The sequence below is a fragment of the Quercus robur genome, chromosome 8, assembly GCF_932294415.1.
Source record: "Quercus robur chromosome 8, dhQueRobu3.1, whole genome shotgun sequence".
NCBI classification, from domain to species: domain Eukaryota; kingdom Viridiplantae; phylum Streptophyta; class Magnoliopsida; order Fagales; family Fagaceae; genus Quercus; species Quercus robur.
The window spans coordinates 44,682,560-44,754,648 of NC_065541.1; the positions used below are offsets into that span (position 1 = coordinate 44,682,560).

The following is a 72,089-nucleotide window of genomic DNA, read 5'->3' on the forward strand; positions in this document are numbered from 1 at the left end:
TGAATTGTTTGTTGTTTATTCTCTTCAAAGCTGTCATTGGTAGCTACAATGATGTTAGGAGCCGAATGCGTTGTTGTGCTAAGGTTGTTTCTACTATGAGACATTAGCTTAGCTTACTATCATGCTTAATGTTGGTGTTGTGCTATTGATGCTGCTGATTGGGCTGAGAGGCTAGTATGTAAGTGCCCTGATTTTGCTTTGCTGCTGTATGTTGTGTTAGTGACTGCTGTAGTGTAGTAGTATCAATGGAGCATTGCAGCAGTGTGCAGTTTGTCATTGGTTAAGGTTGTGTAGTAGGTATTAGATATATGTGTGTGCTAGATGATAGCAAATGGGGGATATTGCCATGTATATACCTATAACTAATTTGCTGATAGCACATATAATAATTCATATGAGCTGGTGACTAACTACTGAGTTATTAGTGAGCAGTCAAAAAGCTAGGAGCCAACACATATAATACTATATACATTTTTTTGGTTATATTTTCTTATAGTTTCTATGCTTGTAGGAGAGGATCTCATCTTAGGCCACGTTTTTATTTAAAGAAAATTTTATGTTCTTTATATAATGATCAAACCTTCTTTTTAAGTTATCGATTCAATTTCATATTATGTTTCTTGCATCTATATTGATAATTGCTTTCCAATGTTTTCTTCTAGTTTATCTCCATGGGTCGTTCTTTTTTTCGTGAATTACTTGATGATGACTCAGATGAAGATGAGATAATTATAAAACTTCTAACGGGTTTGACATCACAACGTAAGCGTTGCCAGTATATCGACCGTAATCATTTGGCAGGTCATAAAAGGCTTTATGATGACTAATTTGCCGAAGAACCTGTATATCCTCCCAAACTATTTCGAAGGAGATTTCAAATGAGATGTTCTCTTTTTCTCTGAATCCTATCTAAGGTAGAAGCTCATGAACCTTACTTTATCCAAAAAAGAAATAATGCCAAAAAGTTTGGTCTATCTACCCTTCAAAAGATGACCGCTACACTTAGGATGCTTGCTTACGGAGTAACAACTGATTTTATGAATGAATACGTGAGAATAGTAGAAAGAACTGCAATGATGAGTCTGAAAAAAATTGTTGCAGCAATGGTTGCTATTTTCTCAGAGGAATACTTGAAATCACAAAACAATGAAGACATCGCTAGATTGTTAGCCCATGGCCAAAATCGTGGATTTCCAAGCATGTTGGGAAGTATTGATTACATGCATTAGAAATGGAAAAATTGTCCAGCTACATGGAAAATGATGTATTGTGGTCATATTCGTGAGCTAACTATTATTTTAAAAGCAGTGGCTTCATATGAACTTTGGATATGACACTCATTTTTTGGGTTGTCTGGGTCAAATAATAATATTAATGTGTTGGAGCAGTCTCATATATTTTTTGAACTTGCACAAGGACATGCTCCTACAGTTAATTACTCAATCAATGGTCATGATTACATAATGTGATACTATCTTGCCGATGGCATATATTCAAAGTGGTCAAAATTTGTGAAGACAATCCCATCTCCACTAGGAAATAAAAGAAAATTATTTGCAAAAACTCAAGAGGCATATAGGAATGATGTAGAGTGTGCATTTGGAGTGCTTCAAGCACGATTTGCAATTGTACATGGACCTGCACGATTTTTCTATCATGGAACACTACATGACATTATGAAAGCATGCACAATTCTTCATAGGGATAAAACCCTTTTTCGTCCCTACATTTTCACCCGATTCCCATTTTGGTCCCTAACTTTTTTTTTCACCGCTTTTAGTCCATATCCTGAAAAACGCGTCTCATTTTTGTCCCTGTCGTTACATCAAAGACAGAAATTGCACAGGTGGCAAACGGCAAAGTTAAGATCATTAAAATAATAATAAATTTTTTTTATTTTGACATTAAAAAATGCCACCTTAGCATTTAAATAAAAAAAATTAATTTATTAATTTTAACTAAATAAAAAAAAATTAAAAACAAAAATAAAAACAAAAAATTACATTAATTGAGATCTGAGGGTGGCTTGAACAAGAACAATAAGAACATACATCTAGATCTAAGAACACAAGATTAAAATCCAAAAATCACAAACCCAAAAACACAAACACAAAAACAAAAACAACAGATCTTCCTGTTAAACCAAACACAAAATCAACAAACATAAACTCAAGAACACAAAATTAAAATCTAAAAATCACAAACCAGAAAATAACATAAAATTAAACTATAGATCCTCATCAAATTAAACATGTACAAGAAATTAAACATAAAAACAAAATTAAAACAAAAAAGAAAACAAAATTAAAATCCAGTTCATCCTCAACAAGAACTCTAAAGAACACAAATTCAGATTTAAAACACATGCCCAGATTTTCTAGCATTTTCTTGCCCTTTCTTATCAACCAAACACAAAAACACAAACACAAATTGATTTCCAGCGAGAACAAAAAACACAAACACAAACACAAACCCAGCAACAGATCTTTCTTGTCAACCAAACACAAAAGCAACAAACACAAACCCAGCAACTGACGACGATGAGGATGAAGACATGGAGAAGCTTCTAGAGCCGTTCATGAAGGACCATCTCGTGGCTCTGATCAAAAAGGGAGTGTGCAAGCACCTAGACTTGATTGAAATCGTGCGTGAGCTCGCTGATGTGGACCCCGCCCATCGCAAGATCTTCATCCACGGCCTTGGCTAGGAGACCACCGCCGAAACCCTCACCTCCATCTTCGGCAAGTACAGCGAGATCGCTGCATTTCGGGTCGTTCATGATCCGACCCGACCGAAACCGCTCCATCAAAGATCCGATCCCGATTTCGCTCCCCCAAAATGCCGATGACCAAATCTCCTCCTCCTTCTTCTTCTTCTTCATCGCTCTAGAGCTTTCCAATTCCTCTTCCTGACTCTCGCTCTAATGGCCATTAGAGGTGTCGATTTCAAATGGTCAGTTCCAAGCTCCTACTTTTCTGTACATACGTGTGTGAGTGAGTTTGAGAGCGTGAGAGTGATTGGTTTTGGAAATTTGAAGTGAAAAATTTGTGGGTTTTTTTTCGCAGGTACGATGGGTTTTTCTTGTCGATGCTGGTGACGAGTGTGTATCCTTTAATGGAGTATTGATTGTGTTTTTATTAGTATAGTTTAGTAGCTTTATAGTTTACTAAGATAACATGGGAAAAATGTTGCTGGGTTTGGGTTTGTGTTTGTGTTTCTGGTTTGTGATTTTTTGATTTTAATTTTGTGTTTTTGAGTTTGTATTTGTTGCTTTTGTGTTTGGTTTAACAGGAAGATCTATTGTTTTTGTTTTTGTGTTTGTGTTTTTGGGTTTGTGATTTTTGGATTTTAATTTTGTGTTCTTAGATCTGGATGTATGTTCTTATTGTTCTTGTTCAAGCCACCCTCAGATCTCAATTAATGTAATTTTTTGTTTTTATTTTTGTTTTTAATTTTTTTATTTAGTTAAAATTAATAAATTAATTTTTTATTTAAATGCTGAGGTGGCATTTTTTAATGTTAAAATAAAAAAATTTATTATTATTTTAATGATCTTAACTTTGCCATTTGCCAGCTGTGAAATTTCTATCTCTGATGTAACGACAGTGACAAAAATGAGACGCGTTTTTCAGGATAGGGACTAAAAGCGGTGAAAAAAAAAGTTAGGGACCAAAATGGGAATCACGTGAAAATGTAGGGACGAAAAAGGGTTTTATTCCCTTCTTCATAATATGATTATTGAAGATGAGCGAGATGAAGCTAAAGCAGTAGACTTAGATTTTGAACAAATTGATGAGATTTCATGTACAACAATGTCACGTGAGCCAAAAAATGAATTTTCGAAGTTCATTCAAGTTCATCAATGCATTAGGGATCAAGAAGCTCATTCTCATCTCCAAATGAATCTTGTTGAACATTTATGGCAATTACAAGGATAGTTGTGAAAACTTTTGGTTGTGTTTATTTGTCTCCTCTTCTTTATGGAGTTGCCATTAAAACTTTTGATTTGATTTATTTGTTTCATTTTGTTTATGAAGCTGCCATTAAAACTCATTGGCTATGTTGTTTTGTTTTGTTAAGTTTAAGTACCATGTGTCATCAAGGAAATGGCAAGCTCAACTCTGTTTAATTCAATGGGTTTTCTGTGTGAATTAATGTTATTGGATATGAGTTATGTGTGTAAGTTTCCTATGGACTACGTTGGTAGTTTAGTTCAATTGAAACAACTTCAACTTGACAGGTTGGCTTTTAGATTGCATTTATAAATATGTTTTTGGCTTTTGATATGAGTTTTGACAGGTTCAACATTTTTTTTTTTTTTAAGGTTGACAAGTTCTGAGTTTTTTTTTTTTTTGAAGGTGACAGGTTCTAAGTTTTTTATTTTTATTTTTATGGGTTTTTAAAAATATGACAAGTTCAATTGAAAGGTTCTAAGTCTTGACCAATGTTATGAATACCATTTTGGAGCCCGTTTCGGTTTGTCAATTGGAACGGAATATTTCGGTACCGGTTTAATATCGGTCTATTTCGGTATGCCATTTCGGGTTATAGCTATTTTTTATATATTGTAGGTTATTTATCAAAACCCATATAAATTTTTAAGAATTTTACAATTATAAGTTCATATTTCAACTAATATGTCGAACTTATTAAGCCCAAATCCCAAATATCACTTAATAATAATAATAATAATAATAATAATAATAAATTAATAATTATTTTTTAGATTATAACAATAGTAATGATAAAATTAAAATTAAAAGAGGAAAAAAAATTAAAAATGGTGAGACATAAGTTAGCCATGTGGAGTGGGGTGGCTTAGAAGTCAACACAAGTGGTTAAAGGCTGAAACTTTCAACTTTCCCAATAAGTGATTCACATGTGAAGGGCTCACAAAACTAAAAGAAATTAAAGTATTAACTATTAAACAATAGTAAATCAATACAAGGCATTGAAGGGTCTGAAGGCAGACTACACGCAATGATTATTTAAAAAAAAAAAAAAAAAGACTACACACAAAGATGGAAGTCTAGGGCTGTACAGTGGAAAAAGGTTAAGGCTGTACAGCACACAAATAAAAAACAAAAGGGAGATTGGCAGGACCGAAACCCACTAGAAAAAAAAGAAAAAAGAAGATGGGTTCGAAACCCACCAGAAGAAGAAGAAAATTGAAAGTTCAAAAACGTGTACCAATACACTTTTGAACGTTTAGACTCCCAAAAATTAACTTAACCAACACAAGCAATATGTTAAACAACAAGTGTGCGGAAACTTAACATATGCTATAATGTGAAATAGGATAAAAACTATCTAAGCCATAACATAATAAAATCACAGCAGATAATATAAAGGCAGAGATAGAGAGGAAGGAAGATGCAAACACAAAGATAACATCCGATGTGTTATCGAAGAGGAAACCGAAGACCTCGGCGAAAAACCTCTCCGCCGCCCTCCAAGCGGTAATCAATCCACTAGAAAATACAGTTGGGATACAAGGACAGCAATAGACCCTCCAAGCCTAATCTACCCAATGCACCTAAGCCCTCCAAGCTTCTTGCTCCAACGAGGTTGCGCCGAACCTTTTTCTTTTCTAGCTTCCCGGATTCCGCTACTACACCGTAGCATCAACCAATGAAGATTGGCTCCTTCCTAACTGCTTCCCAGAACTCCAAACGACTGTCTCACAAAGATGATAATGGTGAGAACCAGGATTGGTATGATGCCTCTCAAGGATTTGACAATGGAGAGGAAGAGAGTGAGGGAATTTGATGAGACTCTAAGGTAGAGATTGTGGGTGAAACAATCTTGTTTTTCTTTAAGGTTTCTCTCTCAAAATTCTCTCTGGAAGCTCTCTTTCAATCGTGGGTTAAAGGGGTATTTATACTGGAGTGAAGAGGAATGCGAAACGTCAGGTTTTTCCAAAACAGGGGTGGCTCGCGGCTTGACCAAGTCGCGAGATCCAGTCGCGAGTTAACCGTATGGCCAGTTGTCCTGTTTTGTCCTGTAGTGTTCCAGCTAGCATGACTGTTCATCTTCCAGCATGCTTGGCACGTGTGCAGCTTCTGGCAACTTGCAGCCGCGAGTCCACCCGCGAGTCCCAGCCGCGACACTCTGTTTTCTTGCACACTCTTGAGCAATCTTCACTCTATCTCACTCACTACTCTTACAACAATCCCACCTAAATACAGGGTTACTAAATGCTGAATTACAAGCAAATTTGGCACGGAATAAAGCCAATTAGATGGTTGAATAAATTCAACCTTACAATCTCCCCCTTTGGCTATTCCGTGACAAAACCCTAAAACAGACTCTAGACATAACATGTGAGTTGGGAACAGTTGAACAAAACTCACTCACACCTAACTCTAGAAGCTGTGAAGCACTTGGATCATATGAACATAAACTCCTGAAACACAACAATACACCATGATCATTGTAAGCAGAAAATTATAAATGCATATGAAACAGGCAATATGAGATCAAGCAAAGATGGAGTTAATAAACAAACCATGGCTTGATCAACCAAGTGAACACCACAAGGTAGTGATCACAGTGCTCATTCACACTTGGAATGAACACAAGGACATACAAGTTAACAAGCCCAAGGCAAGACACTTGTATGCTCAACACTCAACCAATGCATAGCACACATGGCATATGCATCTAGGAACAATCCTACAAGGGCACAAGAGTAACAGTACATAAACCAAAATGCAGAACATTTAGATTAAAGTACTGATTTCAACATAGCATAAAGGCTGCACTTAAGCAAGGTACATACCATAAAGCCTACAAACTATGCATAAAACAATAACCCTGAAAGCTTACAAAAGCATATGGGTACAAACCCATTATATTGAATAAAAACTTAAACAATATAAACTAAAAGTGCATAAAGTTTCTCCCCTTCAAAGTGATGAGAAGCTGTGATGCACTTGGAACATATATACTTGTAACCGGAAACACTTGCACAAAACACATTAGACCTTCAAGGTAAAGCAAGTAATAAAAGGATAAGTATAATGTAACAAGTAAATTGCGATCAAGTAAACATGATGTGAAATATGTGAGCAACTTGATCAAACACCAAAACAGTCATATAGAAATGACAACAATGATCACATAGCAAAGCAATTGATCATCCGAACATGCATTCAAAGAAGCACAATAGCATAAGGAAGTATGCATGTCTAAAACAAAAACATGATGCGAAGAGAATCACAAAACATAACTCAAAGCACCATAAAGCCTGTGCTTGTTCAAAACAAAGTTTTCTTATTATCTCAATGTCTTCTCCCCCTTGGTATATGCATCTCCCCTATGGAATATCTCTCCCCCTACAAATGTGCATGAGAAATAGAATTTCTCCCCCTAAGGATGTGCACAAGAGTCATATAGAAATGACAAAACACTCCGACATACTCATTAGAGTATACTCTCCCCCTTTTTGTCAGGAATAGACAAAGGGTCAAGGAGAAACAAGGGCAAGAGATGAAGGTACGAACAATGCCAAAGATGCATGAGGGGAAAAATGAAAAAATTTTTTTTTTTTTTTTTTGAAAACAACTTTGAAAATAACCCTCAATATGCAAAACACGCGATTTTCGCGACTGAGTTAAGTCGCCAGGGCAAGCCGCCAAAACGCTCAAAGACAAAATTTTGAAAAATTTTCTAAGTGTTTTTCGCGACTGGAGGGTCTACCCGCGAGGGAGTCGCGAGCTGAGCCGCCAAAATCTCTGAGTAACCCTCGCGACTGGACCTTCCACTTGCGAACAAGTTGCCAAAAATGACCCGCGAAGACGCGACTGAGTCTCGCGACTTGACTTACTCGCGACTGAGTCGCCAAAACAGGGCAAAACAGGGTTTCTTGAAAAATATCAGATTTTTTTTTTTTTTTAACAAAATACTTTCCAAAAACACCTAAAACACTCAAAAATCTTTTTGCGCTTGAATTAACAAAGATTGAGCATGTGAAAACACATTTCATCAAGTACAATCACATAAATGAATATGGCATTTATTGAACATAAACTTGTGTGTTGTGTGTAGATATCAACAATGAAATAGTCCTTAGTCTAATGTGAAGCTTCAATGATCAATTCAACCAAGGCATACACAATTAGCACTAGATCAAGTGATCCATCTCAATTATAGAAATATGTATATATGACCTCCCACAAAACTTGATAACATATCTTGGAGCTTTACATTTGACTCCATAACATTTGATCATTTTGATCTCTTGAGACAATCGCCTCTCATTGTGAGAGTGATATTTGATATTTCACTTTAATGAACAAGCCTTTGGCTTTTTGAATAAACATTCTCTTTAATATAAGGTCGCTTACCCTTTTTCCTAGTCGAATACTAGAATGTGCGACAGGTTTTTGCAGTTCAATATCTCTTTTCATTTGGAGATTTACATTTGGTGAGCTCTTCTTAGCAAAAACAAAAATAAAGAGTGGGAAGATATATAGACACAAGTCTATGCAAGTTTCAAGATCAATATAACCATTCACTAATCATTCATGACAAGTTTGAAGATCTATTTACAACAATCACATAGATTTCAAGATTTCTTCCACAGTGATATGAGTGCAAAGAAACAAGCAATGCTCGAAAATGCACAAAGCCATTAGCACAAAGGTACAAGGCAAAACAAGTTTTGAGACAAAACTCAACAATGTCGATCAAGCTTTTTGATTTTCTACTTTTTATGTGGTTTTGGATTTTTACACACACAAACCAAAGACATAAAAGTAAGATCAAAACAAAAACAAAACAATGCATATAAAGATATGCATGATGCACAAATGCATGACAATGAAGCATTTAATGCATGAAGGGTCCTACAAAGATCGAAAGAATTAGATCAAGGACCAAAGGAGCAAAAGCTCAACCATAGGCACCCTTCCTCATCCAAATAGAACAATTGTTTGGAATGAGTGTCTCATGAGAAGTGAGACGAGGGTTGGAAGAATGAGAACCGGAGATGCACATAGACAAGGAGTTAAGAGCATTAAACACTTTCTTTAACAACATGCTATTATCACTCAAATCCGGTTTATCCTTTTTAGCACAACTTCCAAGAAGCTCAAGTTTTTCTTTTCTTTTGATTCTTTTAAAAGCATGAAACTTAGAGCATTGAGGTCTTAGATGACCAAAGGCACCACAATGGTGACACACAATGTGTTTAGGTCCACTAGGCCTTTTGGGAAGGGATCTAGCAATATGGTTTTGTTCCCTCTTCAACTTATGACATTGAGGTCTTATATGACCAATCACACCACAATGGTGGCAAGTTGGAACAAACTTAGATCCATCCAGAGCCTTAGGTTGAGACCTAAACAGAGGCTTTGACTTAACAACCTTTCTCTCCACCTTTTGATTTCTTTTATGTGGAGGAATGTACACCGATTTGTCCTTTAAGGTAGAACACACACTAGGCACAAAATCGGGTATCACAACATGATTGCAACAAATATTTTCATCCTTTTTAACAATAGGTTCAGCAATCAAACACTTGGCATGCATCTTAAGAGATTCATTTTCACATTTAAGATCATCAACAAGTTTGTTAGACAAAACAAGTTTAGCATCCAAGTCCATATTCAAACATTCAAACTCTTTCAGCTTTTCAAGAGAAATTTCAGCAAGTTTTTTATATTTCTCAACCAATTTGTTGGATTCATTGAGTTTAGCAATCAAATCATCCTTTTCACAAAATAACTTGCTCAAATTCTTTTGAAACTTCTTAGCATTTTTCTTCAAGAGTTTGTCAACAACACTCATGGATTCAATTAACATGTCATCACAATTATGAAGATTAGCACTCATAGAGACATTTTCACAAACACGTGGCATGTTACATTCATCACCAACCAAATCATGCAAAGAGGCATACAAAGCACAATCCATGGCAAATAAATACAAGGGGTTAAGGATCACACTTAGGTATTTAAACCACAACAAGTGTACCCGCTCTGATACCAATTGAAAGTTCAAAAACGTGTACCAATACACTTTTGAACGTTTAGACCCCCAAAAATTAACTTAACCAACACAAACAATATGTTAAACAACAAGTGTGCGGAAACTTAACATATGCTATAATGTGAAATAGGATAAAAACTATCTAAGCCATAACATAATAAAATCACAGCAGATAATATAAAGGTAGAGATAGAGAGGAAGGAAGATGCAAACACAAAGATAACACCCGATGTGTTATCGAAGAGGAAACCGAAGACCTCGGCGAAAAACCTCTCCGCCGCCCTCCAAGCGGTAATCAATCCACTAGAAAATACAGTTGGGATACAAGGACAGCAATAGACCCTCCAAGCCTAATCTAACCAATGCACCTAAGCCCTCCAAGCTTCTTGCTCCAACGAGGTTGAGCCGAACCTTTTTCTTTTCTAGCTTCCCGGATTCCGCTACTACACCGTAGCATCAACCAATGAAGATTGGCTCCTTCCTAACTGCTTCCCAGAACTCCAAACGATTGTCTCACAAAGATGATAATGGTGAGAACCAGGTTTGGTATGATGCCTCTCAAGGATTTGACAAAGGAGAGGAAGAGAGTGAGGGAATTTGATGAGACTCTAAGGTAGAGATTGTGGGTGAAACAATCTTGTTTTTCTTTAGGGTTTCTCTCTCAAAATTCTCTCTGGAAGCTCTCTTTCAATCGTGGGTTAAAGGGGTATTTATACTGGAGTGAAGAGGAATGCGAAACGTCAGGTTTTTCCAAAACAGGGGTGGCTCGCGGCTTGACCAAGTCGCGAGATCCAGTCGCGAGTTAACCGTATGGCCAGTTGTCCTGTTTTGTCCTGTAGTGCTCCAGCTAGCATGACTGTTCATCTTCCAGCATGCTTGGCACGTGTGCAGCTTCTGGCAACTTGCAGCCGCGAGTCCACCCGCGAGTCCCAGCCGCGACACTCTGTTTTCTTGCACACTCTTGAGCAATCTTCACTCTATCTCACTCACTACCCTTACAACAATCCCACCTAAATACAGGGTTACTAAATGCTGAATTACAAGCAAATTTGGCACGGAATAAAGCCAATTAGATGGTTGAATAAATTCAACCTTACAAAAATAACAAGAAGAAAAAAAAGAAAACAAGAAGAAGAAGGAGGAGGTAAGATTTTTTTTTTTTTTTTTTTTTTAAAGCCAAAATCTGGTGCTGGCCGAAATATGTATTTCGGCTAAAAATTGGTCGGAATGGCCGGAACACTCCGAAATAGGCCGAAATTTGATCCGAGGTGGAATGAGGGGTATTATGGTACCAGTTTTCATGCCGGTACAAAATATTCCAGCCGTTAGGCCGGAACGAAACAGAATCAATAATAATGGTCTTGACAGGTTCAATTGAGAGGTTCTAAGTCTTGACATGTTCAATTGAAAAAATGCTTGTTAAGAAAATATGGATTTTTAAAAATATGACAGGTTCAATTGAAAGGTTCTAAGTCTTGACAGGTTCTTCAATTGACAGGTTCAATTGAAAAAAAAATGCTTGTTAAGAAAATAAGGATTTTTAAAAATATGATAGTTTGAATAAGAAGATTATTTGAGAATGTTACCATTAGAATAAGAATATTTGAAAATATGACTATTAGGAACTTATTATAAAGAAAGAATAAAATAAGAATTAAGAAATAATATTTAAATGAAGTGGTAAAAAAATAGAACATCTGATAAATAGTGTATTGTAAAGTGGTGTGTTAAAATAGAAAAAGTAACTTTTTAATGTGTCAAAATAACATTATTTTACAACGCCTGATGGTAATGCTCTTAGAAAGGTAAGAGCTTAAATTTGTTCGTTAAAAATTGCCTTAAATGGTCCTTAACAAAAAACAATAAAAAAAGACAACTTCATATAACCTGTTTAACACACCTTTTTATTCTTTTTGCTTATTGAATTTATTTGCCCTATGTATACTTTTTCAAATTTGTTTATAATGAAATAGAATTTAAAACATATAAGTCTATGTTGTGTTTATTTTATAATAATTGTTCTTTATTAGTTTCAATTATGTAACTTTTTTCTCACATGACTGAGAGAAAAATCTAAAAAAATAATGTAACTAAAAGCTCTATATAATAAAATAAAGAACAAAGTTTAGTTACAAAATTGATTGTAACCTTAAGTTACAAACTCACTAAATATCTTTTTATTGGAGGTGAATTTTGACAAATCCACCATTGGATTACATCTTCTTCTTATATCCTCCATGTTTGCAAAATTTGAAGAAAATTAAAATCAATAACTATGTCATCAATAAATTTTTAAATTGCAAGTTTTTGTAATTTAAAATTATGCATAAAATATAAGATTATCGATTATGTAGTAAATAATATCCAATTAACACAAAAATTGACATGTGTATTAAAAGCGTAAAGAACATATAATTTAACAGTTAAAATTTTAAAATATATAGTAATATTTATTTTATTGGGTGAGTTTGTAGTCTAAAACTATAACCAATTTTATAGCTAAACTTTGTTTAAAAATAAATATACGTTTGCTTTGCCTAACCTAAACAGCACCGCCAAGCGTGTGGGGATCTCATGTCACGTGCATAGTGTAGTATGATATGATGCGGGTGTTAGTATATTACAGACCGCCGCATAACAGTCACAAACACACACACGAACACGATATCCTTTTCACCAAAAAAAAAAAAAAGAACACGTATCCTCGTATCAAAACTTATCTTTTTTTTTTTTTTTTTTTTGAGAAGGGTATCAAAACTTATCTAAAGGTGTGTTTGTATTGCGCGTCCGCGTTTCAGTCCTATATTATTATTAACAACTAAAACCCTACATGATGCCCCTTCATTTGTTTTTAGATAACCTCAGCTGTCATTGCTCTCTTTCTCTCTGCGCCTCTCTTTGTTGAGTTTTCTTCGATGTCGGCGGCTACCTCATCGTTCGCCCCAGCAGCAGCTATATCAGCCCCTTCATCGTCGATCTCCAAGGCCCTAATCCCCGTTTCCAAGCCCTTCTGTCTAGGCTTCGCCACCTCCTTTTCTAAGGGCCTCAAAGCTCTCAGAGCCACCTCTGGTGTTACCGGCTCCACTGGGTCCTCTCTCGGCGCTAAAATGGTGTCTGTTCCAGCCATCAAGGCCCCCACTTTGCTTGATTTCGACACTAAGGTGTTCAACAAGGAGAAAGTCAACCTTGCTGGCCATGACGAGGTACCTCTCTCTCTCTCTGTGTTTGTTTATCGGGAAAATGTGTGAGGGAAAGTGCAGGGAAATGTTATGGACTTCATCATTTTTTGATGATCCTGAAAAACCCAGATACGAAATGTTAAATTAGTATGATATTTGCATTAAATTGATTAGATCTTTGGTTTTGATTGTGTTTATGCACGTATGTTTTGTGTGTGAATACATGTATTAGGTTTCTCTATTGATTATTTGGTGAATGATAGTTTGTGGTGTTGTGTGTAATTGTGGATGCAGTATATTGTGAGAGGAGGAAGAGATTTGTTCCCTTTGTTGCCTGAAGCGTTCAAGGGAATTAAGCAGATTGGTGTTATTGGCTGGGGTTCACAGGTGAGTGAGTGATTTGCTACTCTCATTCAATATTTCTTAAAGTATTACACTTGATTGGATTTGGTTGGGTGCAATATTTGTACAGTATTGTGATTGTGGTTGTGAATTTGTAACAGGTATTTGTCTCTGATGTTTGGAAATAAAAGAAAGTTCGTATCTTAGTTGACATTTTTATTTTTGCTATTGGCAATTTTAGTAGAGAGGAGGTAAGCAAAGGTGGGAGATTAGAAGATTGGCTGTCTACACAATATATACTCTGATGCTGCAGAGTTAAGAGATTGGGGGGGGGGTGTTTATTCTTCTTTAAAATCCCTGATGGGCCTTATTTATTTGTAACCTGAGAAAGTGAAAAGCTTTTATCACTATTTAAGATGAATTTAATTTTAATTCCTTCTCCTCTGTACATTTAGGGACCTGCTCAAGCTCAGAATTTAAGGGATTCTCTTGTTGAAGCAAAATCTGATATTGTTGTCAAGGTGATTCTTATTTTTCAACTTTTCTTTTAGAGTTTATTTGCTCTATGATTTTGACATCAAATAGATCTCTCAGTATGAATATTTTCTTTACATTAATGCAGATTGGACTCAGAAAGGGCTCCCGTTCTTTTGCTGAAGCTCGCGCAGCTGGTTTTACTGAAGAAAGTGGCACTCTAGGCGATATTTATGAAACTGTCTCCGGCAGTGATCTTGTGTTGCTACTAATTTCTGATTCTGCACAGGTCAGTTGATTGTACACTTGAAACTTAATACGAGCGCTATTGATTTATCATACAAACACTATTCTTAAGTTGTTGAATTACACAAACAATTTTTCCTCTGCCTTTAAAAATTTACTTGATTTAACGCTCTGTTTGTTTAGGCAAAAATATTTTCTAGAAAATGAGTCATTTTTTAAAAAGTATTTTCCATAAAACTATCTCATTTTCCTATGTTTGGTAATTACCTTAAATGAGTTGAAAAATAATCTTCTAACTTCCCTTATTTAGCTTGCTGTGAAATAGAGTTGTTTTCCAAAAAAATTTAATGGAAAACAATCTCTAAAAATAAGTAATATTTTTTCTGTTGACCAAAGATAGTTTTCCTTTGACTTAATTTTTTTTATACTACCAAACACTGGAAAACACGGAAAACTATCTTTACAAAAAGTTTTCCATCAAAACAAACAGAGCGTAACCATATACTTCATTTTGATCATGGATATCACAGATGTATTTTTATGAAGTGCAAGACAGTTTAGAGAAAATGTTAATGTTCAAATTTTATATGACAAAATATTATCATTTTGTTTATTGATGATTGTTTTCAAATTTACTATATAAAAGTTTTATGAAATTGAAATAACATGTAAAATTTGAGCTACTAGGAAAAATACCGTGTTATGTATCTTTTTATTAGAGGTTATATATATATATTTTTTGATAAGTAACATAAAAATAATTTTCCGTTGCCGGGACTTGAACCTAGAGGTTATATTTAAAAAATGTGTGCGCCTAGGCTTCGGTAAGCCTTTGCACTAAACTGCGAGCAACACTTTTACCAACATTGTAACAATGGGTGGGTCAAGTTGGTAAAGTAATATTATTTTATTTGCTGCATTTGATGTGATTTTATTTTTGATAAGTCTTGTTACAGTTTATGTTATGTCACAAATTTTGATCATTCCTTTATCTGTATAATTTAAATGCTCCAAATGTTAGCTTTATCAAATATCTGCATATTTGCACTTGATCTCTTTGTCAATTCAGCTGCTATTCTTTTTGTGGCACAGTTTCTGTTTGTTTGTACGTACTGTGTTGATGTATAAACCTCTTTGGTTTTTTTTTTCCTGGTTCAAAAGCCCATAAAATCTAAAAATTAGGAAAGTTGTTAAATAAATCGATGTGTAAAGATTTTGTTTGCAATTATGCACTTGGTGTTCCATTGTGTTTCCAGTCATTTTATTTTCCTAATAGGGTATAATTTTATAATATTTTACAGGCTGACAATTATCTGAAAATATTCTCCCACATGAAACCAAACAGCATACTTGGGCTTTCCCATGGGTTTCTTCTTGGCCATTTGCAATCGGAAGGACTTGACTTCCCCAAAAACATGAGTGTGATTGCTGTCTGTCCAAAGGGAATGGGTCCTTCCGTAAGGAGACTTTATGTCCAAGGCAAAGAAATAAATGGTGCAGGGATTAATTCCAGTTTTGCAGTCCACCGGGTGATCTCTCTATCTCTGTCAGTCCTCCGTCTGTCTGTCTGTCTGTCTCATCTTAACTAATTATTCTGTGTCTGCAGGATGTTGATGGTAGAGCCACAGATGTTGCCCTTGGATGGTCAGTTGCTCTTGGTTCTCCTTTCACATTTGCCACTACTCTAGAGCAGGAATATAAAAGTGACATCTTTGGGGAGCGTGGTAAGTGTGGATTACTTCTATGGTGATTTCAATTTCCTTCAATACTTGTTCCTTAACTTTGCTTTTGTGATAAATAGGCATTTTACTTGGTGCTGTCCATGGAATTGTGGAGTCCTTGTTTAGAAGGTACACGGAAAATGGAATGAGTGAAGATCTGGCTTACAAGAACACTGTTGAGTGCATCACAGGGATAATATCAAAGACCATCTCAACCAAGGTTGGATTGTAGTGCTTAAATTGCGGATTCATTATTTTCCTTTTGCATGTTTGTGTGTTGTCAGTAATGTGTATCTATATTGATAATTGTTTCATCTTTTTTTATCCAAAGGGTATGTTGGCTGTATACAATTCCTTGTCTGAAGAGGACAAAAGGGTATTTGAGACTGCATATAGTGCTTCATATTACCCTTGCATGGACATCTTGTATGAATGCTATGAAGATGTGGCCAGCGGTAGTGAGATCCGGAGTGTTGTCTTGGCTGGGCGTCGCTTTTATGTATGTTTACTCATCTATTTTCAAAATTTGAAAAGCGATCAAAATGTGGTACTATCATTTTTGAATTTGGAATTTGATCACTGTTCTAACTATGATGAAGTTTATGTTCATCATTAAACACAAATCGATGTTTTATAAAGTGATCCTGGTTATGCCTTTTTTCTACAGGAAAAGGATGGTCTACCAGCTTTCCCAATGGGTAAAATTGATCAGACCCGGATGTGGAAAGTTGGTGAACGTGTCCGATCAGCACGGCCTGCAGGAGACCTAGGTCCATTATATCCTTTCACTGCTGGTGTTTATGTGGCATTAATGATGGCCCAGGTATGAGATATGCTTTCTTTCACTTAAGCTAGTTGTAACCTTTGGTGCCTTGGGATTTCTCTGGGTCAAGTGTCTCAGGAGTTAATCCTTCCATTTAATTTCCTTTTTTTGACTTTGCTAGGTTCACAAGTTTTGCAAATGGTGTTACAAATAAAATCTTGACTGCATGCTGTCTAACAAATTTCTTTTGAATATATATTTTTAAATAATCCAGATTGAGATATTGAGGAAGAAAGGTCACTCATACTCTGAGATCATTAATGAAAGTGTGATTGAGTCAGTTGATTCCTTGAATCCCTTTATGCATGCTCGTGGAGTTTCCTTCATGGTTGATAATTGTTCAACAACAGCGAGGTTGGGATCTAGGAAATGGGCTCCACGTTTTGATTACATCCTTACTCAGCAGGCCTTGGTTGCAGTGGACAGTGGTGTACCCATAAACCAGGATCTAATTAGCAACTTCCTGTCGGATCCAGTGCATGGAGCCATTGGAGTATGCGCCCAACTGAGACCTACCGTTGACATTTCAGTGCCTGCAGATGCAGACTTTGTGCGACCCGAGTTACGTGCATCTGGCAATTAAAGGCTTTAAAAATCTGTACCCTGAGATGTCCAGCAATGCCTTTTGAGATGGTTTGAGCGTGAAGACTTAAAATTTAGGGGTGCTGTAGTTTTTTCATTCTAGTCTTCTTGGTTGAACTATTCGATGTATTTGCAGAGCCACTATATGTTCCTATTTGACTGGTGAGGAAATAAAGGCGTGGCAATGTGAGTACTTCTTGTAGCTTTGGTGTGACTAAATTATTCTGAGTTATCTTTGTTAGACTTCGTTATGTGCAACTTTAATGAGAGTTATATGAAAAATGGGGTAGTTGTGGTTTAATAATCAAAGCACCTAGAAGGAAGACTTGGATTTTGTGACATGTTAAGTAATTTGAAGGGATGTAATTCGTGATGTATCTCATGAAAGGAATTCTAGTTCTCACAGATCCATAAAGTTTTTATGGCGCCCGTGATTAGGATAAATTTGCATGTCTTATCTCTGGTACCAAGGCGTGTTGGTGTTTTTTCTTGGCTACAGTTGTCTTCGTTGTGTAAAAATTACGTACCTTTCCTTCCGTTTTTACAAAATCCATACAATGATTTGTGTAGTTTCCTTTTTGTATGTCTAGGCAAAGTCCATAGGTACGTTAATCATGCACCAACATCCTTCTAAACTTGATTGCAAGCCTCACACTTGGGCGTAACCGGAGAAAGAGGTTAAAAGATAGAAATGAAAATAGGCTCTATATGCTATATTTACTGTTGTAGGACTCGGATTTTTAGTAATGGGTTAGTGCTACTCAGTGCAGTGTAGTGTCGGTTCTCCAATTCCTTCGGTTATAAATTGTTCATAGAAAAATTGAAGTCGTATCTTTGACCATTCTAGGGGGTTAGGAATATAATGGAAAGAATCAATTCCCAAGTCCCTCACCACTCTTCTAGCTATTGCTTTAGTTGAAGAAAATTCTTCTCTTGGATACTCAATGTGTTGAGGAATATCTGAATATGCATGAAGTTTTAGATACTGTCTTTTTTCTCGTTGTTAGGGAAATGATATTCTTGAAAGTCATGTCGCTGGCCAGATTGTCTGGGAGTAAAAACATTACTGATTTTTTTTTACATTCTCATTTCTGGTATGAACCTTACACTAGTTCTTGCCAAGATTATGAACAATCAAGACTGAGAACAAATGAGTATGAGAAACAAGCATACACATAATATTTTACATATCAAATATGATACTTTGTTCTGATATGGAACTTCATGCAGTGGGGTAAGAGGCTTGCATTGCAATGCCACAGAGGCCTTCCTTTGCAGCAACATCTCTTTGCATCCGTATGTACCCCCTCTTCACCCATTGTGTACCCCATGAATTCTTCACCATCCAATACTTAGACCCATCATTAGTTACCCCATACCCAACAGCAGTAACACCATGGTCTAGGCTAGTGCCACAGGCTCCGGTAAAGACTCCACGTGAATAGAATTGGAAATCCGACCCTCCAGCATCAATGGCAACAGAAACAAGCTGGCTAGCAACAGCATTCAGAAGGGCGTTTTCATTGTTAGCAGGCACATCTTCATGCCCATTAATTGTGGCAGCATGTTTTGCTTCTTGGTTAGTGTTGCAGGTTCCATCAACACCCGTGTAGGGTGTTGGTTAGTGTTGCAAAGCCAAACATATGTAGTGGAGTTGTTTTGTGGAAGCCATGATGGTGCTGGCTACCTAAGAACATTAAGGATGAATATGAGTGAGTAGACACACTGGTTGCTTGAGATATTTATAGAAATGGTACCTGTCTAATTGCTCCCCTGCGCGGTCGAGAGACTGTTCTGATTAGGACTTACAAAATTAGCTAGTTTGATAAAATCGATTTTCTTAATATACGTTTTGAAGATGAATTTGTCTCCTTATGTTTATATTAACATATATTTTAAGTGTTGTTCTAGAAGCGAAGAAGATTCTTTTGTATTTTATTGCTCTCACATGGAACCAGACAAAAAGCTCCACCGTACCGTTTCATTCATTTATGTGGATGGTTTCACACAAGGTACTGAACTTGACGAAAGATTATTAATTAACATAAGCATTATGATATTACAGGAAAGAGAAGTTCCAATTATGAGCTAACCTTCCAAGCCTGTATGGCAGAAACAAATCAAACAATTAGGCCAGGAATATCGAGTAGCAGATGACCCTCTCTATATTATAGTGCTTCTATGGGGAGCAATAATGTTACATGACTTGAGACTCATGTCAAAAAGCGTTTAACGTCTGCAGAATCATTATTAAAAAGACCATCCTTGATATAGTTTTTAGATGCAAAAGCTTTATATCCATGGAAAGAGCTTCTAGCAGTTATAATATTTGTGTAGAATTGTGTGTGAATTTGAACCACAAGGATGTTGTGTCGACGTGCTATAACAAAGGTTTAGTCCAGTTATAATTAGCTATCCGTAATCACTTATATGGTCGTATTTGACCTAGCATGAGCCCAATGTGGGACTTAACATACGCTAGTGCAACACGCACATTCATACAATCTGATTTAATCCAAAAAATCTGGGGTATCACACTAGGGTGCAAGAGTTATGATGAGAGAGTGGATCTGAGAGATTTGACTCATAGTGTAGTCTTTGTTGTCATCGTTGATGGCGGGAAACTATGGAGTACAAATTTAAGGTTTTGTTCTAGTAAAATTAGTAAACAAATAAATAAGAAAAGTATTTACATTCTAGCTTCTTATATTCTTGGTAATATTGATTATTATTCTCTGCATGCTTACAATTCCAGTATGCCAAAACTATTGTACACGTTCTTCTAGAAGAGTTGCAGTTTGTAGTTGATTTCCAGCTATTATATTTTCTCTTTTGTTTGATCATCTTCTAGTTTTAGATGACTTCTGATACATTAATGGTCTTGAACAATAACAGGTAATTGCTAGTAAAAACAAATGCAGAAACCTTTTTGCTTTTTCAGTTATATTGTTCTTGTCACATTAATATATACATTCTGTTGGACACCCAAGCTTAATTCATGATAAAATCTCACATGCCTAGGAAGAAAAGTAAATGCAAGACCCCAAGCTAATTTCAGAAAATGGGAAAAGCATTTACATTTTTTCCAAACAAAAAAGGAAAAACACAACCCCTGCATCTTCTAACATATACAGATCAATTTTCCCTGCATCACTGCATATTGCATGTTCCATGAATGGGTCTATTTTAAGCACACATCTCACATTAAGTGTAAAATATGTTCTGCAAAACTAAATGGCACTTTCTTTGAGTTTCGATTCCTACAATATGTTGACTTCTGAAGAGATATATTTCATTTTCCTGCAAGATATTTGGGAAAGTTATTACACTTAATATATACATACCAGCAGACTTTGTCTGTCTCAAGCCTCATTAGTCATTACAGCCTTAATACATTTATTTCATGTCTCTTAAGCTATTGGTGAATGATGCTTTAGATGTCATGAAAGTTTCCTGTCCTTGATCACCCTCCCAAATCAAATGCCGAAAATACTTCCTGTCCTAGATGATTATACTCCTGAAAGGGTATAAGATCAGTTGTAAAATATGATGGTACAATTGATCATAATAAGCTAGTTGTTGGAATGCAGTGTAAAGGGCACTGCTATAATAATGGGGAAACTATTTATTGGTTAGCTTTTCAAAAGACATAAAGATCCTCTTCTGAATGATTGTATCTGAACTATCTAGAGGTGAATTTCTTTCCTGCTTTGACCGGCTAGGAAAAAGTGTTGGTGAATCAAGTGCCCTTAGGTTACGCATGCATAAAACATGTTCTTTTATGCATAGAAAATTTTCTGAGCTGCTCTACCACAAAACTTGCTTTCAGAGATTCAGCTCAAGCAACATGTTCTCTTTCTGCATCAGTTTTCAGAAACTCTTAATAATTGTCGAAAGCTGAAGTCCGTTTAACTTATGGCATTGGTCAGGTTGGATAATTCGCTGAGGTACGGTCTCATATTTGAAGCTGATAAATTACTAATTATCCCTAAAGTTTAATCTGTTATAAAATGATAAATTTAATGCAATTTCTAACTTGTTAAATAGGAGGTAGAGTGGAGACAAGGTTAGAATTTTGGACCATCTGCTCTAATACCATGATAAATTTATGATTGTCTCAAAAGATTAAGCTATTAAAGGAATGAATTTAATCATTTAACCAATATTCTAATAGAAGCAAAGTTTTGAGTTAACAAAAGAAACTGAAGATTTAATCAAAATATTATATCATAGCAATGAGTAGTCTTATAGACATATCTGTGTACTAAAGGATACACAAATCACAAGTAGAGATTATGAACAATGGCAGTATAGTTTAGAAAATGAAAAACAAGCATACACATCATTTTACGTTGAGATAATGTGTATGTTTTTACACCCCTTAAAACACTACTGAATTAACCTAGTAAATTAGCCAAGTGATTACTTAGTCTAAATTTCAAATCTAGGTTAACACAATCATATAATCATATCATGCAAAGCAACGGAAATATAAATAACACAATGATATGATGACCTAGGAAACCACACCGGTAAAAACCTGGGGAGGATTTAACCTAGTAATCCTCAAGGTAAACCTGAATCCACTATGAAAGAATTGAAGTTTTACAATAGGACTTAGACCACTAACATCCTATTGCTACCCACCAGTAGAAACTTACTGACACGACCACGTGCAAGCTCCGAGACCACGAACTCCTTCTTTCTTGGATTCTCTAACAAGTACAAGCACACCCGCTTGTGTTTCTTTAAGCTTCTATTGCAGCAACTGAATGATCATCAAGTTCTTGAACAAATCTCCTCTTGATGACCCTAAGCTTGTGTAAAGGAAAACTCCTCACAGATCTCACAAGAGATTTACACAAACCGCAATCTGAGCAACATCTAAAATGTGGCTAGGGTTTGCCTTATATACCTAGGGCAAAAACATAAAACCCTAAACGTTTTAATGAACTAGGGCTGAGTTGGAATTCTGCAGAATAACGCATTTTGCCCGAATTTCGATTGATCGAGCCTAAGCTTTGATCGATCGAACCAGGCCGAAATGCACTATCAATTTTGCATCAGCTTGAATCCAACTTTACATAAAAGACACAACTTTGAGCAAGTCTAAACAAGAATAAACAACCTGTTTTGATCAGGGTTTGCCAACAATACACATTAGAGTTCTAAATACATTAGTTCCTAAGTCTTTAGAACCTAACAAACTCCCCCTTTGACAATCCGTGACAAAACACAACTAAAAACTCAAAGTTTACAAAGAAAAACCCTTTACAAAAAAAAAATGCTCATTATAACAAATTCAATCCTAACTACTATCCATCAGTTGCAAGTATAGATAGCAGCTCAATTGAATCAACCTGTATATTTTCTGAAACACTTAAACAAAACTCATAAACGTATATGTGGAAAATACAAGTAAACAAAGTAAGTTCTTGATTTCACTCAACACAAAATAAAGACATATATCAATGAATAACTTATAGATATAAATCAATAAGCAGTGAAACAAGAAAACATATGAAACAAACAAATGTATCTCCCCCTAACATGAATAGCCCAACAAAAATACATCAAGAGCTAAAAAGGTAAATACAAAGTGAAGCACTTAGATACAATCTAATCTCCACAAGCTCCAACAAACAAAAAACAACTCTCCCCCTGAAAACAAAAAACTCTACAAGTGTCTCAAATCCCTAAATGTACTCCCCTTTTTTGTGATGGAATGTCAAAGGGCAATCAAAATCCATCATCAAAAGGAGGTGGCGGTGAGGATTGTCGAAACTGTGCCAACTTTGCTTGCAAGGCACGGATCTCATCAAGCACGTCCACCAAAATCTGTCCATGAGCCACCTGAACAGTCAAGACATGATCCAACGTACGTCGAATGTCTGAATCATCCGAAGTAGTCGATGGAGGAACATCAGCATCAGCAACAACAGCACCAGATGCCTTAGCCGTATCAGTACCTGTAGAAGAGGGAGGAGGGGGTACAACACTAGAAGACTCACCTCTAGGACGCGAAGAGCCAACTCTCAAGTGAGCAGCCCTCTGCCTAAGAAAGGTGGCACCTATGGGGGCTATAACATGAACGGGCTCACCAGTAGGGAAATCAACTAAACCGAGAAATAACAAAATCCTATGAATGAAAATAGGATGGATAAGAGCATGAGCGACGGCAGAACTCCTATGAACTTCGTTCAAAGAACGAAGAAACAGATGAGGAAAACTAATAGATGCACCAGAAACAAAGGCGTACAAAAACACACATCGCTCAAGAAGGATGGTGTGGAGATGAGAAATAGGCCACAAAGAATGACATGTTATCCTAAAGAAAAGATAGGTAGTCTCAGTAATGTTATCCTAAAGAAAAGATAGGTAGTCTTAGTAAGCTCAGCAGATGTGATCCGAGGATTAAAACCCCACTGGATAGAAGACCCAGTGATGTATGACATAACGTCATCAAGGGGTGGAGACTCCTCATAAGGATAGATAGGCTCCCTAACTACCGGAACCCCAAAAGCTTCAGCCACTATCCTAGGGGTAATGGTGAACTCAACACCTCGTATCCAACTCCTAACAAGGGTGTTGGAATCATAGACGTGGCAAGAGAGATTCGAGAAGAACTCTCTAATCAGGGCGGTCGGGGGTGGATGATCTACCTCCAACAAAGACAACCAACCTCTACTCTCAAAGTTTGCCCTAATGGCAGGATCAACCTCATCTAACACAACAGAATGCTCAGCCCAAATCTTTCTCTTACAGTTCAGTTTCTCATAAACCTCTCTGCTTTTGTCATTCCGAAACAACTCACTCCTAGAGGGAGACTTAGAGGAAGTGGAGGGTGTCCTATGGGCTCTAGTCTTCCTAGGCATGGTGCTAGGATAAGGACAAAGATACGAAGCAGAATAAAAGAAAAATCAAGGGCAGACTGCAAGTTAGCACAAAAAAAATATAGAACAAAAAATCTATATGATGCATGAACAATTAAATGTTATGATGCATGCTCGAATGCAGTGAAATTAAGTTCAAAATAAGTTCAAATTCACAAAATTGGCTTGAGCATAGAGTTTTAACAAAACCCCAAAAATTATAGAGAACCACTTGTTCAATTTGAAAAAATTGATCAATTGATCATCACACACAATAGAATACAATTTATAATGATCAAATACATCAATCCAACAAGCCAATTTTATCAATTTGGACCTAATTGAACAAAATCCCCAATTCAGATAAATACAAGCCCTAGAATTTTCAATTTCTCACAAAACACCAAATTGATCAAAATAAACATCATAGATCATGTTTATAACATTATAAGAACAAAACCCAATGATCAATTTCAGAAAAAGTGGCTTGAATCATCAAAAACCCCAAATTTGAATAGTTCCGAAAATCCCAATGAAATGCATGAAAACATGAAAATAAATGCAAAAGGAAAGGTATAATGGACTTACCGGCTTAGAGAGAGGAAAACCTTGCAAAAAGAACGGACGAAAACAACAAAAAATTGAGATTGAGCCTTGACCAAGTCGTATGGAGAGAGAAAAGTTAAAAAAACTTTTTGAAAAAGTGTTTGACTGAACTGAAAATTAGTTTTTAAAAACTTCTCATACGATTTTCGATTGATCAAAATCTTAGATTCGATCGATCGAAACAAACAGAGGCTCACCTAAATTTTTTGAACCAATTTCGATTGATCGAAAAACAAACTTGATCAATTGAAATAGATAGAAACTCACAAAATTTTTGAGAAAAAACACAGTTTTGAAAAAAAACAAAACACATTTTAGGAACACCTCAAAGCATTGAAATTGATGAACAAAATGCATGAGCATGTGATGAAATGTTTTTCAAAAGCAAAAGTTTTAAACCCAATTTTCCCAAAATTAAGATTTTCAAACATTCTCCATAAGTTCTCAAACATCAAATCTGTTTTACATAAAAACTCAAAGTATTTGCAAACTTGGTTGGTCAGACCAAAGACACACACAATAACATGTACAATGTTTAGCAAAGAGTAACTTGTGTGGTGTGTGCAACTAGCAAAAGCATGAGATACATGTGAGGTGATATGTGAATAACAATTAAACACAAAGTCTACAAAATTCATCACATAGAATTTGAAAGAGACTATCACCTAAAGAGTTACATCATATAACTCCCACTTCTCCTAAATCATAAGCTTGCAATCATGTAAGTTTCTTGATTTTGCCTCATATTGTACACACAAATTTTAATTGTTCAGAAACTTATTAAAATAGCCGGGATAATGTACACACCAATTTTAGCATTTATTTGATTTAGCTTTAAGTCCAATAATGTACACACCAATTTTAGCATTTAAACAGGCTACACCTTATGATCTTTTTGTGCATGTGCTACACTTTCTCGAGCACAAAATCTCACGATATGCACTAAGGTGTTCATGATTGGCTAGTGAACAGTGGTGAGAAGGTTATTTATGCTTTTCTCAAAAGGTTCAAGTCTGACAGTCAAAAACATGTGGCTTCAAGATCAAGACAAAGTGATTAAAACCATAAACATCTTTCCTACACAACATGCACTACAAAGCTTCAACTAGTAAAGTGCAATAAGTAAGCTCATCAAAGCTAAACAATGTACAAAAGACATGTTATGTGAAAATAAATTGACCAACATTGTTTTCAAAACCAAGAAAATAGTGCAAAACACAATTTGCTTCCTTTTTCTTCCTTTTTTATTTTTATTTTTTTTATTTGAAAAAAAAATAGACAAAAACAACCTAGAATGAAATGCATGAATGTTATGCAATGCAAATCCTAGAAACAAAGAAAACAAAAAACCAAAGAACAATGGTCACAAGGAATATAGCAAAGAAGCACAAGGACTATGTCAGAAGGACTCAATTAGATTGAGCCTTTTGCATCAAAAAACTTTTAGATGCACCACGAGCATTAGAGTTCTTATTCACATGGGAATGATTTCCAACTCCAGGATTTGAATAAAGGTTTAGAGCCTTTACCAATTCACCAATGAGTACCATAGGATCTTGTGCTTGAAACACAAGTACTTTTGGTTTGTTTGTTCTCTTATTAGCTTGCAGCTTGTAATAGTTTGGACGAATGTGTCCAGACTTTCCACAAAAATGACAAACCCATGCAGGCTTATTATGTGACTTGTCCTTAGAAAGGGTAGATTGTTTAGGTTTGGACTCTTTAAGATCAACCCTAATCTTCCTAGGAGGTGTAACTTCTAAGGGTTTGATAACCTCACTCACAAGGGGTTCAGAAGAAGATGAAGGAACAAAGATAGTGGAATTGGGTGTAGACACATTGATTCTTTCTACAAAACCTAACCCAATTTTGTCAGAATGAGACTTTTGAACACTAAACATATGATCAAGTTTGGAACTAATAGACCTATTAATTTGTTCTTTAGCAACAGAAAGCTCATGTTCTAAAAACTTAACTTTATCAAGCAAAAGCATGTTTTCAGTCTTCACATTATTCAAAAGTTCAGTAGCTTCAAACAATTTAACGAGCAAATTTTTTTTATCAAGCTCAAGAGATGCAATTTTCTTCAAGCCTAATTCAACATTCATAGCATCCTTTGTAGCAACTTTGCAAAGTTTATTGTAAGCTTCTTGAAGATCTGCATCCTTAGAGAGTTCCCCATCAGAAGGGTTCTCTTCAGCAGATACACTTTCATTGACTACAGCTGTAGCAGTGAAAGCAATGAAGTTTCCATCCTCGTCATAACCAAATTCATCATCAGAAACTTCACCATCACTAAGGGTTACAGCCATAGTCTTACCCTTAGACTTCAAGTAAGGAGGGCATTTAGATTTCATGTGACCATACCCTTGACATCCAAAACACTGAGGACCCATAGAATTATTAGAAGATTGACCTACTTTTTCTCTAGGTTTATCAGTGTTGTTAACCTTAGTGAGATCATTCTTCCTAAAGTTTCTAGGTTCAGCAGTGTTCTTATCTCTTGCCCTTCTATTGTTGTTTCTAAGGAAATTCCTAAAATTCTTTGCAAGGTAAGCAATCTCTGTAGTAGAGAGCTCATCATCAAATCCACCAACATCAACATCATCAACTGACTTAAGAGCCATTGATTTGGATTTGCTAATCTTAGGTAGGTCCAACTCAAAGGATTGAAGAGATCCTACAAGTTCATCAACAGGGATGGAGTCCACATCCTTGCTTTCAGTGATGGCAGTCACTTTGGGTCTAAAATCTTCAGTCAAAGATCTAAGAATCTTCCTAACAATTTTAGGTTGATCATAGATTTCACCCAAGTTATATGCAGAATTAACAATATCATTAAGTTTAGCATAGAATTCATCAAAAGATTCATCATCAGACATCCTAATGCTTTCAAATTTAGAAGTTAATTGCTGCAATTTATTGATTTTAACTGCCTTTGTGCCTTCATGCACAGTCTGGAGGATATTCCAAACAGTATGAGCAACCTCAACATTAGAGATTCTCTTAAATTCCTCCATAGAAACAGCGTTAAAGATAGCATTCATAACTTTGCTATTGAACGCAGCTGCTTCTTTTTGAGAAGTTTGCCACTCATTAACAGGAGTAGTGGGCTTCTCCCATCCGTATTCGACGAAGTTCCAGACTCTCTCATCAATTGATTTTAGGAATGCTTTCATCCTTACTTTCCAATAAGCATAATTATTCCCATCAAAGTGAGGAGGAATAACAAGAGAATGTTCGTGTTCTATGATAACAGGGGTCAAGGATCAGCTCAGTGATCAAAAGATCAACAACAAGAGAGCTACCTACTCTGATACCACTTGTATGTTTTTAGACCCCTTAAAACACAACTAAATTAACCTAGTAAATTAGCCAAGTGATTAACACAATCATATAATCATATCATGCAAAGCAGCGGAAATATAAATAATACAATGATATGATGACCTAGGAAACCACACCGGTAAAAACCTGGGGAGGATTTAACCTAGTAATCCTCAAGGTAAACCTGAATCCACTATGAAAGAATCGAAGTTTTACAATAGGACTTAGACCACTAACATCCTATTGCTACCCACCAGTAGAAACTTACTGACACGACCACGTGCAAGCTCCGAGACCATGGACTCCTTCTTTCTTGGATTCTCCAACAAGTACAAGCACACCCGCTTGTGTTTCTTTAAGCTTCTATGGCAACAACTGAATGATCATCAAGTTCTTGAACGAATCTCCTCTTGATAACCCTAAGCTTGTGTAAAGAAAAGCTTCTAACAGATCTCACAAGAGATTTACACAAACCGCAATCTGAGCAACATCTAAAATGTGGCTAGGGTTTGCCTTATATACCTAGGGCAAAAACATAAAACCCTAAACGTTTTAATGAACTAAGGCTGAGTTGGAATTCTATAGAATAACGCATTCTGCCCGATTGATCGAGCCTAAGTTTCAATCGATCGAACCAGACCGAAATGCACTATGAATTTTGCATCAGCTTGAATCTAACTTTACATAAAAGACACAACTTTGAGCAAGTCTAAACAAGACTAAACAACCTGTTTTGATCATGGTTTGCCAACAATACACATTAGAGTTCTAAATACATTAATTCCTAAGTCTTTAGAACCTAACATAATGGACATTGATTTTGATTTTAAACTTTATGTAGTGGGGTAAGAGGCTTGCATTGCTATGCCACATAGGCCTTCCTGTGTAGCAACATCTCTTTGCATTCGTATGTACCCCTCTTCACCCCATTGTGTACCCCATGAATTCTTCACTAGCCAATACTTAGTCCTGTCATTACTTACCCCATACCCAACAGCAGTAACATCATGGTCTAGACTAGTCCCACAGGCTCGAGTAAAGACACCACTTGAATAGAATTGAAAATCCGACCTCTCAGTATCAATGGAAACAGAAACCGGCTGGCTAGCAACAGAATTCAGAAAGGCCTTTTCATTGTTAGCGGGCACAGATTCATGCCCATTAATTGTGGTAGTGTGTTTTGCTTCTTAGTTAGCGTTGCAGGTTCCATCAACACCCATGTAGGGGTAGCTGGCTTTGGTTGTGAGGCCGTGATTGTCTTTTTTATGAATTGGAATGCGCTTTCCTTGGAACCCCTTCACAGCCTTGATTTTCACCTCTGGTGTCATAGTCAACCAACTCTTGCTTAGATAAAGAGATCAATTTTCCAATTGTTAGCTGAGTAATACCTTCCATTGCCGCTACTACTGAAAATGCCTAGCAACTACCTATAGTTTGATAATAAATAAAACAAAAGAGTTATAAAACATTTAGTTAGTAGCGTTTCTTAAAAGAGTTTGATACTGACTGCATTGTCCTTGGTCCTTGATGGGTGTCACAGCTCCTTTCTTTCTCCGGTCTAAAGTGGATGGAACGGCAGTGACATTTTCATATCTGAAAGATGATGCTTTTGTGGAGCATTCATGCTCCTTGAATCTATTTCGTGAGGCTTTGAACTCCTCATTTGTGAGATCTGCAAATTGGTTAACACTTGGTTTGTAAGGCTTGTTTGCAGCATTGTTGAAAGATTCTATGCATGCTACATTTTCCTTGAATATCTTGTAACGTTGCTCCTTCTCAATTGTGTCCTTATATACACTATTAGAGATATATTAGCCTATTAGCATAGGCCCAAGCCTAATTTTACTTTGTGTGCAAGCTGAGTCTCCTACTTGTACTAGAAGTCTATTAGTCTAGGGTTTAGTTTACTATATATACACATGTTATGATTCATTGTAACACAGGATTTGTACTACACTATAATATATTATTGATGTAGCCCTTTAAGGTTTCCTCCGTGGCTAAACCACATAACCCTCGTGTGTTATTGTGTTCTATACTTTATGTTTTGGCTTCCGCATCCATACTAGCATAATCAACATGGTGTATCAATGCTAATATTTAACATGGTATCAGAGCCACCTTCTTGTGACTATGGTTTTCTGTCCTTGCGGTATATTTAAGAGCAATCTTTGTCTTCCTTGATATTTTTTCGCTACGTTCATCTTCTTTGGCTTCCTACTGCTGCCGTCAAAACTCTCCTGTATAGTCATGCCATTGTTAGGATTCGCATCAACACTATAAGACCATTGACTTCCTCAAACTACTGTCATAGAGCCAAATTTCATTCAAGGGATCTTCTCAACCTTATCAAATCTCAAGATTTCATCAAGCTTCCATCTTGAGTTTGAGAAGGGGTGTTAGAGATATATTAGCCCATTAGCATAGGCCCAAGCCTAATTCTATTTTGTGTGCAAGCCAAGTCTCCTACTTGTGTTAGAAGTTTATTAGTCTAGGGTTTAGTCTATTATATATACACATGTTATGATTTATTGTAACATAGAATTTGTACTACACTATAATATATTATTGATGTAGCCCTTTAGAGTTTCCTATGTGGATGTAGGCCGTTAAACTAAATCACGTAACCTTCATGTGTTATTGTGTTCTATATTTTATGCTTTCGCTTCCGCATCCATACTAGCATATTTAACATGGTGTATCAATGCTAATATTTAACATATACGTCCACAATGAGCCATCCATTGCTCATGTCTCTCATACATCTCATCTTGGAGAATGTGAGACATGGCTTGGGAAGCACAAGCTACCAAGATGAGAAGCAAAGCCAAGCATACATAGTGTTGTTGTTTTGTGGAAGCCATGATAGAGCTGACTAGCTAAGAATATTGAGGATGAATATTAGTGAGTAGACACACTGATTCCTTCCCTGGTTGCTTGAGATATATATAGAAGAAAGGGGTCTTGTCTTCTTGCACACAGATCTTGGATTGTCTAATGCAACACCTTGCTCTGCGTGGTTTAGAGACTGTTCTGATTAGGACCCTCATGATTAGCTAGTTTGATAAAGTCAGATATCTTAATAAGTTATATTTTGTTTTGTTTTGAAGTAAAATATTTTTAAAAATAAATTTTTTATATATAAAATTTTTTTACATGTAAAACATTTACAAGTAAAATTTTTTAAGCCAACCACCAAAACCAATGGCTCAACATTGAAACGACTGGTGACGTAGGTCCGGTGGACCGTTTGAATCGTTATTTAGAATAGTGACTTGGTGACTAGACTGCTGACAATCATCGTCAGAGTGGTATCTTAGGTGACCAGACTATTGACATTGGTCGCTGGTGCAGCGTCTTTGACTATCAAACTGTTGGCACCGGTTGAGGAGCTGAGTCATCATGTAGGGACTTTAACCGAAATCCCAACCTGTGAGAAATAAAAAAAAAAAATAGAGAAAACACACGCTAAAGAAAAACAATCACACGCACAAGACAATATTTACGTGGTTCGGCAATTTGCCTACATCCACAGAGTTGCAGGGATTTCACTATTATAAGGGAAAAGTACAAAGTGCGGCTACAGTTTTTCTCTCTCATAAAACATGGCAACAACACCCACAATTAAAACCCTAATCACCAAAGTTGGTTTCTATATACAAAACGGGCAAAAAAATTTTCCTATTAAAAACCACGCAACATTATTCGGGTCGGGTTGTCAAATCGGATCAAATAAAACTAGGCTCCACAAAGCCCAACAAATCTCCCACTTGGAGACTAGTTCAATCACCAACATCAACCACAATCCTCCAAAACACAATCTCTCATCCCTGCAACTCATCCTCCTATCCTTAAGCTAGAAGACCAACTGAAGTTGCACACAGCTTCAGCTTCTCAATGGTGACACCTTTAGTCAACATGTCTGCCGGGTTCTTAGATCCACAAATCTTCTCAAGTGTTACCAACTTATTTTCAACAAGGTAACGGATAAAGTGGTATTTTTTCTGTATATGCTTCAACTTTGAATGAAAAGCCAAATTTTTGGCAAGAAAGATTGCATTCTGACTGTCACTGTGTAGAATGCCCATCTCTTGCTTCTTAGCCAATTTATCTAAGAAACCATGTAGCCAAATCATCTCCTTTCCAGCTTCAGTTGCTGCAACATACTTAGTTTCTGTAGTAGACAAAGTAACAATCTTTTGTAGATTTGAAGCCCGTGATATAGCTGTACCACCCAGAGTAAAAACAAACCCAGTAATACTCTTTCTATTATCAATATCACCAGCAAAATCAGTATCTACATAACCCTGCAGTTTCAAACTTGCACCTGTGAAGTAAAGACATGTATCTGATGAACCCTTCAGATATCTCAAAATCCACTTGACTGCCTCCCAATGCTGCTTTCCAGGCCTATTCATGAATCTGTTCACAACTCCCACTACATATGCAATGTCTGGCCTTGTACACACCATAGCATACATCAAGTTGCCAATAACTGAGGCATAGGGCACCTTGCTCATATAGTCTCTTTCTTCTTCTGTCTTTGGTGACTGTTCTTTGCTTAGTTTGAAATGACTACCCAAGGGTGTGCTCACTGGTTTAGCTTCATTCATGTTGAACCTGCTAAGAACTTTCTTCACATACTCTGATTGTGAAAGCTTCAATGTACCATTAGCCTTGTCTCTAATGATTCTCATACTAAGGATTTGCTTTGTAGCTCCCAAATCCTTCATTGCAAACTGTTTGGACAATTGCTTCTTCAGATTATTAATCTCCTCAATGCTAGACCTTGCAATAAGCATATCATCCACATACAACAGTAATATGATGTAAGAATTGTCAAAAAACTTAACATAGCAACAATGATTAGCTTCACATCTCTTGAACCTAATTCTATGCATAAAACTGTCAAATTTCTTGTACCACTGTCTAGGGGCTTGTTTTAGGCCATACAAGCTCTTTCTTAGTTTGCAGACTAGATTCTCTTGTCCCTGAACAATGAACCCTTCTGGCTGAATCATGTAAAGGTCTTCCTCCAAGTCATCATGAAGGAATGCTGTCTTCACATCTAACTGCTCAAGATGTAAGTTTCCTGCAGCCACCATTCCCAGTACCAGTCTGATTGTTGACATCTTCACAACTGGAGAAAATATCTCTGTGTATTCAATGCCCTCTTTCTGCTGGAACTCTTTAACAACTAATCTGGCCTTGTAACGTTTGCTACCATCATGCTCATTCTTTATTTTGTATACCCACTTGTTGTGCAAAGCCTTCTTTCCTACTGGCAATTCAGTCAGTTCCCATGTCTGATTCCCCAACAAGGAATCCATCTCATCCTTCATGGCTAACTCCCACTTGCTTGAATTCTCATCTTGCAAGGCTTCATCATAACACTCTGGCTCACCAACATCAGTCAACAGGAGATAGTTTAAAACAGGTGAATAACGCTGTAGAGGTCTAATGATCCTGGAAGATCTGCGAACTTCAACTACAGGTGTACTTAGATCTACCTGTGAATTTACATTCTCCTTATCTTCTTCACCCCTTTTCTGGACAGTACTTTCAGTCAATTCATCTAAGTTGACAAACTCAGATTTCTTTTGATCTATCTCTGTAACATCTGACACTACAGTTGACCTGTCCTTCTACATAACCTATTCATTAAATATCACATTTCTACTTTTGATGATTTTCCTATTTTGTTCATCCCAAAACTTATAGCCAAATTTCTCATCACCATAGCCAATGAAAAAACATATTTTAGACTTTGCATCAAGTTTACTACGAGCATCAGAATCAATATGAATATAAGAAACACAACCAAAAACTTTTAAATGTGAAAACTTTACCTCTTTACCGCTCCAAACCTCCTCAGGAAGTCTATGGGAACTGATGGTCCTCGGTTTATCAGGTAAGTTGCAGTGCTAACAGCATCAGCCCAAAAAGTTTTTGGTAGTCCAGTTTGCAACCTCATACTTCTAGCACGTTAATTGAGAGTTCAGTTCATGCGCTCAGCCACACCATTTTGCTGTGGTGTCCCTAGGAATGGTCTTCTCCATCCTAATTCTCTGTGTAGCACAATACTCACTGAACCCTCCATCTATGTACTCTCCTCCATTATCTGACCTCAAACATTTTACTTTCAAACTTGTTTCTGTCTCAACCATGGCCTTCCACTTCTTAAAAGTTTTAAATACATCAAATTTATTTTTCAGAAAATAAACCCATACCTTTCTGCTTGAGTCATCAATAAAAGTGATGTAGTACCTTGAACCTCCAAGGGATGCAATCGGAGAAGGCCCCCATAAATCAGTATGTACTAATTCCAATTTTTCAGCCTTTGGTGTCCTGCCAGTTTTTAAGAAACTCACATTTTTCTGCTTTCCTAAGATGCAACTTTCACACATGTCAAAATCAATGGACTTCAATTTTGGTAGTTTTCCTTTTGACAGCAGCATCTTCATCCCTTTCTCACTCATGTGACCAAGTCTACGGTGCCATAGGCTTGTATCAGTACTTGCATTAGCAACTGCAATTGTGTCTCTTGGACTTGAGGTCATATATAGAGTACCAGTCTTCTTTTCATTAGCCAATATCCTAGCTCCCTTTGTAACCTTCCAAGTACCACCAACAAATAATATTGCATGTCCTTCATCATCAAGTTGTCTAACAGAAATTAAATTCCTCCTCAGGTTAGGAATATGTCGAACCTTCTCCAGTAACCAAACAGATCCATTGGGCAACAATATCTGAACGTCTCCCACACCTACAACATCCAAGGCTGAACCATCAACCAAATACACCTTACCAAAATCACCTGCAACATAATTCTGTATGATTTCTCGGTGTGGAGTGGTATGAAACGAAGCTCCGGAGTCCAAAACCCAATCATCAAGTAGACTGTCTACTGCAAGAAGTAATGCATCATGTACCTCTTTTGTTACAGCATTAGCAGAATCATCTTCATTCTTCTTCTTAGGACTTTTGCATTGCCTCTTAAAATGACCTGTTTTCCCACAGTTCCAGCATTGTACTTGTTGGCCTGATCTAGATTTGCTTCTGTTCCAATTAGAATTTCTGGATTTTAATCTGCCCCGGTTTGAATTTCTGTCATTACCTCTGCCTCTTGTCTTAAGGTTTAGGGCAGAACCAGATCCTGAGGTTTTGCCTGCATCTCTTCTGTGAATCTCCTTAGCCAGAATTAAATCTCGTATATCATTGTACTTAAGCTTTTCATTTCCTGTAGAATTACTTACTGCCATCCTCATTGCCTCTTAACTGTTTGGCAAAGAAGCCAAGACGACCAGAGCACGAATCTCATCATCAAAATCAATTTCTACAGACAACAATTGATTTGTGATAGTATTAAATTCATTCAGATGTTGTGCTACTGATGCATTCTTTGCCATCTTCAAATTGAACAATTTCTTCATCAGATGCACATTATTGTTTGCGAACGGCTTTTCATACATACTAGACAAAGCCTTCATCAGATCTGCTATGGTCTTCTCTTTTACAACATTGTGTGCAACAGACCTAGACAGAGTTAACCTAATAACTCCTAGAACCTGTCTGTCAAGAAGCGCCCATTCCTCAGCCTTCATAGTCTCAAGTTTTGTCCCTAAAAGAGGCAGATGCAATTTCCTCCCATAGAGATAATCTTCAATCTGCATCCTCCAATATGCGAAGACTGTGCCATCAAACTTTTCTATTCCAGACGCCTTTCCTGCTTCCTCTGCCATTGCTCCCACTCAAACCTAACCCTAGGCTCTAATACCAGTTGTAGGGAATTTAACCGAAATCCCAACTTGTGAGAAACAAAAAAAAAAAAAAATAGAGAAAACACACACCAAAGAAAAACAATCACACGCACAAGATAATATTTATGTGATTCGGCAATTTGCCTACGTCCACGGAGTTGCAGGGATTTCACTATTATCAGGGAAAAGTACAAAGTGCGGCTACAGTTTTTCTCTCTCACAAAACACGGCAACAACACCCACAATTAAAACCCTAATCACCAAAGTCAGTTTCTATATACAAAACGGGCCAAAAAATTTTCCCATTAAAAACCACGCAATATTATTCGGGTTGGGTTGTCAAACCGAATCAAACAAAACTAGGCTTCACAAAGCCCAACACACCAGTCACTAGACAACTGGCATTAGTTGTCAAAGCAGAGTCTCCAGACACCAAACCGTCGGCATTGGTTGCGAAGTGGATTCACTGTACACTAGACTGCCGTCAACAATTGCTAGAGCCAAGTCTTCGGCTACTGGATCGGTGACCTAGTGACCAGATGGGAGAGGGGAAGCCACTGTGCCTCTTTGGAAATTATTTTGCCAAATTTCAAAGTGTAAAACATTTATAACTTTTTATAAAGGATTTTACAGTTAACAAAATTTTGTTTACAAGTTCAACTATATTTTACCTGCAAAAAAACACTTGAAAATAAGAAAACATTTTCCATAAAATATTTTTTCCTTCAAAACAAATAGAGCGTACACTTCCAAAGTTGAATTTGTTTCCTTTAGTTTATATTGACATATATACTTTAAGTGAAATTCTCGAAGGACAGGAGTATTCTTTTGTATTTTATTGCTCTCACATGGAACCAAACAAAAAGCTCTCAGTGACAGTACCGTTTCATTCAATTTTATGGATTGTTTCGCACATGGTACTGAACTTGATGCAAGATGATTAATTACCATAAGCATTATGATATTTCCGGAAAGAGAGGATAAAATTATTAGCTAAATCTTACGAGTCTGTGCGGCAGCAGAAATAATTTGAATCAAACAATTAGGCTTGGAATATCAAGTAGTAGATGACCCTCTTTATGTTATGGTCCATCTATTATGTGACTTGAGACTCATGGGAAGAGCCTTTGATATCTGCAGGATCATTATCAACTTGGGATGTCACAAAAAGAAGCCATCTTCAATGAATAATGATAGTTTTAGATGTATGCATTGCATGCCTCTAGTATGCGTACGCATACATAGCACGCCCAGAAACATAGTTTTAAAGCGAGCAACAAACAACAATCAAACAAAACCTAACATGCTTCTAATATATAACCAAACAACCTAAACTAATAACAAAGATATCAAAGATCAAAAAAATAAAAATAAACAAAACAAAATCTATTCCTAAACATGCATTGGATCTAACAACAAACAAGAACAATACTTAACACATCAAAACATGTTCATCAATATATCCAATCATTCAACTCTCCAATCAAAACATGATGAGACACAACAAAACAAAATTAAACAAAGCAAAACATATTTCTAAGCATGTAAAACAAATACATCAAATTATGAGCAACAAGAACACAAGAAAAATCCAAATTAAGGAAAAGCCATGAAGAGATACTCACCTTCCTTATGGAGCACAACTTGATTGATATTTAACCGGCCCTTCAGAGCCTACACAACAAGATTCAATGAGATAATCAAGGGATTCAAAGTATTCAATGGTCCATTAGTAATCACAACTCAAAAAGAAAAAGATGTTCTTGAAAAAGCTTTAGAAAGAATGTTTGAAAAATGTTTTTTGGAATGAGATCAATAGTTTCTACCTAAATGAATAATAGAGAGAGGTTTTGAAGAACCAAAAACGTGCTTGGTGGCTGTGTGTGCAAAATCCAAGTTAGAAGAGAGTATTGTAAGAGTTTAGGTGAAAAATAAACTCTCTCTTGCTAGGGTTTGAGTTTGGAGGCATAAGGTTGTATTTATATGTTTAAACTAGGGTTTTCAAGCTCATTTAGAGGGTTTTGGATGTTCTAAACGGTCTAAGCAGTGGCAGTGCCACCTTATGGCCAGGGTGGTCCCAGGACCACCCTGACCTGAAAAAAAAATTTATATATAATAATTTAAAATTTTATATTTATTTACCTTTAAAAAAAAAATTTGGGACCACCCTGAATTTTTTTTTATGCCAATAAAATTAAATTTTGGTCCATAATTTGAGCAACTTAACAATATATTGGGGTCTTTCAAGCAAAAAGGAAAAACTCAAAAAAAAAAAAAAAAAAGTTATAATAAAACTACTACAGGTTGGGCAGTGGCCTGATTCCTTCAACTAAGCACGCTGCCCAATATAACACAATTTTTAATCTTTTATTATTTTTTATTACAATATTATTTTTCCTCACCAAGCATATATTACTTCTCATTTTTAATTATTTTTTCTTGTTTATTCTTAACCACACGTCTTCTGTCTCTTCGATTTTTATACTTCATACTTTTAAATTTTATCACATCTTCATCTACACTTTTACATCTACATTTTTCTTTCCTCCTTATTCGTAACTTCTATGTCTTCTACCAGTACCAGTGCAGCAGTGCCTCTTCTCAAGTTTTGAGTCTCAAATTTCTCAATACGATTTTTTTTAGCTGTACAGGTACCTTTGTTTATTTATTTTTTTTATTTTTATTTTTTTCCTTTTGAGGCTTTTTGGTTTATAGAATGCAAATTTGTTTTGAGTTTAAGAATTTTTTTAAAGCACAAACTTCATACCGGCTGAATCTTGAATTTCGGCCAGTATTTACCGAAACACTCGAAATAGATCGGAATGACCCAAAATTTTTTCTGAAGTGGAATAGGGTGGGTTACTATTCTGGTTTGTTTACCGGCATGGTATTTTCTGGCCATAATAGAATGAAATTAATAACATTGAATCAAACCTAATTACCTAAAGGCTAAAAAGAAATAAGATTGTGTAATTTATGCTTCCTAAGGAACACCCTGAACAAAATTCCTTAAGCCGCCACTAGGTCTATGGGCCGGGCCCTATCAAAGAGGGAGGCTTTGACCCCTAAAAATTGAAGTTCTAAGGTTTTGTAATGGGTCCTGCGTATGCAGGTTTGTGCATGTCTACGCATGCGTCCCCAAAAACCCTAATTTTGATAACTCTGATAGCCCAACTTCAAACGGTCATAACTTAATCAATTTAAGTTTAAATTAAGTAAAATTTGTATTCAAATTGAAGCCCAATATGTATACTTTCCAATGAAACAAATATCACCCAAAAATTCTTTGTGAATCAAAAGTTATGGTAAAAACAATGAGAAAAGGTCATTTTTCAACATCGTTTTCAAAGTGATTTGAGCACTTTTGAGTTGTGATTACTTCCAAACTATCAAAATAATTTCAATTAACTTTTGTAGACATGTAAAGCTCATCATTGGGACTGGGGACTAAAGTTTATTAACCGGGTACAAAATGAGGTATCTACAAACGGTCGGATTAAAAGTTATGGCATCGGGAAGCAAGCTGATGCGCCTAGCACGGTTTTGAAGACATCTCAACCGTTTTAATTCTGTTTTCGACCCATAAGCAGTCATTTGAAAGGGAATTCAATATTCTTCACAATGGCATTGGTTTTATCCCAATTGGACAGTCGGATCAAAATTCAATTTTCGGTTTTAATGGCATTGGTTTCATATTTTCGCATAGCACTAAATCCTTGACACCCCTCAAATCCTCCACTCACTTTTTTCCCTCAATATATTTTTTATTTCGTAGTTTCAAACTCTAGATTTTTGCCATGAAGCCAAAATATAAATAATTATTAGAATAGAGAAAAAAATGTTGAATTTTACACAAATATTTTAAGCAATTAAGGCATCAAAGTGCATATAAAACTTTCCTTGTCTACCGTGAAGGGCAACTAAATGACTTGATCTATATTTGAAAAATAAATTAAAATGACATTTATGTTATTTTTGTATGATAATTACATTATTATATAATTGTTTCTTTTATTTTTTTCTTAACTCCGACTCATATTTATGGGATTAATGTTGCTTCAAATTGTTCTTTTTTTGCGGCTTCAATTAGCTTAACTGGTAAAGTTTCTGATAGTTGAGTAAGATATCTAGAGTTCAATCTCCACTTACACCAAAAATCAATTGGTGTCTTGGTTTGATGATAAAGAGCTATTATCAAAAGCGAACATCATAGGTTGAAACTTTCTCAAAAATAAAATTTGTTTTATATTTTCCCCTTCCAATCTTGCCCTCTTGAGCTAAAATTCTAGGTCCATCACTTCATGATAAAATTGTATCATTCTATCAGAAATCCAAGCATAGTTCATGATAAATTTTTAGATGTGTAGAGTACCACATGCCTAGGGAGAAAAGCGAACACAAAACCACTAACAAAAAAATGGAAAAAAACAACCCCTGCATCTTTTAATACCTACTGATCAATTTTCCCTTGCATCACTACATATTGTACATTCCATTAACAAGTGTATTTTAAGCACATATATTGCATTCAAGGTAAACAATGTGTTGGTACAAACACAATAATAATGGAAATAAGACAAAGAAAAACTTAATAATACTTTTGAATATTATTAATTTGAAGATAAAAAATACACAACATTATTTGGACTGAGGCGCGACACTCTCTATTTTTAAGGAGATTTAAGCCCTTGGTTGGTTAAACTTTGTAACCAGTGTAGACCTTCTCTGACCTGTCTCCCTCAGAATACAATAGTCCGACAATTGTTGCATGGCTAAAATAACCTCTGCATAAAGCGTTCAAGCCCTATACTCCACCAAAAAAAACACCCTTCCTTACCAGGAACCTCTCTATTTTTTAGAGTATAGGAATGCTTGTAATTGTTGCATTTTTTGTTGTTGTAATGTTGTATACTATATTGGGTCCAAATGAGTCTATTAATAGGCTTAATGGGCCTCAAGAAATTATTACCCAAATTAATTTGATTAATTAGGTTCATAATTTTGATGTAGTGGGAGTTATAAGGTTAATTACTAGATATAATGCTGATGTAGTGGGTGAATGACTCTTTATTTTCCATAATAATAAAAATGTCATTTACTCACCAATTTATCTAGCCTAATATCTGCTCCTGTATATATCAACCCATTAATCATCACAATTAAAAAGAATAAAATAGTCTCTCCCATTTTCAATATGAGATTAAACATTTCACTAATTCCTTATCTTCCATACTAACTCTCATATCTTTATATTTATATTGTCATATCAATCCATTTTAATTATATAATACTAGATGATGTCCCGCGTTACAATTTCATTTAAAATAATTTTTATGTATATTAAGACTTAGATATAATACTTACTTTGTTGTATAATATTTATGTTTGCCTACAATATTGTTGAATACTATGAAACTTTTTTTTTTTTTTGTGGAGAAAGATGAATACTTTGAAACTTGATTTTCTTAATTCATATTTTATTTTTAAAAAATTGAATAACACTATAAGACTATAATACATTATAATATTTACGATTAAAACTATATTTCATTTTTTAAGTTGATTATATGATTTTGAAATCTATAAATAAGAATTTAAAGCATAGAATACTTTTATATCTTAAAATTACATAAATTCAAGCAACCTCCCAAACACTTTGTCAACCACTCTATTCTCACAATCAAATATAGAGATCTCAATCACAAACACCCAATTTATTTATCTCAATGAAATTAAGGAAATCATTTGTAAGTATCAACATAAAGAGAACATGATTAAACAAAGAGAAATTGGCTAAAAACACATCCACTTATCAAAATTTAATTGCCTTTAGTTGGGCTTTGTATCCTTTTTAAAAAGCGAAAAATATTTTTAAATCATCATTGATTCTTATTTTTATCTCTATGGCTCATACCGAACAAAATAGCAGTAACAAAACTTACAAAGAACCCTACAAATTATGAGTTCTAAAAAAAAAAAAATTAACTTCATAAATAATCAATTAGAATGGTTTTTTCTCTTTAGTTCTAAAACAAAATTCACTTTTGACTTTCCCAAACCAAAATCCCAAGCATCCAAAGACTCAAAGTGAATCACAACCTTTATAAAATCCACAATGTCCAACTTCAACATCAAAACTGTAAGCTACCATCATTGAATAAAAAACGAAAGCCCCTTTCCTTGGTCGAAGCCTACTCATACGTATTAGAATCAAATGGTACTGCAGTGTTGGAGTTATGTAGGAGTTGTTGAAAGGTTGAAGGTAAATGACATCGTTTTTTGTCTGAGTGTATTTGACATAGGATGTCATGAAGGACTATGGGCATGTGTATATAAAGGAGTAAAAGTGAAAAGAGTGAATGGAAATGTAAATAGTTTTTTGTGTGTGTGAGAGAGGAAAAGTCTTGAAACATTGAACTAAATAAAACAAATAGTAGTCTTAAAACATTGAATAAAAAATGTGTTAGGTTTTAAGGATTTAGGATCTAAATGTTTTAGAACTTCAATGTGTAATGTTGGAAAACCATGATCAAAACTTAGAGTCTAGATTAAGGTTGCTCAAAGTGTGTTTATTGTAAAGTTGGAATTGAGTAATTGCAAAAAATTACTGTTCACTTTTTGCAAGGCTCGATCGATCGAAAATTAGACTCGATCGATCGAAACTCATGCAGATTGTTTTTCTGTAGAATTTTCCAACTCAAGCCCAAGCCCATATGACGTGTAGGGTTTTATGTTTTGCCTTAAGTATAAAAGGAAAAACCCTAGCCACGTTTTACTGTTGTTGTTTATACTGTGTGTATGAATCTCTTGTGAGATCTAGAGGTGTTTGCCTTCATACATACTTATGGTTATCAAGATCAAGATTGATATTGATAGCTTGATGATTGTTTCAGTTGTTGCATAAAAATCTTAAAGAAAAACACAAGTGGGATTACTTGTGGTTGTTGTGAATCTAAGAAAGAAGTAGTTTGTGGACTCGGAGCTGTCATGTGGTCATGGTAGTAAGTTTTCTACTCAAGGTAGCAATAGGATGTTAGTGGTCTAAGTCACTATTGTAAAACTTCAATTCTTTCATAGTTGATCTGTTTTACCTTGAGGATAGCTAAGTTAAATCCTCCCCAGGTTTTTTACTGGTTTGGTTTTCCTGGATTATTATATCATTGTGTTCTTTATTTTTTGCACTATTTCAATGATACAATTTATCTGTATTAATCTAGATCTGTATAATTTACCTAAGTTAATCACTTGGCTAAATAACTAGGTTAATCTGTTTGTGTTTAAGGGGTCTAAAAACATACAAGCGGTATCAGAGTGGGTTAGCTCTAGTATTTGGTCCTTTGATCTAAGAGTTGATCCTTGACCCCTGTTGTCATGCAACAAAGTCACTCTCTTGTGATCCTACCTCACTTTGATAGGAACAACTATGCCTACTGGAAAGTAAGGATGAAAGCATTCTTAAAATCTATTGATGAGAGAGTTTGGAATTCTGTTGAATACGGATGGGAGAAGCCCACTACTCCAGTTAGTGAGTCCCAAAATTCTCAAAAAGAAGCAGTCGCTTTAATAGCAAAGCCATAAATGCTATTTTTAATGTTGTTTCTATGGAGGAATTCAAGAGAATCTCTAATGTTGAGGTTGCCCATACTGCATGGAATATTCTTCAAACTGTGAATGAAGGTACAAAGGCAGTTAAGATTAACAAACTACAGCAGTTAACTACTAGATTTGAAAGTATTAGAATGTCTGGTGATGAATGTTTTGATGAATTCTATACTAAATTGAATGATATTGTTAACTCTGCTTATAATTTGGGTGAAATCTATGATCAACCTAAAATTGTTAAGAAGATACTTAGATCCTTGACTGAGGACTTTAGATCCAAAGTGACTGCCATAACTAAGAGTAAGGATGTGGACTCCATCCCTGTTGATGAACTTGTAGGATCTCTCTAGTCTTATGAGTTAGACCTACCTAAGACAAACAAATCCAAATCAATGGCTCTTAAGTCAGTTGATGATGTTGAAGGGAATGGATTTGATGACAAACTCTCTTCTACAGAGATTGCTTACCTTGCTAAGAATTTTAGAAACTTTCTTAGGAACAATAACAGAAGGGCAAGAGGTAAAAACAATGTTGAACCTAAAAATTTTAGGAGGAATGAACCCATTAAGGTGAACAATAATGAAAAACCTAAAGAGAAAGTAGGTCAAACCTTTAATAATTCTATGGGTCAACAACGTTTTGGTTGACAAGGGTATGGTCATGTGAATCAGAATGTCCTACATTTTTGAGATCAAAGGGTAAGGCTATGGCTATAACCCTTAGTGATGATGAAGTTTCTGATAATGAGTCTGATAGTGGTGAGGATGGAAACTTCATTACTTTCACAGCTACTACTATAGTTGATGAAAGTGTTGTGGTTGTTGAGAACCCTTCTGATGGGGGACTCTCTGAGAATGCCAATTTGCAAGAAGCCTATAATAAGTTTTGCAAGGTTGCTACAAAGGATGCTATGAATATTGATTTAGGCTTACAGAAAATTGCTTCTCTTGAACTTGATAAGAAGAATTTGCTCTTGAAATTGTTTGATGCTAATGAATTGCTTGATAAGGTGAAGACTAAGAACATGTTGCTTGATAAAGTTAAAAATTTGGAATTTGAATTATCTATTGCTAGAGAACAAACAAGTGGGACTGCTAGTTTTAAACTTGAACACACGTTGAGTATTCAGAAGTCTCCCTTAGACAAAATTGGTTTAGGTTTTGAAGATAGCATCTCTGTGCCTAAGAATCATTCCATAAACTTTGTTTCTTCTTCTAAGCCTCCTGTGAGTGAGATTGTCAAACTAGCAAAAGTTACATCTCCTAGGAAGATTAGGGTTGATCTCAAAGAGTCTAAACCTAAGACTCCTAACACTTCTAAGGACAAGTTGCATGATAGACCTACATGGGTTTGTCATTTTTGTGGAAAGTCTGGGCACATTCGTCTAAACTGTTTCAAGTTGCAAGCTGCTAAGCGAGCAAATAAGTCAAAAATACATGTGTCTCAAGCACAAGATCCTATGGTACATATTGGTGAATTGGTAAAGGCTTTAAACCTTTATTCCAATCTTGGAGTTACTCAGCATTCTAATATTAATAATAACTCCAATGCAAGAGTTGCATCTAAAAATTTTTGGATGCAAAAGGCTCGATCTAATTGAGACTTTCTGACATGGTCCTTGTGCTTCATCTCTCTATTCTTTGTGACCATTCTTCTTTGTTGTTTTGTTTTTTTTATTTTTTTCTTCTAGGATTTGCATTGCATAACATTCATGCATTCCATACTATGTTGTTTGTGTTATTCTTTTTAATAATAAAAATGAATAAATAAATAAATAAAAGGAAAAGGGAAGAAAAATGTGTTTGGCATTATTTTTCTTGGATTTGAAATCAAGATTGACCATATTATCTTTACATAATATTTTATATACCTTGTTTAGCTTGGATGAGCTTATTTTATTGCACTTTACTAGTTTGAGCTTTGTAGTGCATGTTGTGTGGGAGTAGTTTATAGTTTTTGATTACATGGTCTTGATCTTGAAGTCACATGCCTTTGATTGTTGGACTTGAACTTAATGAGAAAGGCATAAATAACCATCTCACCACTGTTTACTAGCCAATCATGAACACCTTAGTGCATATCATAAGTTTTTGTGCTCAAGAAAGCGTAGCACATGCATAAAAAGAACATAAGGTGTAGCCTCAGATTAAATGATAAAATTGGTGTGTACATTATCTTGGCTATTTTAATAAGTTTCAAATCAAATAAAATTGGTATGTACATTATGAGGCAAATCAAGAAACTTACATGATTGTAAGCTTTTATTCTAGGAGATGTGAGAGTTATATGATGTTATTTTAGGAGATGTGAGAGTTATATGATGTACCTCTTCAGGTGATTTTCTCTTTAAAACTTATATGACGAATTTTGTAGAAATTGTGATTGATCACTATTTACTTATCACCTCACATGTATCTTAAGTTTTTGCTAATTGCACACACTACACAAGTTACTCTTTGCTAAACTTGGTACATTATATTGTGTGTGATCTTGTTGTGGCCATCCAAGATTAAAAGTTTTTTGATTTTACTGCAAAATGTGTTTAAAGTTTGAGATTTGAGGACAAATTGATTGAAAATCTTGTTTTTGGAAGATTTGGGTTAAATTCAAGGGTTTTTGAAAAAAATTTCATCTCATACTCATGCATTTTATTCATTAAATATTGTGCTTTGAGGAGTTTCTGCATTAAAATGCTCTGTTTTTTCAAAAATTTGATTTTTTTTTTTTTTTTTTTTTTTTTTTTTTTTTTTTTTTTTTTTTTTTTTTTTTTTTTTTTTTCAGATTTTCGATTAATTGAACCTGTCGCTCGACTGATCGAAATCGTGATTAAAAATTTGGTTTGAATTTGTCTGGCTCGATCGTTGCTTGATTGATGCTGGATCGATCGAATATGTTTTACGATCGATTGAACCTATTTTTCGACCGATCAAAAATCGGTTAGAGAGTTTTTTAAAATATGAGATTTTCACATGTTCTTCACTATTTCAAAAGTTTTCAAAAAACTTTTCTCACTCTCTTCGATCGATCTAGATTCACTATCAATTTTTTTTTGTTTTCCCTCAAATTTTTCTTAAGGTTTTTGTTGTCTAGCACCGGTAAGACCATTCTACCCTTTCTTTTTTGGTTTAATGTCATTTTTCATGCATTTTAGGGAAATTTACAAACCTAACAGTTTTTGGGGTTTTTGATGTTTGAGATGTTTTCTTTCACAATTGATCAATGGGTTTTTGTTGTTGGAAGATGTAAACATGTTCCTCATAGTTTAATTTGATCAATTTTGTGATTTGGGAAGAATTGAAAATCCTAGGGCTTGAAACCCACCGAATTTGGGGATTTTGTTCAATTGAGAATAATTTGATGAAATTGGCATGTGTAATTGATTAATTATGTCATTATATATTGTTATCTAACTTGTGTAATGATAAATTGATCAATTTGTTGGGATTTTTGAAATTGGGTTTTTCAAAGTTTGGATTTTTGTTCTAAACCTTTATGTTCAAGCCAATTCTGTGCTTTTTAAAAGTATAATTGGACTATTCTCAATGCATTAGAGCATGCATCATGTGGTTATTCTGTTCATGCATTATATAGGTTGTTCTTTTTTATTTTTTTGTATTCTAACCATGTCTGATGCAGTCTGCCCTTGGTTTTTTCTTTTGTCTCTTTTCTGTCTATCCTTTCCAATCCTTAGCCTCATGGTTAGGAAGACTAGAGCCCATAGGACATCCACCTCCACTTCTACTCCAACTTTTGATAGTGAGAGGTTTCTCAATGAGAAAAACCAGGAGACCTATGAGAAGTTGAACATTCTTAGATCTGTGTGGGCTGAGAGAAAAGTTGTTTTAAATGAGCTTGACAAGGAAATTAGGAGAAATTTTGAGCGTAGGGGCTGGTTTCCTTTGATGGATATAGACCATCCTCCTTCGGCTACCTTGATTAGAGAGTTCTACTCGAACCTCTTTGTCCACTCCAATGATTCCAACACTCAGTTTGTGAATAGTTGGATACGGGGTGAAGAGTATGTCATTACTCCTTCGGTAGTGACCTTTACTCTTGGGGTGCCTAAGGTACAGCAGCCTGTGTACCCTTATGATGAGTCACCTCCACTTGATGACATTATGTCATATCTGACTGGTACTTCCATTCAGTGGGGTATTGATCCTCGGATCACTTCTCATGAGTTGATCGAGATTCATTACTTGTTTTTCCAGATTTCTTGCCATTCTATCTGGCCCATCTTTCACTTGCACACCATTCCTATCGAGAGATGTGCATTTTTGCATGCCCTTATGATAGATACTCCTATGAGTTTTCCTCATCTTTTCATTTGATCCTTGGTTGAGGTTCATAGAAGTAGTTCTTCTACTCATGCTCTTTTCTTCTCGGTTTTCATTTATCAAATTTTATTGCATTTAGGTTTAGATGAGTTTCCTGCTTCTGAGCCTATTCACATTATAGCTCCTATAGGTGCTACCTTCCTTAGGCAGAGAGCTAGCTCTAAACACCCTAAAGTTGAGTCTTCTTCGGGTGTTGCACCTCCTCCTCCTCCTTCTTCAGGTGATTTGCCTGCTGATGAGTATGTTGATTCGACTGTTGTTGCTGCTCCTTCACCTTTTACTTCGGATGATTCTAGCATTCGTCTTATGTTGGACACTATCATGACCGTTTAGGCGGCTCATGGTCAACTTTAGGTGGACGTGCTCACGGAGTTTCAAGCTTTGCATGCAGATTTGGCGTGTTTTAGATGGTCACCTCCGCCACCTCCTTTTGATGATGAGTCTTGATTGCTCTTTGGCAATTCGTCCCAAAAAGGGGGAGTACATATGGATAGAGAGATAGGGGGAGTTTTTTTTTTTTTTTTTTTTTTGGAGCTTTAGATTGTATCTAGGTGCTTCATCTTATACTTATTTTTTTGGCTCATGATGTATTTATTTTGATGTCTTTATTTTTTTATGAGTTGTATATGATAGGGGGAGACATTATGTTCTTATTTCAGTTTCTTGTTTCACATTGTGCTACATTGGCTATTGATTTATATTTATGATGTTATTCATGATATATGTCTTTTATTTTATGTTACATGAAATCAAGAATTTATTTTGTTTTACTTGTATTTTCCACACATGCGTTTATGAGTTTGTTAAAGTGTTACAGGAATATACAGGTTGATTCAACCGTGCTGCTTTCTACACTTACAACTGATAGATAGTAGTTAGGTTGAATTTTTTTTGGTTGAGAAATTATATTGTAATGGAATGTTTTTGTAACTTTAAGCATTTTGTTTTATTATGTGTTTTGTTATGGATTGCCAAAGGGGGAGTTTGTTAGGTTCTAAGGATTTAGGATCTAAATGTTTTAGAACTTCAATGTGTAATGTTGGCAAACCATGATAAAAACTTAGAGTCTAGATTAAGGCTGCTCAAAGTGTGTTTATTGTAAAGTTGGAATTGACTAATTGCAGAAAATTACTGTTCACTTTCTGCAAGGCTCGATTGATCGAAAATTAGACTCGATCGATCGAAGCTCGTGCAGATTGTTTTTCTGCAGAATTTTCCAACTCAAGCCTAAGCCCATATGACATGTAGGGTTTTATGTTTTGCCTTAAGTATAAAAGGAAAAACCTTAGCCAAGTTTTACTGTTGTTGTTTATGTTGTGTGTGTGAATCTCTTGTGAGATCTAGAAGTGTTTGCCTTCACACATACTTAGGGTTATCAAGATCAAGATTGATATCGAGAGCTTGATGATCGTTTCAGTTGCTGCATAAAGATCTTAAAGAAAAACACAAGTGGGAGTACTTGTAGTTGCTGTGAATCCAAGAAAGAAGTAGTTCGTGGATTCGGAGCTATCACGTGGTCGTGGTAGTAAGTTTTCTACTCGAGGTAGTAATAGGATGTTAGTGGTCTAAGTTGCTACTGTAAAATTTCAATTCTTTCATAGTGGATTTGTTTCACCTTGAGGATAGTTAAGTTAAGTCCTCCCTAGGTTTTTTATCGATTTGGTTTTCTTGGGTTATCATATCGTTGTGTTTTTTTTATTTTCTGCACTATTTCAATGATATGATTTATCTGTGTTAATCTAGATCTGTATAATTTACCTAAGTTAATCACCTAGCTAAATAACTAGATTAATCTGTTTGTATTTAAGGGGTCTAAAAACGTACAAAATGTAACAAAAAATAGTCTTGAAACATTGAACCAAAGGAAATAAAGAGTCCCTATTTATAAATCTGTTCTTATATTTGATGTGACTTAAGAATATTTCGATTCTCTTCATAGAGTATGCTACATGGCAGAACCTTAAGCTCTCCAGCGTGAGGTCTCTACTTTTATATCTTCAGACATATGTGATTTAATGTTAGGAACATATGTCACTATTTTATGTAATTGGCTAATCCTTTGAAAAAATGCACTTTACTTGTAATTGGGTAGATCTAGGATGTGTTTAATACTTCAAGAAACAAGGTTTTAAGTTCAAGTGCTAAAACCATACAAGTCTGTCCAAGAATCAAGTCAAAAGTGCAGGATTTTAAAACTCGATAGCTAGTATCTATCGAGGTTTAAAGAGAGTTGTTTCAGCCCGAGGCTTGATAGCTGCTTGACAGATAGGGTATCTATCGAGATTTATGAAGTTCAGATTTTCATCCAATCCATGAATGTATGTTTGGGCTTTCTTTTCTCACAACCCTAAACATATATAAGGATTATTTTAAGGGCCATAAAAGGTGACACCAGTTGCACAAGAGCAAATTCTATAGTGTGAAGAAGAGTGTAACTGGAAACCTAGTTTGCCCTAGTTCTTGAAGAAGCTACTGTGTTTGTACACCATAGGGTTTTGTGACCAAGCAACTTCATGATCTTCATCGTGTGATAAACTGAAGAACTTTGCAGTCAACATCCTTCTCAAGTTGGTGATCAAGTCGCGTACTAGATCCGTGCAATTGGTTAGTCACGTACTAGGAGTCGTACATTGAAAATGAGAGATTGTCACTACAAAACAAGTCCAATTAGGTATTGGGGGTAAGGGTTCAACTATAGGTTGGTATAAGGTACTGTGATTCCTTTACTTGTAACCGCTTGTTTTGATAATAGTGGATTCTCAGGAGTGGTGACCTTAAAATCACCCAGTGGGGTTTTTGTCATGTAGGTTTTCCCTATACGTAAACAAATCACCGTGTCAATTTATTTTCCGCTGCATACTTTAGTTAATTGGTGATTTGTTTGTGTTGCCACATACAATTGCATGTTAATTTGACCTATCATTAATAAACTTGACTAATTAATCAATTAATTCATCACAAGGGGTCAACATGTTTTTGGCCTATCATTATATATACTAGAAATATTATATTCTTATGTACTATCTTGAATTCTTTATAATGCAATAGGATAACATTTAAAAAAAAAAAAAAAAAAAAAAAAAAAACTTAAGACACAAAACTAAATCACATCAACCCAAAATAGAGTTTTAAAGAACATAAAAACTTATCAACCTAAATTAGAGATGCAAGAAAATAAAAAAGAATCCACCAAAAAATTGAGAGAGAAATAATCATTTTTTGTGATGGAAAATTATGCATAGAATAAAAGAGTGAATGACAAATTTATACTAAGAGAATGATAGTAAGAAGAAAGAAAATAAAGGAAGATAAATGGAAAGAGGAAGAGCAACATTAAGGTAGAGGGCTTGGGGAGATGAAAAGGTAAAGGGAATGAGAAAGATTAAAGACTGTAAATGTTAAAAAAAATTAGTACAATTTTATGAGGACAATTTTATTTATTTGAATTTAAGTAAAATCTTATATATATATATATATATATATTTTAATAAAAAATTTGAGAAGGTATAAATAATTTAATGATAAGGAGGATGTGGCTGAATTTCAATGTTAAATAAAATAAGATGAGAAGAAAAAAAAAAGTAGAAATAAAATATATAACAATAAACACTAAATTATCAAAATTATTTTATGTAATAGAATAATAATATATTCTTATCTACTATCTTTAATTCTTTATAATGCAATAGAATAACATTTAACCATCAAAGATAACCCAAAAAAAAAAAAAATTAAAACACAAAACTAAATTGCATCAATCCAAATTATAGTTCTAAAAAACACAAAAATTTATCAACCTAAAACAGAGATGCAAGAAAAATAAAAAATCCACCAAAATATTGAGAGAGAGAGAGAGAGAGAGAGCCTTTTTGTAAGGAAATAAAACTATGCAAAGAATGAAAGAGAGAATGACAAGTTTATAGTAAGAGGGGTGTAAATAAGAATAGACAAAATAAAGGAAGATGAAGGGAAAGCTGAATAGTGATATTGATGCAGAGGGTAGTGGGGAGATGAAAAAACAAGTGAGGGAAAAAGGTTGGAGAAAGTGTAAATATTAAAAAAAAAAAGTGAATGCTAAAAAAAAATTATAGAAAAATTGAAAAGAAAAAAATATAATGACGTGGATACTAATGTGGCTTAATTGGAGTGTAGTAACAATAAATTCTGCGCTTAAACTTTTAGATATACTAGTCATGGATCCTACGCATTGCGCGTGATAATATTTTTAGGGTAGTCTCATTAAATTTATTTTTACAGTTTGGACTAATTTAATAAATAGTAATGTATTTCATAATCATATTTTCATTTGTTATAGTGACAATCACAAATGTAATATATAATTTTTGTCATACCAAAATGAAAACAACACAATTTTTCTCAAGAATTCAAAAGGTTGAAAAAATATTAATTTTTTTATAAAAATTATTTATAATATTTTATGTATCATTAAAAAGTAACTAAAATTTGGAAATTATTTTTTAGTTTTAAAAAAACTTTTTCAAATCCAATTTTTTCTACCGTACAATCAAAAACACCAAGAAGTGTATCAAAAAAAATTATAAAATTCAACAAAACTACAATTCAAATAAAAAAGAAAGGGAAAAATAAAACTCACATCAAAGTCAAAGTCATTCTCCCGAATATGTAAGACATTTCAAATGTGATGTGATCAAGCCAAATATTCAATGCATAATCAAATTCAAAATTTTTATCCTATTATACATAATGATTGTAATCAAGCCAAGTATCGTGTTAATACTGTCATAATCTAATCTAACATCTAATCAACATGTGAAAAATGGATAGATAAATAAATAATTTTAAACTTGAAATTGAATTTGTTTTCTTAAAAATCTCAAAAAATACACCAATGAGATAAGGAAGATGAGTAGTACAAAATATTCGCAAATGCTTAAAAACAATTACTCACGCATCTAAAAACATCATATAATAAAGATATAACAATTTAGTGCTAATTTGTAAACAATATATTTATAAACAGTAAAAGGAAACTGCACAAAGACCATCTTCTTCAACTACACTAATTGTTCTTCGTCATATTGTCCAAACTATCCTGTTGTTTTTCAAATAAACTAAAACTTGAAAATAACACAAAATGTGGACATATTATAATATAATTTTCCTCCAAATTTAGTCAACAACATTAAAAGTATTTAGTGTTGCAAATAAAATGATAAAAAAAATACTTGCATCAAGGAACAAATATGGGTTAGTGAATAATAAGACAGTGAGTGTACAAAATTCAAAAAACAATCCACCAAAAAATGAGAGAGAGAGAACCTTTTTTGTGTGGGAAAATAAAATATTCATAAAATAGGAGAGAGTGACAAATTTATAGTAAGAAGATGATAATAAGAAGAGACAAAACAAAAGAAGATAAATGGTCAAAATTATATGTAAAGTTAAAACCGTCTAAAAGGAATATGTATAGACAATACTTTCTTTTTTTTTTTGAGAAAATGTATAGACAATACTTAATTATAATATTAAAATTAAAGTAGATAAATATGTAAAGTTAAAACCGTTTAAGATGAATTTGTAAAACCAATGTATTTATATATTTAATAATGTCAAAAAAAAATTAAAAGTAAAAAATAAATATGAAAAAAATAATGATGTGGCAATGACGTTGAGGTTGAGGATGAGGTGGCTTAACAGAAGCATAATAACAATAAATGTTACGCTTCAACTTTTAGATATACTAGTCGCTAACCCGTGCGATGCATGGGATAGTTAAATTTAAAATCACTTATATTTATAATAACAAAGATAAAACAAATGTGTGACTGCATTAAATATAAATTAATATAAATGAATCTAAATTCTTAGAAAGGCTTTTAGAATAATTTCCTAAAAATTGAAGAGACCAATTTATATTGCTAAGGTCTAAAAAATAATAATTGTGACTTCTTAGGATCAAGCATACTATCTACTATAGTCAGACCTAAAACACTATTATGCCATCTTAAAAAACAAAGGGTTTTCAAATTTTAACATAAATATCATTCTAGAATCCCATCTATTCTTTTTATTCTTCTTAAACATGCACCTCTAAATTCTGTAATATGAAGTCTTATAGATTTGTTGGTGCAAAAATGAATGTAGATTTTGCATAAAATTCTCTCATTGCCTTGATTTTTTTTTTTAATAAAAAAAATTACCATCTTTATTTTTATGTTGTATTCTCTTTTTTCTTTCAGTTTATTTTTGCTAGGCTAATTAGGCTCTTATTGATATTTGATTTCCTTTAAGCTCATATTCCATGTTAATTAGATATAAATTAACATTATTTTCTATTATAAATTATTATGTATAAATAAACCTCATTACATAAATATATTCTACACTTATATGATTTTGGAGATCATTTACCTAACAATCTTCACCCAAGCATCCTCCTTCTAGAGTCCCACCTCTTTTCTTTAAACTTGCCTATGAACAATTTTAAGTGAAATAGTTTCAGCTAATGATTTCAAGTAAATAAAAGTCACTTTTGCCCAAATCTAAGTGCCTTTTTTTTTCTCCTTTTGGAGTGTGGGTGGGTTTTGCCTTTTGTAATTCCATGCTCTTACTATGCAAAACCAAAAACAAAAGATCCTAGAGTTTCTTATGTTTCAACATCTTATAGCCTTACACATCATCAAACACCATCAACATGAGATGTTAATTCTGTGAAGCAATGTGAAAAAGAGTTGGAAGACATTATTTGGCAAACTGATTGAAGCCATCCGTTCATATATTCATTGCATGCATGTGTGCAAAATAAAAAATAAGTTTTGTTTTCTTTGCTCACCATGACCAATATATATCAATCCTAATTGAGCACATATGAGTTCAAAATAAAGATAGCAGTTTCGATTTTTATCTGCAGTGATTTTTCACTTTCATCAACCAAGACCATTCATTATAATGAAGAGCTACGTCATTGTAGAGTTTATATATGGTATAGAATACGAGTAATGGCAATTGACAACACAATCACATGCATCTTATTTCATTCATATATACTTTAGTTCATCTTATTCGTTCAAGTCAAAATTTACTTCTCAAAGTAATGCAATCATTTACAGTAAACTTAATCCAAAAGTTCAAACTCTGAATCTGAGTATCATGAATAACCTAAAACTGAAACAATAGATTCTCCATGAAAACTGAACAAATTGTGGATAGAATCTAAAGCATTAAAAAACATCAATCATTGCTTGGTATAATAGATATATAGAATCAAATGGTTAAAATACTATTTTGGTCCCTAAACTTTATCAAAATTTTGTTTTTCATCCCTAAACTTTAAGGAGTTTATTTTTCATCCCTAAACTATTGAAAATGTTTTATTTATGTCCTTAAAATTTACTTTTTATCCCTAAATTATTGAAATCAGTTCCTTTTTCATCATTATTTTTGTCTCTAAACTATTAAAAAAACTATTTACAAAGTTTAGGGATGAAAAAGAACTTTTTAAAGTTTATGGACGAAAAACAAATTTTTGTCAAAGTTCAAGGACCAAAATAGTATTTTACCCAATCAAAATTCATGGCTACGTATAGCAGATTGCTTTATAGTTCCTATGCTACAATAAATTCCATGATAATTGTTATGCCAATTCTTTGAAGATAAAAAATCTCACCAAAATGTACTTATAGGAACTTGTTTGGACTCGTTAAACTTCATAAGGTCTTAGATGTGAAACACAATTTATACATTATAAATAAATTGAAACTAAATAAAACTCACCAATATTCTACATTTTCATACTGGAAAACCTATCAGCATCAGCCATTGCACCGAGTGACAATGTTTTTCCAAACAAATCTCTTGGCATCTACGTCCCTGATATTTGCCAATGGTTCAGCTTCAACCCACTTGGTGAAGTAATCTATGCCGACTAGTAAATATCTCTTATTCCCTGCTGCCTTAGGAAAAGGTCCAACAATATCCAAGCCCCATTGAGCAAAAGGCCAAGGGCTAGACAAAGGATTAAGGACTCCCCTTAGTTGATGAATGTTTGGGGCAAATCTTTGGCATTGGTCACACTTCTTCACATATTCTTGTACTTCCTTCTGCTTATTCGGCCACCAATATCCCTGCGTAAGGGCTCTATGAGACAAGGACCTGCGTCCTGTGTGGCTTCCACAAATCCCTTCATGTAACTCCTCCAAAAGTAGCTCTGATGCCTTAGGGTGTATGCATAGCAAGTATGGTCCAGAAAAAGAATGCTTATACAACTTTTGGTTCTCGGACAGCCAAAACCGAGGAGCCTTTCTTCGCACCTTGTTGGCCTTGAATTTACTCTTGAGCAAGATGTCTTCCTTAAGGAACAACACAATGAAGTCCATTCAGCTAGGACCCACCCTAATTTGATGAATATGAACCACGTTTCTCCCTACTTTAGTGGGTTTACACAAGTCTTCCACAAGGATCATCCGAGGTAAACTTTGTGCCGAGGAGGTTGCCAATGTGGCAAGAGAGTTAGCATATGTATTTCTACTCCTAGGGATTTGTGATAAATTAAAAGACTCAAACCCTAACTTTAAGTGTCTAACATGATTCAAATACTCCTGCATTTTGAGATCTCTAGCTTCCAACTCTCCCCCTACTTGGCCGACAATTAATCTCGAACCTGAGAACATCTTCACTGCCTTTCCTCCTATTTTTTGAACCATGGTCATTCCTACCAACAGAATTTTATACTCAGCTTTATTGTTTGTGGTTGAGATATCAGAATTAGCCCTACTCCAGATCCTCTGTGATTCGCTGCACCATCAATGTATACCCTCTAGGACAAAGGTTCTTGCAAGGAGTCCATCCATGTCCTACTTCTCCACTCTCTCTTCTAATGGGGATTCAACAAACTCGGCCACCAAATCAATAAGGACTTAACCCTTGACTGAGGTGCGACACATGTACTTGATATCAAAAGCCTCTAAAATCGTACCCCATTTAGCAATCCTCCTTGTATAATCAACACTTCAGAGTAGAGATCTGAGCGGAAGTTGGGTTAGGACAACAACCGTGTGTGATTGGAAGTAATGGGGGAGCTTACACGTAGCGTGCACCATTGCCAAAATGGCTTTCTCCAGTGGTAGGTAATGGACCTCGACCTCATGTAGTGACTTGCTCACATAGTAAACTAGCGTCTGCACACCACTATTAACCTGTACTAGCACCAAGCTCACTGCGTGAGAGGCCACTGCAATGTAAGCAAACAAAACCTCATCCACCTTGAGTCTGGACATAATGGGTGGCTGAGAAAGGTATTCTTTCAACTGGTGGAAAGCCAGGACACACTCCTCGGTCCATTCAAATCCTTTCCACTTGTTCAACAACTGAAAGAAAGGCCTACACCTCTCTGCTGATCGAGAGATAAATCGGTTTAAGGCAGCAATCATTCTTGTCAGCTATTGGACTTCTTTGGAATTCCGAGGTGGCTGTAGACTGTTAATTGCCTTAATCTGATCAGGATTGACTTAAATTCCACGGTAAGTGACCATATAATCCAAGAACTTTCCTGAACCAACACCAAAAGAAAACTTAGAAGCATTAAGCTGCAGTTTGTTCCTCTTCAAGATCTTGAAGATATTCCCGAGGTCATTAACATGCTCGGATTCTAACTTACTCTTGACCACCATATCGTCTATATAAATCTCGATGTTTTTTCCTAATTTTGGCTCGAACATCCTGGTCATCATCCTCTGGTAGGTAGCCCCCACATTCTTTAAACCAAAAGGCATCACTTTGTAGTAGTAATTTCCAGTGGGGGTGACAAAAGTTGTCTTCTCTTGATCACTCAAATCTAGTGGTATTTGGTGGTACCCTTGGAAGGCATCCAAAAAACTCATTCGAGGATGGCCTACAGTTGCATCCACTAGCTGATCAATCCGAGACATAGGGAAAGGGTCATTTGGATAGGCCTTGTTCAAGTCTGTGAAATCCATGTATATTAGCCATTTTTCACTTTTCTTCTTTACTACCACTGTATTGGCCAACCATTCAAGGTAGAACACTTCCTTAATAGCCCCTACCTGCTTAAGCTTGTTCACCTTCTCCTTGACAATATCAGAATATTCTTTAGATAAGCGCCAAGGTGGTTACTTCTTAGGGAGGACAGTTGGGTTGACATTCAAATGATGGCTTATAGTTGCGTCCACTAGCTGATCAATCCGAGGCAAGGGGAAAGGGTCCTTTGGACAGGCCTTATTTAAATCTATGAAATCCATGCATACTCGCCATTTTTCACTTTTCTTCTTTACTACCATTGTATTGGTCAACCATTCAGGGTAGAACACTTCCTTAATAGCCCCTACTTGCTTAAGCTTGTTCACCTCCTCCTTGACAGTATCAGAATGTTCTTTAGATGAGCGCCGAGGTGGTTGCTTCTTAAGGAGGACAGTTGGGTTAACATTCAGATGATGGAAAATGAAGTTTGGATCCACCCCAGGTGCTTCGTAAGCATTCCATGCAAATACATCATCGTTCTCTCTAAGGAACGCTATCAACTTCTCCTTCTCTTGCGAAAGTAGCAAAGCTTTGACCTGAAAGAACTTCTTCGAATCACCATCTATAACAATCTCTTCCAGCTTCTCGCACTTTGCCCTTTCCGACACCGCATCCGTAGATAGGACCGGAATCCTTGATTGCTATGAGCCTCCCTCAGTAGAGGTCGAAGACTCAACTTCAGGCTGATGCATAATTGCAACCACCAGGCACTGCTTAGCCATAGATTGACTCCTAACAAGCTCTTCAACCTGGTCTCTGGACGGATATTTTACCTTCAAATGTAGGGTGGAAGAAACAGCCCCCAGGGCATGGAGCCATGGTTTTGCCACAATGACCATGTAGGGAGAATAAGCATCCACTACAATGAAGTTCACCTCCACTACTTCAGAACCTACTTGTACGGGTAGTCTAATCTGACCTTTTGGAATGATAAATTTTCCATCAAAGCTACCAAAGCTAACCAAAGCTTAATCATATGCTGTCAAATCCTCAAGCTTTAGGTTCAGCTCTTTGTATAAGTCAGGGTACATAATCTCTGCACCACTGCCCTGATCCACCAACACTCTCTTCACATCATACCCTCCTATCCTAAGCGTGACCACTAAAGTATCATCGTGTGGCTGTATGGTTCCAACCTTGTCCTCATCCGAAAAGCTCAATGCCAGTCGGACCTCCACTTTAGCCCTCTTCGGCTTAGGATTAGAGTTATCGGCATGTGGCCGAGCTACAAACATCACCTTGGAGGGCTGCGAGCCAGTTCTCCCAGGAGCAGCAAAGATGACATTAATTGTACCCAAAGGGGGCCTTAAAGAAGCGTTCCCCTAAGCCCTCAACCTTGCCTGGTCTCCTTGCCCATTAGGCCGATACAAAAACTGTTATAACCTTCCATCTCTGACCAGTTGCTCTAGATGGTTCCAGAAAGTTCTACAGTCCTCGGTGGTATGCCCTTGCTCCTGGTGGTATTGGCAATGAAGACTTTGATTACGCCTCATAGGGTCTCCTCCCATCTTGTTTGGCCATTTGAAGTATGGCTCATTCTTGATCTTCTCCAAGACTTGATGCACTAGCTCTCGGAACACCATGTTAATCGCCTAAGGAGCCGTAGACCCAGATTGCCTAGCAAAATCCCTTCGAGATCTGTTATTGTTGTAGCGGTCCAACCTGAAATCCCTCCTCTCTTGAGGAATAACCTTACCCTTCCTCTTGCCTTGCTGTTGGTCCTCCTCGACCCGTTTATACTTATCAATTTAGTCTATGAGCTGATGCACACTGCCAGTAGGTTTCCCAATCAAGGACTTCCTCAAACCATGCTCGGCAAGTAGGCCGACCTTAAATTTCCTTATAGCCACGTCATCGAAATCCCCATCAATCTCATTGAACATCTCCCAGTATTTGTCCGAGTGCGTTTTCAGAGTCTTCCCTTCTCGCATGGACATGGATAACAAGGAGCCCAAGGGTTAAGGAACTCTATTGCACGTGATAAAACAAGACCCAAATGCCCGGGTGAGCTCCTTGAAAGAATCAATGGAACTTGCACTTAGGCCATCAAACCACCTCATGGCCACAGGCCCTAAACTGGAGCGGAACACCTTGCACATCAAAGCCTCATTCTTGGAGTGCACAGCCATTCTCTGGTTGAAGTGGCTTATGTGCTCAACAGGATCTGTTCAACTATTGTACATGGTGAACGTGGGCAAGGTGAACTGCCGAGGAAGTCTCCCTCCCTTGATTCTACGCATGAAAGGTGACTTGGAAATTCGGTTGAGTGCTCTACTCATAGCATCATTTCCCAAGCTTTTGGAAGATGAATTTCTGTTTTTGTGTTCATGATGGTAGTCCTCATCATACGAGAAAGACTCATTAGGAGGAGTCCTTGATTTGTGTCTATAATTACCATCCTCTTCACTGTCAGAAGAGAAATCAGAATGGGAGGGAGTTCACCTTCGCCGTTCGTGGCGCAACTTCCTCTTTAAATGATCAATCTCCCGCTGCATGTCCTTGGCATCTTCCTCATGAGAGAGGTGGCTCCCACCCCGAGACTGTCTCCTACCGATCTGGGTAGTATGCACACTCCCTTCCCGGTCCCTTCTTTGTTCAAGATTACGGAAGTGATCTTGACGCTAAGACACCATAGATTCTGCCTGATTCAGACTTGAACCTACCATAGTTGGATGTTAGACTCACTACAACACCAGAAAATTCCCATAGACGACGCCAATTATAAGGACCAGATTTGAGTTCGTAGCCCAAAGGATGATGAACTTAAGCCCAAAAAGCCCAATACAATGAATTTGTAGAGAGTGGGTTGGAAAATTGGGCTCTAATGAATCAGATAACTGTTGATACCCCATTTTGCAATCCACATTTAACCTTACCTGAAGGGTAAAAGTGTAATTTTTCCTTAATCTCATTCCACCAAAATGATCTTGATATTGTAACAATCAAATCGACTAGTCATAACCCCTAATCGGACCACCAAATTGAAAGTTATCATCAAATCAAGTTTTAATGGTTGAGATGCACTATCACAAATTGAGTTCGACTATATGTGATTATGAACAATTGATTTCAATTGGTTATAAGTATAATCAATTTGAGATCAATGATGTGTCATAATTTGATTGGTTAGGACTATATTTTATGGGAGGGTCGCACACACCTAATTAACTAAATAGTTAAACATTAATCATTCAATGAGTAATTTGTGCAATTATTTTTTAATTAGGGTAAATTTGGAACTAATTAGGTCTAAAATGAGAGTGATTGGAGCCTATTAATGTTAATTGGAAACTAATTTGGGACCTATTAATGTTAATTGTGTTGAAATTGTTTTCTAACAAATGACATCTGCTCACCATTTCGTTGATATCTCTCAGAATATTTTGAATCTGTGAATGAGGTTAACTTTCTCAGAAACTAGAGATCCGGGGCTTCAATTTGAGTACAAAAAATGAGACAATTCGGATCAAAATTGAGTAAGATATGATTTTTTGAAGTTGGCTCTACAGGTTGTTACAGTAGCTACGGAAAAACCGAATTTTGCTTGCTCCTCACTTTCACCAATCTCCACATTTAATGCACCAGATTTCCCCAAAGGCTAAAATAAGATCTAGATTCATGATTCTTTGTCAACCCTCATTAAATGGCTTTCTATTCATATTTTCTCCACCACTACTATATAAACCCTCCCTCTCCTTCATTCCAAGACACAAAAATTCCCTCTCTTCTCCTCTCTTGAGTTCTAGAAAGTTGAGTAGTCTTGTCATATCTTGGTCTTCTTGAGATTCAAGGTATTAAGTGAGACTCACTCTTCCTCTCCTAACTCTTCTTTCCTCCACCCTTAGGACCTCCCTCAAGAGTCTCCTCTTTCACCATATGGATCTTGCATTAAGGTATAATCATTTTCCCTAATTGTTTTTGGTGTTGTCATGATGAGAGTTTAAGATTAAAGTATGATAATAACCATTTAAATTCCTTTGAATATGTTTGAATGTTCTTATATGTTATTCACATGTTCTTGGTTGTTCATCACATGTTCATGCATGACACTAATTTTGATCTTAAATCCACATCAAAAACATGAAAAATATGTTTGTTTAATAATTCTTTTAAATTCTTGAATCTAGGATATCGCCATCCACACACATTCACTAGAATTTATTTGCCAATCCAAATGAAATGCTTAATAAATTGAATTAGGGTTTATCACATGCACACACTTTAAATTCAATATGCAAATTGATTGATAACATATTAGATGATGTGATATGAATGTTGACCACCATAGTCTAGAAAACCGGTTTCATCGGGCAAGATGGGTGCCTAACACCTTCCCACCTTGTAACATGGCCTCCGAACTTAGATCAAGGGTTGATAAACCAATGTTTATCCTTGTAATTTTCAATTTTTAGATTGTAACTAGGAAACAAAGCTATGTACTTTATCTTAGATTATATCTAGGATCAAAGCCACGTAATTTTCCTATGATCAATGTAAATTCAATTGAAAATTAATAAAATGAGGAATTTTTCAATTTTGGTTTTCTTATTTATCGCAATAATTAAATAAGTGGCGACTCCATTATAAAACCCTTAATCTAAAGGGGAAAATATAACTAGTCGAACCTCTATTTTGAGAGGCAATAACACAACTCCACTCATTCACGTGGGTTTGGCCCAACATCCTAAAAAAGGGAGCTGGGGTTGCGGTCTCTCACAACAACAAGTAAAGTGAATTCAGATGACAAGAAAATGAAGATAGTCTGGTTTAATCTGAAGAAAATCATCATCGGCATAGTCCGAGGAGATCAGTTCTTATATATTTCTCTCAAGTTTGATTACAAGTTCAATTCCTGATTGCTACAGTGTTTTTCTCTTAATTTCTGATCCCTTTCTCTCAGGATCTCTCTTCCATTTTATACTATCTTCCCCTTTCATCTCCAACTTCCACGTGTAGATAAGATTGTTGGTGTTGATCCTTATTCTATCAACATCTTCCTGAAGTCTTTGGGTAGTAGCTATAAGGCTGAAAGTTACTGTTCAAATATCACTTCCTCATTAATATGGCCAAAGAGTTATCTGCAGAGCCTTTAATGCGGTGGTAATAGCTTTCCCTTCAGATATTTCATAGCTTCTCTATATCCTGTTCCTTCTTGATACTTATCCTTATCAGTGGAACTGTCCAAAACATTACTCTTGATGTTAGACCGCATCTTCTGACCTCAGCTTTTCCTAGCCGAGGAAGCATTCATCCTCGGATCACTTCCCTGGAACATAATGCCTAAATCCCTTCTTTTATTTATTAGTGTTGACCTCTATCCCATGTCTATTCATCCTCGAACTTACGAGGTGTCCTTAGACTAGGCCTCGATACATTCTACTGGGCCTAATATCCTTACAAAAAGTATAATTTAAGTGATAAAGTATAATTTTTCTTTTCTTTTTTTAGTTTTTTCTTTTGAAATGGGCTGCACATTTCTGGAATATTAAGTATCTGTTTGGATACAACGTTTGGCGTTCAACGTCTGCGTTTCACTTTTTTTTTTTTTTTTTTTTGAGAAGAGCGTTTCACATTTTCATTGGGTTCGTGCACTGTTCACGAGACTCATAAACCTCTTTTTATAGCAAAAATTTAATTAAAAATGGGTCCCACGACACTATTCACATATTTAAAAATTATTTTGCTACAATGTTTTCAGTTTTCAGCGGTATCCAAACGAACCCTAATTAGAAGAATTTTTTTTTTCTTTTTAGAGAAACAAACACACACACATAGGAGAGAGTGAAAAAGGTTGAGTGTGATGTTGAATATAAATTTATATAATGGTTGGGCCTTTCCACTTCTTTAAAGTGAACCTTTTGACTTCGTAAATTGATCCCATTGTGATTTATCCTTTAATAATAATAAAATAATTCCATTGTAATTTTGCTCTTTCTTTTCAGACATGTTAAACTCAATCAGGTTAAGAACTTTTGAAATCAAACCCAACCAAAGCTGAGGTAGGGTGGAAACAATATTCAAACCCAAAACTACCTGCTCTAATACTAATATAAATTACTAATTGTTCCAAAAGTTTAAACCATTAGAAAATTATGAATTTAATTATTTAACCAATATATATATTCTAATAAAAGCAATGTTCTGAGTTTTAACAAAAGAAATTGAAGATGTAATCCAAATATTATATCATAGCAAGGAGAAGTCTTACAGACTTATCCGTGGAATAAAAGATACACAAATCATATGTCGAGATCATGAACAATAGAAGTACTGTATAGAAATGAAAAACAAGCATGCACATCATTTTACTGAGTTAGTGGACGTTGATTTTGATTTTAAACTTTATGCAGTAGGGTAAGAGGCTTCCATTGCTATGCCACAGAGGCCTTCCTTTGCATGCAACATCTCTTTGCATCTGTATGTACCCCTCTTCGCCCCATTGTGTACCCCATGAATTCTTCACTAGCCAATACTTAGTCCCATCATTACTTACCCCATACCCAATAGCAGTAACACCATGGTCTAGGCTAGTGCCACAAGGTCCTGTAAAAACACCAGTTGAATAGAACTGGAACTCAAAGCCTCCAGCATCAATGGCAACAGAAACTGGTTGATTAGCTACAGCCTTTAGCAATGCCTGCTCACTATTGGCAGGCACATCTTCATAGCCAGTTATTTTGGCTACATCGTTGGCTTCTTCGTTAGCGTTGCAAGTTCCATCAACACCAGTGTAGGGGTAGTTGGCCTCTGTTGTGAGGCCGTGATTGTGTTGTATGAATTGGAAGGCATTATCCATCAAACCACCCTGACAGCCTTGGTCCACACCTTTAGTATCACAATCTACTAGCTCTTGTTCAGACAAAGAGATTAATTTACCAGTTGTTAGCTGAGTAATTCCTTCCATAGCTGCCACTGCTGAAAATGCCCAGCAACACCCTATATGTTCATCACAAGAAAGAGTCAAAATCTTTTATATATATATATATATATATATATATATATATTTTTTTTTTTTTGGATAATTCAATAGTTGGAAGATGGAGATTTGCACTCTCGATGTCTCCATTGGAAATGTAAAGAATGATGGTGACTCTGTCAACAGAGATATAAAACAGAGCACAAATGACTTGTAGTTTAGCAACACTATTGTAATCTTGTATGTAGTTTAGCACCACAGGTTTAAGTATAGGATTAGTTGTAATACAGTCCACGTGTATGTATTCTGTTAGTGTAGTTAGTTACAAATCAGTTACGGTAAATGACCCTATATAATTGGGGATCTGATGTAATCTATTCACATAATGAAATTCAGTTTTTCTACACTTTCTTCTTCTAGAATTTCTCTCTAAAGAATCTCAGAACTCTTTCATGGTATCAGAGCCAACAATGGCGTCTTCTACAAATTCTTCATCGTCTTCATCCTCTGCAACAACAGGATCAACCACAAGTTCTTCAATCACTCATGGTGTCAATCCTTCGTTGCTGCTACTGTCAAATATGGCAAGTATGGCTACTGTGAAGCTTGATTACAACAACTACATGGTGTGGAGACATCAGATTGAAGTGATCTTGGTAGCATATTCAATGATCAATTTCATCAATGATGATGATCAAGCTCCGGATCCATTTCTCAAGGATAGCTCAGGTAATTTTACAACTGTGGCTAATCCAGAGTACTTCCAATGGAGGAGTCGTGAGCAAGCCTTGTTCACCTTTCTTAATTCAACTCTTTCTCCGTCAGTTTTGGCTCTTACTGTGGGTCAAAAGTCTGGAAGAGGTGTCTGGAAGGTGCTTAAGAAAAGGTTTGCATCAGTATCACGATCTCATGTGCTCAGTTTGAGGGATGAGCTAATGAGTATCAAGAAGGGTTCAGAGTCAATGGATTCTTTCTTTCAAAGAATCAAGGAGGTTAGAGATAAACTTGGAGCTGTAGCAGTCTGTGTTGATGAGGAAGAGTTAATACATCTAGCTCTTGAAGCTCTGCCTCCAGAGTATGATGCATTTTGTTCTGCAATCAGAACCAGAAATGATGTTCTTACTATTGAAGAGTTGAATACACTCTTAAATGCTGAGGAGAGGTCAATTAAGAAAAGGTCTAATCATTCAGTTTTTAGAGATTCTGCATCATTTGCTATGGCAGTCAATCAATTCAATCACAACTTTGCAAGAGGAAGAGGCAAGGTTGGGAATAACAAAGGCCGTGGAAATGGAAGAGGTGGTGGAAATCAATTTTCTGGTGGTGGTCAATTCTATCACAATCAGTTTCAGTTTCCTGGTAGTGGTAGTGGTAGTGGTCAATTTCAGAACACTAATAATCCAGTGGAACCTCAATTATTTACACAGAACAAGCCTTCTTTTCAAGGACAGAAAGTTGCTTGTCAGATTTGTGGCAAGAATGGCCATTCTGCTTTGGACTGTTATCACAGAATGAATTTTGCTTATCAAGGTAGGCATGCTCCAGCTAAGCTTGCTTCCATGGCTGCAAGATCAATGGCTGCCACTTCAGGTGCTACTTAGAATCAGAATTGGTTGACTGACACTGGTGCCTCTGATCACATCACACTAGATTTATCTCAACTTTCTCTTGCTCAACAACCTGCAACTGGTGAGTCTGTAACAGTTGGTAATGGGCAAGATTTACCAGTAACACACATTGGCAATGGTAAGCTCATCACTTCCTCTCATAATTTCTACTTAAATAATATTCTTAGAGTTCCTAGAATTGCTTCCAACTTACTATCTGTTCACAAACTATGTCTTCAAAATAATGCATTTTGTTATTTTGATGCATATTAGTTCTCAATTCAGGATTTACCTACGGGGAAGGTTCTTTACAGAGGGCTGAGTAAGGATGGAGTTTATCCTATACCCTCTTCCACTCTGCCTTCCTCATCTCCTTCTCATTCAACTTCCAGTGGTTTTGCTGCACTGTCTCCACAGTCTTTACTCTGGCATAATAGGCTTGGTCACCCTTGTGCTAAGGTTTTACATTCTGCTATGTCTTATTTTCCTTCAGTCAAAGTGTCCTGTGTTAGTGACATTTGTTCTAAGTGTACTTCTTGTATAAGTGCTAAAATGCACAAGACTCCTTTTCCTACTCATGTATCAAATATTGACTATCCTTTTCAATTAGTGCACTCTGATGTATGGGGTCCTGCTCCTGTGACTTCTGTTCTTGATCATAGATTTTATGTGATTTTTGTTGATGATTTTACTCGTTTCACTTGGCTTTTCTTGTTGGAAAGGAAGTCTGATGTGTTTCAAGTTTTCCTACATTTCAATTCATTGGTTGAGACCCAATTTTCTGCCAAAATCAAAACACTAAGATCAGATGGTGGGGGTGAGTTTGTTAATGCCAAATTTAAGTCTTTTTGCTTAGAACATGGTATTCTCCATCAATTTTCCTGTCCTTACTCTCCTCAGCAGAATGGTGTTGCTGAGAGGAAGCACAGACACATTGTGGAGAGTGCTTTATCCATGCTTCACCATTCCAACCTCTCTACTTCTTATTGGTCTTATGCATTTAGTACTGCTGTGTACTTAATTAATAGACTTCCAACTTCTGTTTTGCAATTTGTCTCTCCTTGGGAGAAATTGTATGGTCACATACCTTCCCTTCATGCTTTAAGAACCTTTGGTTGTGCATGTTACCCTTTGTTGAGACCCTATGCCTCTCATAAGTTTGATCCTAAATCTAAGCAATGTATTTTTCTTGGTTATCCTCCTCAGTACAAAGGTTATATTTGCTTGGATGTTATTACTGGCAAAATTTACATTTCATGTCATTGTGTCTTTGATGAATCCGTTTTTCCTAGTTTTCCTACTTCTAGTGCTGATTCCCCTTCCTCTTCTCCTACTTCTTTTTCCTCTGATGTGTGGTTTTCTTTCATTCCACTTTCTTCCTTGAGTATTACTCAGTCCAGTCCCATTTCTTCTGCTGCTTCTGGTTTAGCTGAGTCTACTTCTTGTTCTGAGCCTTCTTCTTCTATTCCATCTCCAAATCCTTGTCCTGTTTCTGTATTACCTGTGTCTTCCTCTGCTGTTTCTCTTGAGTCTAGTCTACCTGTTTCCCCTATTGCTCCTAGTCTTTCTATTTCTGTCCCTACCCTTGTCCCTGTGAATACAAACGCCCATCCTATGCTTACCAGGTCCAAAAATGGTATTTCCAAGCCTAAGGTGTTTGCTGTTCAGACTGATTACAGTTGCACTGAGCCCCCGTCCTATTCTATTGCTTCTAAGTATCCTCATTGGGTTAAAGCTATGGATTCTAAGTTTACTAGTTTGCAACAGCAGCATACATGGTCCTTGGTTTCTTTACCACCTGATAAAAATGTTGTGGGGTGTAAGTGGGTGTACAAAGTTAAGAGGAATAGTGATGGTTCTATTGCTAGGTTCAAGGCTAGGCTTGTTGCTAAGGGTTACTTACAACAATATGGTCTAGATTATGCAGAAACTTTTAGTCCAGTGGTTAAGCCTACAACCGTGAGGATTATACTTGCCTTGGCTGTTCAGTTTGGTTGGTCTCTAAGGCAATTAGATGTCTCTAATGCTTTTCTTCATGGGGTGTTGCAAGAGGAGGTTTATATGAGTCAGACCCCTGGTTACAAGGATATCTCTAAGCCTCATCATGTTTGTCTCTTGCACAAAGCAATCTATGGTCTGAAGCAGGCTCCTAGGGCTTGGTTTGACAGCTTTGCCACTCAGCTCTTCCATTTGGGTTTTCATGCTTCTTGTGCGGACAATAATTTGTTCATTCTCATTCATTCACAGCAGGTTGTTTACTTACTTTTGTATGTAGATGACATCATTATTACTGGCAGTGATAAGGTGCTTGTTGCTGATATTATTACTCAGCTTGGGGTTTCATTTGCTCTCAAGGATTTAGGTCCTTTGCACTATTTTTTGGGGCTGCAGATTGAATATTCTGGTGATGGTATTTTTGTTCATCAATCCAAATATGCTAAAGATTTGCTGTCTAGATTTCATATGATGGACTGTAAGCCTTGTTCTAATCCGTGTGCCTCTTCTCAATCTTCTACTCTTGCTGTTAGTCCTCTTCTCTCTGATCCAACAGCCTATAGAAGTCTTGTTGGTGCTTTACAATACTTGACATTCACTAGGCCTGACTTGTGTTATGCTGTCCAGAAGGTCTGTCAATTCATGAGCAAGCCTTCTCAACTTCATCTTGTTGCTGCTAAACGGATCTTGAGATACTTGATGGGTACATTGCACAAAGGGATTTACTTTAGGCTTGGTTCTCTCACCCTTTCAGCTTATTGTGATGCTGATTGGGCAGGAGATCCTATTGATAGGAGGTCCATTACGGGTATGGTTGTCTTCTTAGGCAATTCTCCTATCACTTGGTCCGCTAAGAAGCAGACTGTTGTGTCTCGATCTTCCATTGAAGCTGAGTACAGGTCTCTTGCTCATACAACAGCTGAGTTATATTGGTTGCGTATGCTTCTCAAGGACTTAGGGGTTTATTTGCGGCATCCTCCTATTTTATGGTGTGATAACATTTCAGCTCTTGTTTTGGCCTCAAATCCTATCTTTCATGCTCGCACAAAACATATAGAGGTTGATTATCATTTTGTTCGAGAAAAGGTGTTGAATAGGGATATGGTTCTCAAGTACATCTCTACCTTGGATCAACTGGCTGATATATTCACTAAAGGATTGCCATCTCCTCGGTTTCATGCTTTGTCCTACAAACTCATGGGGACTCCTCCCCTTCGTTTGAATGTAAAGAATGATGGTGACTCTGTCAACAAAGATATAAAACAGAGCACAAACGACTTGTAGTTTAGCAACACTATTGTAATCTTGTATGTAGTTTAGCACCACAGGTTTAAGTATAGGATTAGTTGTAATACAGTCCACGTGTATGTATTCTGTTAGTGTAGTTAGTTACAAATCAGTTACGGTAAATGACCCTATATAATTGGGGATCTGATGTAATCTATTCACATAATGAAATTCAGTTTTTCTACTCTTTCTTCTTCTAGAATTTCTCTCTAAAGAATCTCAGAACTCTTTCAGGAAACACCATGAACTTTTAGACCTTTAATTTAGCTACAAGGTTATATTCTTGGCAAAAGAGTCAGAATCTTGAAGTCAATAAATATTGTTTATCTCAAAATTAAACACTTACCACATTGGCCTTGGTCCTTAACGGGTGTTACAGCTCCTTTCTTTCTCCAATCCATACTAAAAGGCAAAGCAGTCACATTTTCATATTTGAAAGATGTTCTCTCTGTGGAGCACTCATGCCCCTTGAATCTATTTCGTGAGGCTTTGAACTCTTCGTTTGTAAGATCTGCAAATTGGTTGACACTTACCTTGTAAGATTTGTTTGCGTCACTGTTCGAAGATTCTATACGTGCCACATTTTCCTTGAATATCTTGAAACGGTTCTCTTTCTCGTAATTGTCCTTGTATACACGTCCATAATGAGCCATCCATTGTTCATGCATCTCACGCATTGATTCATCTAGGAGGGTGCGAGCAGTAGCTTGAGAAGCCAAAGCTCCCATACTGAGGATTAAAGCGAAACAAATCCATTGGCTCTGGTTAGTGAACCCCATGGTACTGGTAGCAGCTAGGATTTAATAAATTGAATGAATGAAAGGCACACCAACTCCACGGTAGCTTATGAGATTTATATAGATTAATTCATGTGTGTAGTCCTGCTAGAGGAAGCTTTGTCCATCATCTTCAACGTGCACGCAAAGGTTTTCTGATTTGAACCCATAATCTAATTTGATTACTAATATGGTTTTCTCTAGAGTGTTTACTTGGTGCATGCACTTGTCTCTTTATGTGTATTAATATGGGTTGAATCTTAAATTGATCCATGCCTTGGTCTCTAATAGTGAGCAGTTTAATCGTTTTCCTTTGTACTTTCCTTATATCAGAACAGGCCAAAAACAAAATGCTCTCACCGTACCGTTTCATTCCATCATTAAAGGGCTGTGTATCAAATGCATGGTTATGACGTTACAAAAGGTGTTAAAAGAAGCTTCAAAGTTCATAGCACAAGCTAAGGCTTTGAATTAACAACCAATATCAACGAACGCTTGAACTGGACAGAACTATTTAACAACCAATTTCACTTCTATTTAACCAATTGGTCTCGCCTGTGAATGCAGAGAAAATTCCAAAAAAAAAAGGATTTCGTGTACGTTTGGATAGAGTTGAAAATTCATTTTCAGCTGCGTTTTGCGTTTCCAATGGGTCCCATGCACTATTTACGAGACCCACAAGTACTTTATTCAGCAAAAAAAACTTTAAAACTGAGTCTCACTATACTATTTACATATTTAAAAATTATTTTACTACCGTGTTTAATAAGACATTTCATGTGATTATTGTTAAGGCCCAACAATTGAATTTGGTTAATCAAGCAAATTAAGCACCGAGTCCACCATGCTGGCTCACATTGTGGACTAGAAATAAATTCGGTTCACGAGAACCTATTGGGCTGTGATCATATTGAATTTGACTCCATTCTTGAACTTCACAATCATGCTAAGCCCGTATACATTTGTTGGGCTAGTTCAGCCCATTTTCAGGTAATTACATTCTTAGCGCAATTGCATCAAGCCGCAATTGCATCAAGCCGTGCAAAATTCTTGTCTATTTTGCAAGAAAAAACATTTTTATTTTATTTTATTTTACACACTCACTTTTACAAGATATTCACATCAGTTTATCTATTCTATCATTTATTTTATTTAAATAATAATATTTCTTTAATTTTTTATTATATCAAACAAACCACTACCCACATGGCCCCACCCACCTTTTTCTTTCTTTGTTGTGAGAAGAAGTCAGATGAGAGAGCAACATGACGAGGAGAGAGAAAAAAAGAATAAAAAAATTATTTGCACATGAACAGTGCACGGTTACTGTTCATTTGCAAAGCAGTTTTGTATATTTGCACATTTTTACAAGTACTGATGTGTGTTTTTTGGGTTAAAATATGCAAAATTGAACACTTTTTGTATTTTGCAAATTTTTGTAACCATTGATATGGCTGCTTTTACAACCTAAAAGATACCCCAAATTACACAGTGCACTATAAACTTTCAAAATACATTGTCAGTACCATAAACTATAACTCGTATTACAATTTGCACCTGTCATCAATTCTACCATTATCTTGGATGGAAAACCAAAGTTTAAGGCATAAAGTGTAATCCAAAGTAT

General features: G+C 35.8%; 2 protein-coding genes and 2 pseudogenes across 2 annotated transcripts; 1 reads left to right on the forward strand and 3 right to left on the reverse strand.

The window, feature by feature from the left end:
* Positions 1-12,804: 12,804 nt before the first annotated feature.
* On the forward strand, positions 12,805-17,562 carry LOC126695675 (ketol-acid reductoisomerase, chloroplastic). Its single transcript, XM_050392505.1, has 10 exons — positions 12,805-13,196; positions 13,467-13,559; positions 13,970-14,035; positions 14,137-14,277; positions 15,536-15,763; positions 15,841-15,958; positions 16,036-16,175; positions 16,287-16,454; positions 16,623-16,778; positions 16,993-17,562. The coding sequence occupies exons 1-10, from the start codon at positions 12,909-12,911 to the stop codon at positions 17,359-17,361; spliced, it is 1,767 nt and encodes a 588-aa protein (XP_050248462.1). The 5' UTR covers positions 12,805-12,908; the 3' UTR covers positions 17,362-17,562.
* A 1,020-nt stretch (positions 17,563-18,582) lies between these two features.
* Positions 18,583-31,029, reverse strand: LOC126695676 (senescence-specific cysteine protease SAG39-like; annotated as a pseudogene).
* A 26,323-nt stretch (positions 31,030-57,352) lies between these two features.
* On the reverse strand, positions 57,353-59,818 carry LOC126696348 (uncharacterized). The gene is made up of 6 exons (XM_050393106.1): positions 59,651-59,818; positions 58,911-59,128; positions 58,655-58,829; positions 58,109-58,522; positions 57,740-57,931; positions 57,353-57,598 (listed from the first exon to the last, which is right to left on the reverse strand). Exons 1-6 carry the CDS (start codon positions 59,816-59,818, stop codon positions 57,353-57,355), a joined length of 1,413 nt encoding a protein of 470 aa, XP_050249063.1.
* A 4,405-nt stretch (positions 59,819-64,223) lies between these two features.
* Positions 64,224-70,465, reverse strand: LOC126695677 (senescence-specific cysteine protease SAG39-like; annotated as a pseudogene).
* Positions 70,466-72,089: the final 1,624 nt, after the last annotated feature.

What these genes read in the sequence shown, in the direction of transcription:
- LOC126695675 (XM_050392505.1), top strand. Translation starts at nt 12,909, where the DNA reads ATGTCGGCGGCTACCTCATCGTTCGCCCCAGCAGCAGCTATATCAGCC. An exon ending in TAATTTCTGATTCTGCACAG is followed by an intron (nt 14,278 to 15,535) that starts GTCAGTTGATTG and finishes AATATTTTACAG; the next exon opens with GCTGACAATTATCTGAAAAT. An exon ending in TGGCATTAATGATGGCCCAG is followed by an intron (nt 16,779 to 16,992) that starts GTATGAGATATG and finishes TAAATAATCCAG; the next exon opens with ATTGAGATATTGAGGAAGAA.
- LOC126696348 (XM_050393106.1), bottom strand. Translation starts at nt 59,818, where the DNA reads ATGTCCATGCGAGAAGGGAAGACTCTGAAAACGCACTCGGACAAATAC. An exon ending in TTGGGAAACCTACTGGCAGT is followed by an intron (nt 59,129 to 59,650) that starts GTGCATCAGCTC and finishes ACTGGCTCGCAG; the next exon opens with CCCTCCAAGGTGATGTTTGT. An exon ending in CTTCCACCCTACATTTGAAG is followed by an intron (nt 58,523 to 58,654) that starts GTAAAATATCCG and finishes GGAGGCTCATAG; the next exon opens with CAATCAAGGATTCCGGTCCT.